This window comes from Eubalaena glacialis, chromosome 20 (genome assembly GCF_028564815.1).
Source record: "Eubalaena glacialis isolate mEubGla1 chromosome 20, mEubGla1.1.hap2.+ XY, whole genome shotgun sequence".
Lineage (NCBI taxonomy): Eukaryota > Metazoa > Chordata > Mammalia > Artiodactyla > Balaenidae > Eubalaena > Eubalaena glacialis.
Genome location: NC_083735.1, coordinates 36652106 through 36724194, shown reverse-complemented (window position 1 = coordinate 36724194; position 72089 = coordinate 36652106). Strand labels below are relative to the sequence as shown.

General features: G+C 36.3%; 1 pseudogene; it reads left to right on the top strand.

The window, feature by feature from the left end:
- The first annotated feature begins 13568 nt into the window (after positions 1-13568).
- On the top strand, positions 13569-65443 carry LOC133081255 (large ribosomal subunit protein uL1m-like; annotated as a pseudogene).
- Positions 65444-72089: the final 6646 nt, after the last annotated feature.

The window sequence follows — 72089 nt, the reverse complement described above, 5'->3', positions numbered from 1 at the left end:
AGAGCATTAGCTATGTATATATTAAATATAATATACATATACCAATATTAAATATTATATTGGTGTATAAATGTAATATATTACTGTTTATATGAATGTATAACAATTATGTATTATATTAACATGTATTTTTGCATAGCATATATTGTACACAAACTATATGACTAATGCAATGTATTTATATGTTTAATATGTTCACAGTATTAATATGATATATCATGTAATATTGATTATAAAACAATTATATCATAGAAATATATCATTATTATTATCTGATATAATACATTATATTTAATGTATTCTATATAACACAATACAGAATGTATTATTATAAGACAAGTATATTATATAATATAAATATACTTATATAAAAATATATATATTTTAATTATACACTACACATACAAGTATGTATAACTATTTATAATTTTATTTACATAGGAATCTGTTCATAACAATTGAGGTAAAAATATGCAATATTTTAAATCAAATGGGCCATAATCTCACTATCTACACATAACTACTTTTAAAATCTTGAACCCTGTCTAAATCATGCTTACATATCTCTCAACCTGTTTTTCTACACATGCATATATACACACATTTATACACAATATATACGTATATTACCACTTTTCAGTCCAATGTATATAAATATATGATATATATAATTATATTCCTGTGTATGTAGACAAATATAAATCAAAGGTATGTGTATAGGTATGTATTTCACATATTTATATAAATATATCATGTAAATAATGTATGTGTATATAAATACATGATTATATACATACATACACAGAAATATACTTATTTAAACAAAAGAGACCTAAATAAACATAGTTCTCGAAGAATAAAACTAGTTATGTGTCACCGTTTCAAGAACAGTTTATAGTTTTCTACTGTATGTGCTTCTATAATTGTTATGAACAATTCCCATTTGTTGAATGTTAAGTTGTTTTAATTTTTTGCCATTATTAATGAAGCTCTGAAGAATATGGTGGGCAAGATTACTTGAAAAACTCTCCTAAAAGAAAAGAGTTCGGTATGCTAGGTGAAATGTAAACAACTTATTTTTAAGTGCATGTCTGATTTTTGAAGTGTGCAGTAGAAATTTCCAGGACCCCTGAAAGAAGGGGGGTACATGTGTGAGAGTTATAGCTATATTAAGAGTGGACTGAAGATCTTGATAGCTTAGAACAGAAGCTGGCAATCCTGTTTTTATGGAGCGAAATAGCAAATATTTTAGGCTTTGTGGACCAAAGAGGCAAAATTGAGGATATTATTTAGGTACTTAAGTAACCATTTAAAATATTACCAGTTAAAATGTGAACATTATTCATAGCTCATAGGCCATAAAAAATAGGCAGCTGTCTGCATTTGGAATACAGGCCATAGTTTAATGACACACCTGACCTGACACAGAGACTTGCTGTTAAAATGGCCATGACCACATGGGAGGCAGGAGATAAGACTCCATCCCTCCTAGATGGGAAGTTAGAACTAAACCTATCTATCCCTAGGTTCACCTTTAATGAAAGGGTGTGCCAGTAAAAAAAATATCTGCTGGCAAAGGGAGACTAAGACCAAATTCTCTTGGCCTCTGCTCTGGGTAGGAAACAGGTAGGAAATCTTGAGAATTCTGAACCCCAGATCTGTGTTCACGGTGTTTGGGTTGCAAATTTATTTGCGGTCTTGCAAACAGAAGGTAAGAAATTACCTTAAAATGCTCCCAGATGGGTGGTATTCCAAACACAGAACTAAACACTCTCTGGAGAGGTAGACCTTCAACCCAGGCCTATAGCATTCCCACAGATAAAGTTTAGCTAAACATGAGCTCATGATCTAAATTGACACAATAATGAAGAAATCAGCTACAATGGGAGAGAATCAGCAAAAACAATCAATACCAGAACTAGATTCCCAAGGCCATCCATTGAATGTTGGAATTATCAGGTGCAAGGCAGAAAATAGATATAAAACTAGAACTGGAACAAGGAACAGGATGTTTTAAAAGAGTGGGTAGGCTCTTTAAAACATTCCTAAAGTACATGTCATGGATAAAGCTAAAAACTCAAAGGTTGTGTAAAACAGCAGATTAATCATGGAGAAGAGTGAAATTATGCTGTTTTTAAAAATATGGCAAATCAGATTTTCTGCCTAATTATATAAGTAGATTTATCTTAAAAAAATACACATATTTTAAAGACTTATTGGCTGTAAAATAACTAAAGGATATTTCAGAGGGCTTCTCTCCAAAGAAAAGTGAGAAGTAGCAAAACACAGAAAGTCCAGGGGAAAAAATGTCTATAGATACATTGCTATAGGGTGCACTAAGGCTTAGGCCAGCAACAATGTGGAGGTACTGACCCTTAGATACTTACAACTAAGCTGGCATCTTCAAAAAGTGCAACTATTTATAACTAAAAAGATTTATTAAAATTAATAACCAAGTATTTTAATTGACATCAGAAGAGCAGAAAAATAAACCCTGAGAACATAGAAAAAATAGATAATAAAGATATGAGCAGAACTTAATAAAACAGAAAAAAGTATAAAATTGAGGTGATTTAGTAAGTCAAAAGAATACTCTTTGAAAAGATTTTAAAAACACACTTTGATTAAGCAAAACAAGAACATAAGTAAATAATACACAGAAAGAATCAGGACAATGTTACAGCAGAGAGTACAAACAGAGAATATATGAAATGCCAGTAAATTTGAACATTTATGTAAAGTGGACAATTTCCTAGCTCCTAAAGTTTACCAAAACTGACACAAGAGGAAGTATATAGCTGGATTTCTTTCACCAGTAAAGGAATTAAGTCAATAGTTTACAATCTTTCACCAAGAAAATACCAGACCCACCCAGAACGTTTGGGTGGGGAATTCTATCAAACTTCTATTAAACAGATAACATCAGTATTAATAAAGAAAAACTTCTAGAGAGTAGCAAAGGAAGAATGCTCCTTTATTCATCTTAGGAAGTCTATATAATCCTAATACTGAAAATAGATTAGGACTGTAAGGAAAAAGAAATTTACAGGTCAAATGTACTTGTAAATATAAAAGCAGACATTTTAAGCTATGGTATTAGCTACCCAGGTTCACTAGAGTAAGAAAAAGCATGAGCAAGTTAGGTCATCCAATGAATGAAAAGGTAGTTTAATGTCAAGAATATATATCAATAGATTGAAATCACCACATTTCTTTCATCTGTCTCTTTAAAAAATTGATAAGTATTTATATTGATCTCTCTTGTACTAGGCACTGTCCTAAGTCATTTACATATTTACTCCTTTAAACCTTCTATTATCCCTGGGGGAAGGTTCTGTTTTGCTTCCATTTCTTAGCTAAGACTCTAACCCCCAGGAAAGTAAAGCAACATTTGCAAGTTTTTGTGGATGGTCAGTGATGGGACCAGTACAGGAACATCCAAAGTCTGTGCTTGGAAACAGTGCCCCATGTTGACACTCACATTACAGATGAAAGGAAAGGAACCATGCACTTACCATACAGATGAAATCTCACGTTACAGGTTAAAGGAAAGGAACCATGCACTTACATTATAGGTTAATACCCACATAACAGGTTAAAGGAAAAAGAAACATGTGCTTCTCTCAAAAGTTGTAAAGAGAGCATATCTATTTCTAAATATATTTCCCAATTTCTTTTGCTTGTTTTCTGACCTTTGTAGTGCATTTTGCCATGAGGAAAATTTTAATTCTTATATAATTAAATGTATCCTTTTTTCTTGTATCTTAGAAAGGTGTTCCTCATGAATAATTTATTTCAAGTCTCCCAGGTTTCTGATACCTTTACAGTTTCATGATGTTTTTACTTTTAACTAGTTGCTATATCTAGAATTTATTAATGATAGCCATATTTCCCCACTTTTGTTGAATAAGTTTGGCTACTGATCCAAAATGTCAATTTTATTTTAATCTCAAATCCCTTACGCTCTTGCATCTAATTTTAAGATGCTTCCTATTCCACTGGTTGTTTTGTCTATCTGAAACAAAATGCTACCTTAATTATAATGTAATTCTAATATAATAAATGTAATTAGTAAACATAATACCATATATAATAAATAGCATAATATAAAATAACCAAATATAATTTACCATATAACAAGGTCAAAAGAGAACAAAACTATACAATCAGTTGAAATATCCCCCAAAGACATTTTATAAAATTCAATATTCATTTCTAATTTAAAAGAAATAGTAAAATAGGGATTGATGAATGCTTCCACAGTAAGAAGAAATTATATATCTAAAAGAGAAAGAGGTAAATGATAACCTTTAGTAACACTGGCAATAAATACAGGACAAGATGAAGATGCCTGATATAAAGTTAAAGAAAAACTATTGTGTAACATTGTCTTTGCAGCACTGATGAGTTCAGTGAAAAGAGAATCTCATAGAAAAGAGTATCTCGTTCTTCTTAATGTCTGTACACTTGTCCATTGCATGAACAGAACAGCTTATTTAACCAATATGTTACTGATCTGCATCTGGATTTCTAGGTTTTCATGGAATTTTATGATGCACAGTTGTTACAAACTCTAGGACTTCCTCTTATGTTTATATCTTTTGAAAGAAACAATATCTCCACAGATGATTTATCTGGGCTGGCTGCTAGCCGACTATGGCTACTTCTCAGTTCTTCCCTTTACATTCCTAGTCAATATGAAAACGGAAGGCAAGAAGGTCTTCTGTTTAGAGACTGTAAAGATAGGTCTTGGTGATAAAGTCTTGGTGGTAAAGGCTAAAAATATCAACCCAGAACAAGTGTTTTTCCAGCTGTAACTATGTGTGATTCCCTTGGCTTGATTCTGTAGAGGATGTAAGACAAGACTGTAGGACCTGCCCTCAAAGTGCTTCCAGTAAGATGAGCTAAGTCAAGTATGGTGGCATATCTAATTCAAGACAAAATATAATGGCTCCTTTTCTCTCATAGCAAAACTTTGTGGAGTGAATGTACAAGTCACTGTAGGCTCTTAATTAAAGGAACACAATAAATCTTGTATTGGAAGGTGATTATTCTGGTCTCTTTGTAGAGATGAATTGGAAATTGTCTAGAAGAAGGAAAATTAGCTTAACCAAAGTTAAACTCATAAATAATTGAGCATTAATTAAACATCTGTGGCCTATGTTTCTCTTTGATCATACTTTCTCCCAATTTATACACCTCTTTGATACCCGATTAATCATTGTCAAAGATGCAATTGACAATGGTTATTACGGTGTATTAGGTTTTGCCTGAATTGCCAGGAGGATTCTTAACCTCTGCATCACCAGGGAAGTCCCAGGGGTGGTACAGGTTAAAAGAGTCAGTCCCCAAGGATACACTTAGCAGGGTGGACAGGACAAAGAAAGGTTATAGTGGGTAGCAAACGGAGTACAACCAGTACAGTATTCTTTTAAAATAAGAAATTGTCAATAATTAGCAGATTACAGCAAGGAGAAACAATGTCAGGACAAAATGAGTATAAGATCATGAAGCATTTTTGTAGCAGGTGGATTTTTGGCAACATGATAAGGGCAGAACAGTTTTGTAAAAATAAAGCTTCGTTCTAATCTACTAAATTATTTGAAAGAGGCAACATAAATGACAAAGGAGGATTAGCCAGTGAGCATAATTTATTCAGATTTTGCCATGAATTGTGATAATGCTTTCTTTCTGTAGACTCTGAAGGATACTTAATTCTCATAGAATAAGAGATATGATAAATAGTCATAGGCAACCTGATAAGATTTAGGAAATTAGACCAGGATTTCATATTAATTCAGTTAATAGTAAGTTAAGATATATGGTCCAGTGTGTCATATTTTATTATGTAAACTGGAATTATATACTTCATAGAAAGGTACAAGGGAAAAAACCCTGCTAATCTTTGGCCAAAGAAAATTTAGGAGAATTAAACATTAAATGAAACCTAGTAAATAATTGGGCAACATTATTGTAAAAAAGTATAATCATACTTGCTTGTCTCACTCTCAGAGCGTTTTCTGCACGCAGCTGCTGTTTTCCAGACTGAGGGTGAACTAGAATTTGATTATTTCTCTGCCTTTAGGACACGACCAATAATTATTGGTTCTATATTTCGCCCTAAGATGCTCGCAAGCTCTCCCAAGTTCTGGATGGATGTAAGGATTGTAACAAGGGAGCGTCTCATCGGGGGCTCCCAAACACACTTGCTGCTGCCCGGCATCAGCACTTTCTGTCCTCTTCTGCTGCTTTTGGTTACTGTCTGTAAGAAAGGTGCCAAAGCCACCAAAGCTGTCCCGAGTGTGTCAATGCACATGGCATTGAAGAGTTTCTCTGATGTCCTCCCTGTTACCTGGTTCCCATAGGCAAGAAGTTCTGTGCTCACAGGTCCCCCAGAGGTCTCAGTGCAATGTCTTTTATGTATTTTTCTTTTGCCTCCCTGCCCAGGTTCTAACGCTCATCCTTGGAAGGCAGCATGTAGAAGCAGGGCCCTGAAGAACACACCCAGAATTGCCTTCCCTTCACACTGGTCCTGTGCCCTTCAAATGCTCTCACCTCCCTTAGGATGAACTGCTCCTCAGAGCCATGCAAAACACACTGCAGGTCCTTTGTCCGTCCAACACGTGTCTGGATCTTAGGGTGCACACCACTTGCGTGAAGAGGAGCCCTCCCATAACACAGCCACTACTTCCTGAATCCGTTCTGTGTGCTGTGTAAATGGTGAATTGTGGTAACCCTGCAAAAATCCCCACCCTCACTGTCGGCCATGGAAGGGGTTGGGCCTTTTCCTAGAGTGGAGCCTTGAGCACCAGGGTGTCTTACTCTCCCTAATCTTCTGTAGCCCTCCCCCGGAGAGGGTTCAGGAGAGTGATGCATTCTTGTATCTTCTTGAAGAATCACATGTTTTCTGCCAGTTATAATGGTTCAAACTAATGAAAGATAAGCAATTACCAGTACATATTTTAGAACCTAAATTATTACAGTTGAAAAGAAATTTTAGTTAGTAAAAAATTTCCATTCTTATCGCTATGCCCAGCCATTATTATTTTCCTTTGATTTTTGGAGAAATCTATTTATTTTTCTAAATACAATCTATTTTCCCTGATGGGTCAGAAATGCTAATTACTCCCTCCCCGTGGGTCCCCGCATATCCCTTTGACCTGTTGTGTTTTTATTTTTGTTTTTTGCTTGGGTTAGAGCTCTGTCATCTGTCCCAGAGGAGCCAGAAAAGCATCTATTATTTACCCATTAAAAACTAACCCTTAACAACTATCCACAGTTATTTAGCATACATTCACAAGGTGTCACTGAAGCTGAGGAACTGCAGTGGAGAATCAAGTGCCACAAAAATATTGTCGTTCCTATTTTCACATGGAAAAACTGAGGCACTGGGTGGGGACACAGCTTGCTGGGGTTGGCCATGCCACGAAAACCTGAACTGAACCTCTGGCTTCTTGATTATTAAAGCCCGCTCCACTCTGAGCCTCTTTTCTTCCCATCCCATCCGCTATTCCCTCCAACACCACCACTGTTCTACCTCTTCCACCTGATAACCATGGGAAGAAGAAAAAGGCTAACCCAGTAGCAACAACAGAAAAACTGTTAGACGGAATACAATAATTTAGACCAAGATGAGATGCTGCTCTACATGGGTGAATACTGGAGTATTTGATTCAATATTTTTCAGATAAAAATAACTAAGAAGTAATTACTTAATCTTAATATTAAGATTATTAACCCCTTATTAGTCCCTAAGGTCAGACCTTGGAAAGGAACTCAGCCTCTGTCTGACCTAATTTAAAAGAAAGGACCTGAAAGGAGTGCAACAACAAAATGTCAAGTTCACTTCTAAGTCAACAAAACAATAAAGCCACACAGCACAGAAGGGAGGACGAGAGTCACATCCTTTTAATCCTTACTGCTTCCTCTCATGAGTTTGCACACTCTTCTATAAAAATAAAACCTCTTCCTGAGAATTCCTTTGTTGCTATTGTTACTTTTCTCAGATTTATAACATTTAAAAAGAATGCATTGCCATGTTTTAGATAAATATTTCAAACAAGTTTTACCTCTGCGTGCATTAGAGATAAAAAAAAACTAACTCCAGTTAGTGTTTTGTTGGTGCTTGTGATTTCCACCCTTGGCTTTGAAGAAAAAAAATAATGTATAGGTGCTTACATGTTATTTACTTTCTTCCACACACTCTGATATTACCTGGCCATTTTCTAATGTAAAAAATTGGCATGAGAAATATTGAGTCATAGGTGTATGTATGTATAAACACCAGAGTTTCAGGGTGGCAGTGAAGCAGGAGGCAGGGGTGATGGTCAAATGCACTGACTGTGTTGTTAGGCTCGAACACCACTTGTGTGGCCTTGGGCAACTCACTAACTTTTTGGAGCCTCAGTTTCTTTATCTTTAATTAAGCAAGCTACTACAAGCTTAGCACAATGTCCAGCAAGAAATATGTGTGTGATACATGTATACTGGTGGTTACAAACATAGACTCTGGAGTCAGGCATCCTGGATTCAAATCCCAACTCAACTATGTACAAATTGGGCAAGTTACTGAACTTCTCAGTGCCTCTGTTCCTTCATCTGTAACCAGAAATTTAAGAGTATCATAGAGAGGGTTTATACATCTAACTTTTCAAACTCTGAGATTCCATGATTAAGGCTTTGCTACTAATTCTGGCAGAGAGCTGCCAATTCATGCATCTTGACTAGAATAACTAGAGTCCCATGATTTTAATTAGGTCTTTGTTTGTTGGTTTAGAAAATAAAGACATTCACTGGTGATAGCTCAAGAAAACAGGAGTTGTTGTAGGGATATATATGGTAGATATGGATCTCACAAGAAGGCAGGGAGAGGAACAGTGATACTGCAGGCTTGACGGAAATAGGAACTGAGGCAGCATTTGCTATCTTCCTCTCAGAGGCAGGTAGCTCTCTTTCTTCGTCATGATATTTCTGCTTTTCAAGGCATCCTCACTCCATTCTATTCTTGAAACTGACTGGCTTCATGTGACTCTACTCAGGCATCATTTCTGCTTGCTAATAACCCCAGCTTGCCTTTCAAGGCTTCTCTAGCCTTGAATCTACGCCATGACCTTACAGCTTGAGTTCTCCCACCTAAATGTTTCAGCCCTTCATTTTCCCAATTCCAGTTCTGTGAGAAGGACGACTGGGCCAGCTTCTCTTTTCAAGCCAGATCACTGGCTACAGTATGAACAGATTTTCCTTGAGTCAGATGGTTTCCACTGATCCAAATAGCTGGGGCTTGTGGAATTTTATTTATGTGGGAGAGGAAAGTTTCCAACAGCAGCAGATGTAGGCGGGGCAGGAAGTTAGTGATATTTCTAGTATCTCCACTGAGTGATGGAGGTCATGGAGTTTATACCTAGAAATTTGGGAATCCACTTAAGTTTATACTCTGTATTAGGAAGAGACCTATTCAGAAGGTTCTGGTTTGGGACTAACGATGGAAATATGAATTTTGCTCCAGGATGTGTTCTAGGACCTTGCTATTCAAAGTGTGGTCCATGGACCAGCAGCCTCAATATCACTTAGGAGCCAACAGATTTCTAACAAGAAATCAGAATCTCAGGCTCTACCTCAGACCTACTAAATTAGAATCTACATATTAATAAGATTCTCAGATGATTTGTATTTACATTAAAGTTTGAGAAGTGTGGCTCTAGGATGAATTGGTTTAGTGTAGGCCTTCTAAAAGTAACCAAAGGCTTTTACTAAGAAACTTCCGGTAGTGCTGTAGTCATGTGAGAACCAAGTGCTAGGTTGTCAGAATTTTGTGAGTTGGTTGATTTGATGTATGATAGCTTGAAATCATCTATTTCGGGAATGTTTACACCATGGAGATTGGCAAATACTATAAATTTGTGTCTTTTGTACTGGAAAGCTGGTTGTCAAACCTTTACCAGCATTCCACTGGACAGTTCTAAACCTCCTAATTCAATCTGGAATTAAAACAATCCCCTAGGGGTTGTTGGACAGAGAAACTCCCATATATGGAAAGGACAAGACAAAAAGAGTTTCAATTCTTCACCAAACTTTCAATCTTCTAAGAAATTATTATTCTAGATAGTGATTTCTTTATTAAAAAAATAATCTGAGTATAAAGTAAGCACAAGGAGGGAAGGGAACCTAGGAGTTGGTAATACTTAAAATCCAGATAGGTAGACAGGCAGACATTGAAAATTCTCCCAGCTGACAGCTGGATAGTTTTGGAGCTGAAATCCAGATGTGGAATAGCAGTTTCTGTATAAAGGAGAAGATAAGAGTGGGTAGAGTCTGGTCCTGGAGACATATCACATGGGGAAATTCATGCTTTTATTGCTTATATTATATCGAGTATAAAATTGTTAAACAAAATGACTCCTCCCCAAGTTAATGATCGGTATGGATGTAAATGTTTCATGATATTACATAGGAAGTGGATTTTAAAGTGTGGTCTCTAGACTAGTATATAAGCATCACCCAGGAACCTATTATAAATGCAAATTAATGAGCCCTGCCCCAGGCCTACTGGATCAGAAACTCGGGGGTAGAGCACAGCAATCTGAGTTTTAACAAACCTTCTGGGTGATTCTGTCCCACACTAATAAAGTAGGAAATGTCATAGAGTTCCTTTTTTTGTCCAATCAGAGTACTCATTTTCAACTTGAACTACAAATGGGAAGAGAGTCTTCTTGCAAAGGAGTTTCCAGCTCAATTGGAAGATAGTTGAGGAAGGCAGAGAACACAGATCAAGAGAACTACAAGGTTGGGCAAATATTGAGAAACTTTTCCCAAGGAAATTAGCCAGGCAGGCAGCTGGCATGATGCCAAGACTCCTGGAGAGTAAAAACCTTCCTAGAAATCAGTTGGGAAAAGTTGCTTTAAAGTGAACTTTGAGGAAGTACATAAGCACAGCCTAAAGACTTTCTGAAAATACTAATGAGTTCTCATATAAAGAAGGTGACATCCTAGCACATATAGGAACAAGAATAGCATGTATCATATCAAGAATTAAGCAGATATTGGAAGAAAGGTTACTAGAACAGCTTATTCATTTTACCTCTCTGGTTAAGAGCTCTCCCTGGTTCCTTAGTAATGACAACATTTAACATTTAATGAGTGTTTACTCTGTGCCAGGTATGGTAGTAAGTACCGCAGTAAATTATCTCACAGGTGAGGAAACTGAGGCCCAGAAAGGTATAGTAACTTGCCCCAAGTCACACAACTAGTAAGTGATGATACTGGGATTCAAACCTGGGAAGTTTTGCTCCAGAGCACCACTGTTTAACTAAAACGCTCTATTGTTTCTCTTTAATGAGAACCTCATTGTGTGTTAAATATTTAGAGGCTTGGCGTTCCCATCTCAGAGTGTGCATTTTTGTGGTTTTTACAAGTCTCAAGCTAAATAACCTCTTTATATATTATTATATATAGATAACTGGACTCTGGACCCCACCTGACTAATGCTATCAAGTTCTGGTGCCCAAAGTGGACAATCAGGTAAGCTGCACCTCTACAGGACATTGCTTCAATAAAGCTACAACTACAAGCACATTAAATGTTACTCTAAATCCTAATATCGGATGTTTAAATTCTCTTATTATAACAGGAGACATAAAGAAGCACACACATGGGGGCCAACTGATCCCAACTACGAAAAGGAAGGGATGTAGAGTCTAAGGACCAGAATCTCTAATCCGGATGTTTGGTTTTTGTCTGAGATAAATTAAGTGAACTTGCTCTAATTCTGGCATTTACCCTTACATGAAATTCATTTTTAAGTATCATGAGAGCAATGGCTCTTTTATTCACCATATCTGTGCACAGCCAAGCACACTGCTTGACACATGACAGGCACTCATGTATTTGTGAAAGGAAGGGAGGAAGGGTAAGGAGGGAGACAGGAAAGAAAGTTATAAAGGTAGATTCAATTTTTTCTAATTTTTTTTGTATAACAGCCATAAATGGGTGTGGAACTTTTGAAGTAACTGCTTAGGTGTTGGCAAGGCAGGACAATAAATTAGAAATCTTATACTTCATGTAGATGAGTACAGTATACAAATACAAAATAAAGCATTTGTGAAAATCCTACTTTGATCCAGTCCTATGGGCAGCTTTATGGAAGCAAATTTGCAAGCTTGCCATTCTAATCGAGTCAATAATTCATGTGTGCATATAACATTCACTTATTCAACAAATATTTGTTGAGAGCCTCCTATGTGCCAGGCAGGTAGTATGTGCTGAGTTTACAAAAATGAGTAAGACATGATTTCTGTCTCCAAGAGCTCAGATGATTAGTTGAGAAAAACATAACATTGTAGTGATGGTCACACAACTCTATGAATATACTAAAACCCATTGAATTGTACAATTTAGACTGGTGAATTGTATGGTATGTGAATTATAACTCAATAAAATTGTATAAAACAAACAGATAAACAAAAACAGGTGTAAGCCTTGTACAAAACCGGGAAGAGGTGGCCATAAATCAGCCTGGGAAGGGAAGAGGGAGGCTTCATCAGTGAATAAACCCTGAGTTGAAGTCTTAAATAGAAAATAAATTTAAAAAAAGTTACCGAGGTGATACGGTACAGGACGTTCCAGAGGGGACAGAGTGAACAAAGGCCTGGAGGTGAGAAACGGTGTGTGTGAATGGGGTTGAATGGGGGTGGGCTGCGGGCAGAGGGTTGAGGCCGGGGAGGTAGGCGGAGGCCAGAAGCGAGCTCGAGGTAGTCACGGGAGGGTTTTATATTAAACTGGGAAGTGATATAATTCGTGATCAGATTTGTTTTAAACTACACTGACAGTTGTGACGTAATGGAAAGGATACTGATTTCCCCCCCCCCCCACCCCGGCCAGAATAACCTGTGCGTAGGTTTTAGATCTGCCATTTTAAAACTGTAAGTGTTATATAAATTTGTCAAGTTTTATTATTCAGTTGATCCTAATGGCACAGTTTGTCAGCAGCGGGAAAATGTCGAACTGCTTAATGTTCAGATTAACTGAAAACCACGGTGATCTTGCGGTGAGTTCAAAAGAGTTTGTTAGTGAGTAGTGGACAGCCTGGTTAATTTTTAAAAGTCTTTACGAGGCTGGAAATGTGGCGGTGGAAGCTGGTGAGATTATTCAGATTTTCTGTTTTTCATGCTCTCCTGGGTACTCTCACAATTTATTAATAAAATGATCGTTCTGAGTACACTTGCAGAATCAAAAAGAAAAAAATAAAAAGGAATAAAATAGTTGGAGCATCGCCAACAGGACCGTACTTTCCAGGAAGGGCAGGTTTTCCTGAAGATGGTTGAACTGTCGAACTGGAACCAGGAAACACTGGGCCCTACACAGCACGCAGGACTAAGGGGAACACAGCCACGGGGCCCCCGCGCGTTGCGCCCTCCCGCACCGGCTCCAAGGCTTACTTTGGTCCCACCTCCTTTCCTCTTGCTCCTTCGAATCCCTTCCCCCGCCGCCATTTCCGGATAGGAACACTTTGTAAAATCGTTCCAAGTTGAAGCATGGGACCAATTTCGTCAACACAATCCGGAATGGTCAACATGGCGGCAGCTGTAAGATGCCTCGGTAGAGGTAAAGTGAGGGGTCGTCTGGGCTTGCGGGGAAAATAGCTCTGGCGCCGGGTCTCCTGTGGCTGCACAGTGCAAGTCGGACTCTCCTAGGTGCGGGTCTGCACTGGGGGCTCGATAAGCCTCTACTCTCTCTGGACTCTTAAGTTCTCTAGAGGGTCGTTGCTACTTAAAAACGACCTTATCAGGGGTTTCACTCCTTTCTGGAGCTGTCCACCCTAGGACTGGAGTGGGAGGGGGTATACATTGACACCCTTCCAGCCACCCGTAGGGACCGAGGCAGAGACTTGGTTCTATCTCCGATGCTGGGGTTGTGGACTGCGGGGGGAAAGGAGTTTGATACGTCAAGAGAGATCTGGAATGGAAAAGGTGGTATATTTTAGTGGCTTACATCCGTAAACTTAGAATACTTGGTGCTTTCGGAGCACATCGTTGCAGGCAATTCCAATTCTTAAACTTCCAGATGTTGTCCAGTTTGGATCAACATTTATCATTTGGAGGCTAGTTCCGTGGTACTTCTTGCTAGCAACTCTTCTCAGCAGTTAATAAGGTCTAATTTGTTGGCTAGGATGGCAACCCTTTTTGGGTACAATACTTAAAATTGTTTTGTTTTGTGTTTTTGAAGTACAGTGATACGTATTGTTATTTAATTATGGTGGGTTTTTGGGTGGAGGCAGCAGCCAGGATCACCCCCATTTTACAGAGGAAGAAACTGATTCTGTTAAGTATGTGGCCAAGTTTATATAACTACTTAGTGGCAGAGGAAGACTGAAGCTTAACTCCTAGGCCAGTGATTAATTGATTTTTTTTTTTTTTTTAACAGCATCATAGTCTTCTCTTTGAGCTTCTTAACAGGAAAGCTCAGTGTAAAGACCAGCATTCCCTATTTGGGATAGTTGTTGCTTAAAAGATAGGGGTGACAAGCGATCACCAGACCCTGATAACTACTAAGTGAGCAAACCAAAAAGTATATCTTTCCTGAAAAGAGATTAATGGCACTATCTTCATGTATGACAGAAATAATATTATGTTAGACAAACTAAAGGAACCAAAAGGAGAATCAAAGGTTATCATTCTCTCCTTGCCACATTTTCTTCTCTTGGGTCTCAGGATGCCTCACTCTCTTAATTTTCTTTTTATCTCACTTGTCACTTCTCACATTACTTTGCTGGTTCCTCCTCTTCTTCCCAACCTCTTACCTTGGAATGTCTCAGGAGCAAGGATTCCATCCTTCATCCTCATGTCTTTTGTATCTAAATTCACTCTTTCAGTGATCTCATCCAAGTTTTGTGGCTTTGACTATTGTCTGTATGTTAATGGTTCTCAAAATTATCTACAATCAGGACCTCTCTCATGAACTTTAGATTCGTAAACTCATCTCTCTATTCTAGATCTCCACTTGTATATCTAATCAGCACCTAACACTTGTCTAAAATCAAACTCATTGTCATCGCCTGGAGTCTTCCCCATCTCATTTGATGGTTACTGCATCCTTTCAATTGCTCAGACCAGAGCCTCAGAATATCCTTGACTCCCCCTCTTTTTCTCACACTTCACATTAAATGGTTGACAAATCCTTTCTGCTTTACCCTCAAAATAAATCCAGAATCTGACTTCTTCTCACTACTTCACTGCAACTACCTTCCAAGACACTACCATCCCTCATCTAGATTTCTCTACAGTGTACTCTCAACAAGTAGTCAGATTGGTCCTTTAAGAACTTAAATCAAATCATGTTACTCCTATGCTCAAAACTCTGCAAAACCTCCCCATTTTTCTAAATCTAAAGTCCTTAGAATGGCCTGCAGCTGTGCTGTCCATTTTGTTATCCACAATTGAGCACTTCAAATGTGGCTAATCCAAACTGAGTGTATTAAATACACCTTAGATTTTGAGGCCTTAGCACCAAAAAAAGTAAAATATCTCAATAATTTTTTTATATTGATAACATGTTGGAATGATAATATTTTGGGGTATTAACTGTAATAAAATATGTTAATTTTTATTATGAATTAATTTCCCTGATTTCTGTTTCACCTTTTTGTTATTGTGGCTATTAGAAAATTTAAAGTTATGCATGTGGCTTACATTATAATTCCATTGGACAGCACTGGCCTAGGGTCTTCCATATCATTTTGTGCCTACCTTCTTCCACCTCCATTCACCCAGCTTACCACTCTGCGTTCTTCTCCAGCTGCCCTCCTTCTCACTCACTGTGCTGTAGCACATTGGCTTCTTTGTTCCTTAAACACACCAAGAACATTCCTTTGTTGGGAGGACTTTTTCTCCCAAGTGGAGTGGGCCTAGAACACTTTCTCTAGATATTTGCATGACCGACTTTCTCATTTCTTTCAAGCCTTTGCTCAAATGTCACCTTTTTAAAAGGGCCTACCTTAACCTTCCTATTTAAAACTGCAGCCCACTTTCCCCTTGATTCTCAATTCCTTTTACCCAGTGGGTTTCCTCTTACCAGTACCGTTTTATGTTTGTTAGTATTGTCTATCCCCAGTAGGTTGTAAGCTCCGTGAGGACAGGGATTTTATTTGTTTTGTCCACTAAATACTTAAAGCAGTGCTAGCACATGTTTCGTTGGCATAATCGTTGTCGAATAAATAAATGAGTGAATGAATACATGGATCTTCAACAAAATGCCACCCCTCTTCCATGTGTTGTAATGAATATTAAAGTAATTTGAATCCAGTTTTTGCTCTCATTAGTTGACATTTCCTTCTTTCATTCAACAGATGTTTATCATGTCTTCATTTGCCAAACACTGTGTTTTGTGTTAGGAACAGAATAGTGAAAAAGTTATATACACTCCTTGGCCATGGTACTTATCATCTATTGAAGAGCGGACATTCATTGTATAACTATTTTTTTAATTACAGTTGTCCTGAGTGCTGTGAAGGAAAAGTACAAATTGTTATAAGAGTGTATATGAGAGACCTTAATCTATTCTGAGTCTTCAGGGAAGTCTTTTCTGAAGGAGTAGCTTAAGCAGAGTCCCTGAAAAATCATTGGATAGTTACGAATTAGCTATTGGAAGGGGAACTGGGAAGTAGTAGGGGAGAATGTCACAGAGGGAGGGAAGATTATATTTGAAAATCTGAAGGTTGTAAAACCACGGTGTGTTCAAGAAACTGAAAAGAGGCCAGTGTATTTGAAGTGTGGCAAGCATGAGAGAGAATGGTGTTAGATGAAGCTCGCTAAATAGGTTAGAAGCAGCTCATGGAGGACCTTTTTAAGAATTTACTTTTTTTATTTTATTTTTATTTAAAAAAAATTTTTTTTTTACTAGATCTTTATTGGAGTATAATTGCTTCACAATACTGTGTTAGTTTTTGTGGTACAACAAAGTGAATCAGCCATATGCATACATATATCCCCATATCCCCTCCCTCTTGAACCTCCCTTCCACCCTCCCTATCCCACCCCTCTAGGTGGTCACAAAGCACGAGCTGATCTCCCTGTACTATGCTGCTGCTTCCCACTAGCTATCTAGTTTACATTTGGTAGTGTATATATGTCCATGCTACTCTCGCTTCGCTCCAGCTTCCCCCTCCCACCCCGTGTCCTCAAGTCCATTCTCTATGTCTACATCTTTATTCCTGTCCTGCCACTAGGCTCATCAGTACCTTTTTTTTTTTTTTTTTTTTTTTTAGATTCCATATATATGTGTTAGCATATGGTATTTGTTTTTCTCTTTCTGACTTACTTCACTCTGTATGACAGACTCTGGGTCCATTCACCTCACTACAAATAACTCAATTTCGCTTAAGAATTTACTTTATTCAGAGAACAAGGTGAAGCCATCCAAGTGTTGTAAGGATACGACGAGATTTCATTTTTAAATCATCCCTCTTACTAGTAGGTGGAAGAGAAATGGAAAGGGCCAAGAGTAGTAGAACAGTTTGGAGTCTGTCGCAGTATTCCATGTAGTAGGTGATGGTGGCCTGGACTGCAGTGCTTGTGGTGGGAAGGCAAAGACTAGATGGATGAGACCTCCTGGGGAAAGTGAGGATTGTAGAGTTAGATTGAGAAACCCTGGGGAACTCTAACCTTTCAGTATCATGTTTAAGAGAAGCAGCTAGCAAAGGAGATGGAGTTATTTCCATCTCATTGCCATGGGGTAGGGGTGAGGATAACTTTTGAGAATGAGTGCAGATTCAGTTAGGTTCCTAAGTAGTGGAGGAAGTTCTGAGGGCTTCTGTCTTCTCTGAAGTAGCGAGTGAGGTTATTTGCTAAGAGTGAGAGGAGAAGAAATATATTAAAGGAATGTAATAAAATACTACAGATAGATAAGTTGACTACAGAAGGATTGAAAATACAGATATCATGGCCTAGCAGTGCTATTTAAGTAGTGGTATTTTTGTAGTTTATTTTTTCTTAGTCTGTAGCAGTTTGATTTCTGTTGAAAATTTTAATTTCTGGTTGTCATGACTGGGGATTCTAAAAGTAGTGGTTGAGTATTTTGTAGCAGGTTGCAATTGATGTATTCAAGAGAATTATTATTTTGAGGATCCTGCCAAGGTTGTGGGGTTCTTGTTTAGTACAATTAGAATTATTTTTTGGAAGTGTTTTCCAAATCTTGAGTGGAGAATTGCTCTTCCTTCATTTACCATATGTGATTTTTCAAGATAGCTGGCTTCTTTAAAAATGTGGAGAATCTCCTCTTAGACTGTTGCATACCAGCATAGCCCACTAAATTTGAGACTCTGGAGGTCAGGAACTGGATCTCATTAGTCTATTTCTCTTCTTTTTCCTAGCCATTAAAGCCCCTTGTGGCTTTTGTGCCGCAGTAATAAACAGGTTTCCTATACTGTCCCAAATGTCGGACCCATATGTTCAGAGAATTCAGTTTTGGTGGTTTTCTTGTACTTCAACTTTGTTTTGGAAGATTAGAATTAGAGATGAAATTGAGTTGTTAGGCATGTGGCTTTGATGACGTTTGAGCTGATGATAAGGAGTAGGCCAGGGGAAGATATGGAGCTGGTGCATCCCTGTCAAATGTAACATTAACTGTAAAGGCCCTGAGTGAGGAATTAACTTGAGGGACTCTAGGGATTCAAGGATCTGAATGAAGGTTCATGGTGAGCCAGCAGGAGAGTGGTATGGAGTGATAGCAGGGGCCAGCTCACATAGGGCCTTGTAGACCACAGTGCGGACTCGGTAGCTCTTCTGCATGTGCAGTGCCTTGCACTTGGAAACTTAACTCATGAAATGAATTCATTTGATGTGTAGACAAGTCTTACAGTTTACGTGCTATTGGTTTATATAATGAGTGGATTTTAAGATATTAGATTTTAACAGTTATTTTACATGAAAACCTAGTTGTAGAGCACTAATTGAAAAAGTTGAGTTTAGAGAGTTCCCTGGTGGCCTAGTGGTTAGGATTCTGGGCTTTCACTGCCATGGCCCAGGTTCAGTCCCTGGTCGGGGAACTGACGTCCTGCAAACCACATGGCACAGCCAAAAAAAAAAAGAAAACAAAATTGAGTTTAAGCCCAATTAAGCAGAAAAGAAAATATAGATGACCAAACATGAAAACATATTCAGCCTAATTCGTAAGGAAATGCAAATTAAAACAACTCTGCATACCATCTTTCGTCTACTAGGTTGACGAATATCAACATGTTTGGTAACATACTATGTTGGCATGAGTGTATGGAAACAGGCAACCTTTTCATTGCTGGTTGAAATGTATATGGCACTGTTATTGTAGAGAGCAGTATGTATCAAAATTACAAACGTTCATATCCTTTGACCCAGCAAATTCCCTTCTTGAATTTATCCTATGAATATACTTGTATGTGTGCAAAATGATGTTTGTACAAGGTCATTCACTGCAGCACTGTTTATAATAGCAAAATATTATAAATGAACTAATGGCTGGTCACTGATTATGATACAACCACCCAGTGTAGTACTTTTGCAGCTCTGAAGAGATGAAGTCTTTATGAACTGATAAGAAATTATTGCTGTAATGTATATGTATAAATGTACCTTTATGAAAGGCATACATGAGATTATATATACACATCTCTTATAAATAATGTGTGTACATCTATATCTAACATATGTGTGAAAATGGGCTCTAATACCTTTACATGAAAAATAAAGGTGTAGAACCGTGAGTAGAGTGTGCTACCATTTAATAAAAGAGTAGGGAAATAATATTTCTAGAGAGATGCATAAATTACTAACGTGGGAGGGAAGCTGGGTTTTAGGGGTTGGAGGAAGACTTTACTTTTGTATATTCTTTTGTAATCCTTAAATAAAAATATTTTCCTAGTATTTCTACATACAAAAGATATTTATAACATATAAAGAATAATAACTTAAAATTCTGGATACTTACTAGTAAGCTTAAAAAAAAAAAGAACATTATCAATACCTTCAAAGGCCCAAGTACCTTTGTCTTATTTGATCTGCTTTTTCCCCAGAGGTAAGGCACTTTTCCTGAATTTCTATTTTATCACTCCATTATTTTTCTGTATAGTTTTTTTTTTTTTTTTTTTGGCTGCATTGGGTCTTCGTTGCTGCACGCAGGCTTTCTCTAGTTGTGGTGAGCGGGGGCTACTCTTTGTTGCGGTGCGCGGGCTTCTCATTGCGGTGGCTTCTCTTGTTGCGGAGCGTGGGCTCTAGGTGCGTGGGCTTCAGTAGTTGCGGCGCGTGGGCTCAGTAGTTGTGGTGCACGGGCTTAGTTGCTCCACAGCATGTGGGATCTTCCCAGACCAGGGCTCGAACCCATGTCCCTGCGTTGGCAGGAGGATTCTTAACCACTGCGCCACCAGGGGAGTCCCCTTCTGTATAGTTTTAACACACACACACACACACACACACACACACACACACACACACACACTCCTAAATACAATATTGATTAGTTATGCATGTTTTTGAATTTAAATAATACCAAATGAATTCTTTTGCCAGTGACATTTTTGCTCAAATTATGTTTGTAACATCCATCTATATATATGGCATATAGTTTATTCATTTTTACAGTCCTGTAGCTTTCCATTATAGGAATATACCACAAATTATTTATCCATCCTACTGTAGATACACACTTGGGTTCTTTTCTTCAGTTTTGCCATTTCAACGATGTGATGATCATTCTTGTGCATGTCTCTTAGTACATGTGTGCAGGAGTTCCTCTAGGGTACATGCCCAGGAGTAGAATTGCTGCACCACTGAGGTGTGCGTGCCCATCCTCTTTGGGTAATGCCGTATTGTTTTCCAAAATGGTATTCCAATTCATGCTCTTAACTGCTATGTGTAAAATTTATCCTTATGTGATATTTTCAGCTATACAGGACTTTTAAAAAACGTTTTGCCAATTTGCTACATGTAAAACAGTGCTACTTAAATTATCTCATCTACAAACTGTTACCTGTCCAAAATAAGATCAAAGCACTCTTTCTTCATTGAGAAAGTCTTGTGGAAAAAAATTTGTCAGCTGCGCTAAATAATATACTTACTTAGTGATGTGTTTGATTTACATGCTGGGGTAATTTTAATTTGGTAACAGATAGGCTGTAACAGGCTCACAGACCACTCTTTAAGTAGCACCGTAAAATGATATTTTATTGTGGTTGAAATTAACATTTACCTGATTACTAATGAGACTGTACATTTTTTATATGTTTATGCATCATTTGTATTTCCTTTTCAGTTAGAAGTCTATTCATCTCTTTTGTTTATTTTTCAATTGGGTTGATCATATATATTCTGGATATTAATCCTTAGTCCAGTATGTATGTTACTATTATAATCTCCCAGTTTTTGGCTTGTCTTTTCACTTTCTTTAAAGTATCTTTTGATAAACAGGTGTTCTTAACACTAATGTAGTCACTTTTTGGTTAGTGCTTTTGGATTTTGTTTGTGAAATTGTTCCCTTCTCAAAGGTCATAAAGATATTTTCCTATATTCTGAAAACCTTTAAGTTTTGCCATTCACATGTAAGTCCTTAGTCCATCTAGATTTGATTGTGTGTGTGTGTGTGTGTGTGTGTGTGTGTGTGTGGTGTGAAATAGGGATCTAAATATACTCTTTTCCCTGTTGATAATCACTTGTCTTAGCACCACTTATTGAATTCTTTGCACAGTGATTTGCAATAACATCTCTGTCATATTTCAGTATCCATATGTACATGGGCTTGTTGCTGGGCTGTTTATTGTTTCATTAGTCTATTTTTCTATACCTGTGCCAATACCAAAGTGTCTTAATTACCATAGCTTTATAACAAGTCTTGACCTCTGGTAAGACAGTACCCTCCACTTTCTTATCCTTCAGAAGTACCTTGGGCAACTTGAATGTATTATCTATACAAGAAAAAAAAAAAGAAGAAGAAGAAAATTTAAATTAAAAATTCAGGATACGTATTTGTAATCTATAATAATAGAGCTAACATACTTTGTTGAGCCTTAACTAGACTAAGTTAAAAATAAATTAGGACAGAATTCTTCAATTAGATATGTTTACTTGGCTTTAGTTTCAAGAAGTACAGTTTCCATTTTTACACTTTTTAAAGATTGTGGTTAACTCACAAATATTGAATATTTTTGTTTTAGAGAACACTGAGAATGTAAAAACTATGTATGTAGTGATTAATATTAATATTTTACATGTTTTTTTTCTTTCAAGTCTTGATACATCATCAAAGGCATAGTCTTTCCAAGATGGCTTCTCAGACGTCTCTTTAATCCTTGTTCTGTATACGTTCCGGTGCCCAACAGACATTTTGCTGCTGCTACAAAGTAAGTTTTTTTGTTTTGTTTTTGTTTTTTTAGTTATTTCATTTGCTATCATTTAAATCTCTGATTAAAAAACAATATGCTTGGGGGGCTTCCCTGGTGGCGCAGTGGTTAAGAATCCTCCTGCCAATGCAGGGCACATGGGTTCGATCCCTGGGCCGGGAAGATCCCACATGCTACGGAGCAACTAAGCCCGTGCTCCACAGCTACTGAGCCTGCGCTGTAGAGCCCGCGAGCCACAACTACTGAAGCCCGCGTGCCGAGAGCCCGTGCTCCGCAACAAGAGAGGCCACTGCATTGAGAAGCCCACGCACCACAATGAAGACCCAATGCAGCCAAGAATAAATAAATAAATTAAAAAAAAAAAAACCAATATGCTTGGTTCTGTAAAGACATACAGGGATATATAGTTGTAAAAGTTTATCATCTCTGCTTCTTTGACCTGATAGTCCTGAAGGAGAGGCATGACTTATTATAATAATACTTCACATGTATTGAATACTAACATTCAATAACTAATTTAATACCTACAGCAACCTTATGTGGAAGCCATTGTTATGCTCTTTTTTAGAGGCAGAAAGCAAGGAACCAATAGACTATGTAACTTACCCAAGGTCACAGAGCTAGTAAGTGTTGGAGCTAGGATTCTGTGACATAATAAGAACTATTTATATTGGGCTCTGCCACCAGCTCCTGACACAGAGCTCATAAAATCCTTGTGATGTCCTGAGTGATAGGGATGCTAGGAGCATTTTTCAAAAATATTTGGCCTTTGACCCAGTTCCTGATACAGAGCTCATAAAACCCTTAATTTTCTGGGTGATAGGAGTGTCTTTTTGTCTAGTGAGGCAACTCTTGGTGGACTCCTGTATGGGGACTGGTCACTAGAAAGACCAAGCTGTGATTACAAGCTTGGAACTTTTAGCCCTACCTTCCATCCTCCAGGGAGGAGAGAGGGGCTAGAGATTGCGTTCATAATTGCTCATGCCTACATGATGAAGCCTCCATAAAAATCACTGAACTATGGGATTTGGAGAACTGCTGGGTTGGTGAACACATCCACGTGCTGAAAGGGTGGTACACCCAAACCCTACAGGGACAGAAGCTCCTGTGCTTCAGACCCTTCTGGACCTTGTTCCCTGTACCTATTCATCTGGCTGTTCAGCTGTATCCTTTATCATATCGTTTCTTACGTAATAAACCAGTAAATGTTAAGTAAGCATTTGTCTGAGTTCTGCAAGCCATTCTAGCAAATTATGAAGCCTGAGGAGGGAGGTCCTGGGGCCCCCCCGATATATAGCTGTTGACCAAAAGTACCGGAGGCCCGGACTTGCAATTGGCATCTGAAGTAGGGGCAGTCTTGTGGGACAGAACCCTTAACTTGTGGGATCTGATGTTTAATCCAAATAGTGTCAGAATTGCGTTGAATTACAGGCTATCCAGCTGATGTTGGATAATTGGAGGGTGTGGGAAAAAAAATCCACACATTTAGTGTCAGAATTGTTGTGAGTAGAGGAAAATAGTTTCCTGTCTAACTATACACCCTGTCTGCATCTCACTTCCTTGCTTCTAACTTAACAGTGTATCTTGGAGATTGTTTCAGATGGAGCTGTTTAGTCATTTTTTTTAAAATTGCGATATGATCGACATATATTAGGTTCAGGTATGCAACATAATGATTTAATATTTGTATATATTGGGAAGTGCTTACTACAGTAAGTCTAGTTAACATCCATCACCATTCAGAGTTACAAATTTTTTGTGTGTGGTGAGAACTATTAAGATCTACTCTCTTAGCAACTTTCAAATATACATTACAGTATTATTAGTTATAGTCACCATGCTGTACATTACATCCCTATGGCTTATTTATTTTATAACCAGAAGTTTGTACCTTTTGACCATCTTTACCTATTTCATCTACACCCTACTCCCCCTGCCTCTGGCAATCACCAATCTGTTTTCTGCATCTGTAAGTGCATTTTTTTTTTTTTTTAGATTACACATATAAGTGAGATCATATGATATTTGTCTCTCTTTGGCCGACTTAGTTCACTTAGCATAAGAGAAAGGTCCATCCATGTTGTTGCAAATGGCAAGATTTCATTCTTTTTATGGCTGAATAATATTCCTCTGTGTGTGTGTGTGTGTGTGTGTATTACATTTTCTTTATCCATTTATCTCCATTAGTGGACTCTTAGATTGCTTCCGTGTCTTGGTTATTGTATGTATTGCTACAGTGAACATGGGTATAATATTTCATTGTGTGAATATACCATAACTTACTTAACCATTCCCTTATTGAAACACATTTTGGAAATGTCTTTCCAAAAGACATTTGCCTTCTGCTATTACAAATGATCCTGCATTGAATAATCATGTACATAGATCTTGTCAAATATTATGAATATATTTGTAGTATGAACTCAGAAATAGAATTGAATCAAAAGATGTGTGCATTTATAATTTTGATAGGTAATACCAAATTGCCTTCATAGAGATCTTGCCAATTTATGTCCTGATCAGCAAGTATTGTTAGAATGCCTATTTTCCCATGTACAATGTAGTCAAAATTTTTGAACTTTGCCAATTTGATAGGTAATAAACGGTATCATCATGGTTTTAATTTATATTTTATTACTGTTATTATTGAGGTTGTATATCTTTTTATCTGTTTAAGAGCCATCTATATTTTCTTTACTGTGAATTTTCTGTTCATGTCCTATTCCTATTTTTTTGTTGTTGATTAGTAGGAGCTCTTTATACATTATAAATTAGCACATATCTGCACTATCATATGTCTTAACTGCTGTAGTAGAGGAATGGACCAGGTACTGTGGGATCACAGATGAAAGGTCAATTAATTCTTCCTGGAGGAGAATATGGCAAGAAGTATTTGAGCTGGGTCTTTTTTTTTTTTTTTAATAAATTTATTTATTTTATTTTATTTATTTTTTGCTGCGTTGGGTCTTCATCGCTGAGCATGGTCTTTCTCTAGTTGCGGCAAGTGGGGCTACTCTTCGTTGTGGTGTGCAGGCTTCTCATTGCGGTGGCTTCTCCTTGCGGAGCACAGGCTCTAGGCATACAAGCTTCAGTAGTTGTGGCACGCAGGCTCAGTAGTTGTGGCTCTCGGGCTGTAGAGCGCAGGCTCAGTAGTTGTGGTGCACGGGCTTAGTTGCTCCGTGGCATGTGGGATCTTCCCAGACCAGGCTCGAACCCGTGTCCCCTGCATTGGCAGGCAGATTCTTAACCACTGCGCCACCAGGGAAGCCCTGAGCTGGGTCTTGAAAGATAGATAGGATTTTGCAGGGGAATTGGGAGAAAGGTATTTCACTGGTGCAGAAGGATGAAAGTGAATGATATAGCTTGAATATAGGATTAAGAGAGAGGAGGCAGAAATGATGCTAGAATGGAGGCTTCCTTTGAGTCTGAATAGTACCTGGATTCTTTTTGAGAATTTGGAGGAGTATCGGTTGTACCAATTTACATCCCTACCCAGCAGTGAGTGAGAGTGCCCACATTTTTAACAACTCTGGATATCATCAGTCTTTATTGGTGTTTCTTCATGGTGTGTCTAATTTATATCTTTTGCCCATTTTTCTATTGGGCTGTTTGCCTTTTTCTTTCTGCTTTGTGGAAGTATTCGTTTATTAGGGACATAAATTATTTTGAGAATATTTTATCTTTAAGTGTTGTTTTCTTTTATCCTATAGAAATTTTTCATTTTATGTCTTCCCCTGGAATATTCTATTCCAGTACCACTTTAAAAGGAGTTTCCATTCACCTAAAAACTGTAGCATAAGAAATATGCATGTTTAAAAAAAAAACTGTGAAAATTTATTAGCAGATAATTTTTTCCACGTCTAACAATGAGAGTTATTCAGTAGCTTGATGAGAATCATAGTATTCGTAATTTTAATTGTGGTTTTAATTTTTTAATGTATTGACTTTATAATATACTAAAAAAAAATAGTTTTTTCATGGCTGATTTTTTATCAGGATCTGAGACAGGGTAGAGGGGCTTGTGCTTGCTTCTCTCTTTTCTCTTGTCACTCTGAATCTCCTCTCTTCTCCGTGTATGTGCATATACTCATGGTTTGCCAGTGGCACCTCTGACTCTGGTTTTGCTTCTCTCTTGACACTAGGTTCTTTTTCTTGCTTCTTTGTGTATCTCAGAATATTTTATTGACTGCTAGATATTTTGTTCAAACAGTTGAGACTAAAGTACATACTATTTATGCCTGGAAATGGGCATGCCTCATCTGTCACAGTGTTAAGTCAATCCAGTCAAAAGTTGAGCTGGGGTTTGGTTTTGTTACTGCTATGGTTACCACCACCAGCTTCAGATTTCTGTACTGTTACCTTGTGCTTAGGGTGGGGGCTGGGTTGCTGGAAGGTTTTTTTCCTCCGTGTTGCTGTTGCATGCTCAGTTTTCAGCCTTGCTTGTGCAGCTATGCCTCAGAAGGGGGTCACTCTCCATACCCTTGCTCCTCCCCAAGTAGGAGACTGCTGTTGCTTATTACTCAGTGCTTGTCAGGCTGGTGATGGGTGCAGGAGGGATTCTGTGTTTTCCAAATTCAGCCATTGTCTTAAGTAGGCGCAGTGTTGCTGGTCCTTGGGGATGAGGTTTTCTCAGTATTTATCTCCCTCCCCCCATGGTATGTATCTATTGCAGGTCTTGTGCCATAGTGTCTGGGCCCTTCCATAGCTTTATTGGTAGATGATACTGCACTCAGGACTATTTCCTGCCCTACCCCCGAGGATAGAAGTTTTAGTGTTTTTTCTTCTTTCTAGTGTTTTTTTCTTCTTTCGTTTCCCTACATACAGTGGGTGTTTACCTGTGCCCTAGAGGGCTTCAGGGTTACTTGCCTTTCCGGACGTAGTAGCTGATCTTCTCCATACTGCACCCTTGAAGGAGGCTCCCTAGTCCCCTGGCCTGCTCCCGTCTTTCCCGGGAGCATCTGGTGGAGGTCTGTGGAAAAGGCCCACGCAATGAGTGTGAACTCCCCTTGTGTCTGGATCTCTCAGGGGGTTTATACATTAGTGCTAAAAGTTTAGCTGATTTTTTTCCTGCCTGCTTGCCTTCCTCTTATTCTCTGCTACAGGTGAGACTCTCCTGGCTGTATGCATATGGAGTGGGGTTGTGGGGAGATTTCAGACCTACTTGGTTGCCCTACGATCTCAGCTCTGTGATGGGTTCAAGGAAAGTTGTGATTTTATCTGACTCTGTCATTGTTAATGCTCTTTCCAGCTTTTATTTGTATTGTTATTGACTAGGTTTTATTCTGTCAGTTTTTACATTTTAGGTATAAGCAGAACTTCTGCATTTAGTTTATTTATTTATTTTTAAACATTATTTATTTATTTATTTGGTTGCTTGGGGTCTTAGTTGTGGCAGGTGGTCTCCTTAGTTGTGGCACACGAACTCTTAGTTGTGGCATGCATGTGGGATCTAGTTCCCTGATCAGGGATTAAACCTGGGCCCCCTGCATTGGAGCGCGGAGTCCTATTCACTGCGCCACCAGGAAGTCCCTGCATTTAAGTTGAATGAATAAACCAGCATCAGAGGTGGGTGTTTGTGATTTTATTTATGTGATTACACTGAGAAGTAAGAATTCCAAACATTGGGTTCCATTAATAGTTATATGCCCTAGGCATTTTCTCTTTAGTTCTGTTTAGTTCAGTTTAGTTTGACTGAGGTTGTGTACCCTCCTGCCTCCACCCCAATTCCTCAAAGTAAAGGCTTCTTCAGCCTTAAAAGGACTTGGATCTCTGGGGTCACAGATCTTCAGGGATCTTGAAGTGAGCTTTATTATAGCACTGATTTTTTTTCTTACCTTGTTTTATTTGGGTATGACCGTGGAATTATTTTTTCCTTTCATTCTCTTGGAGGTAGGAGACAGGTGAAGCAGGGAGAAAGTTATTACCTGAAAACAGTCTCTTATTACTCATTTAATCTGTGTGGTTTAGTTACCCAGGTAACTACAGCTAAATTCTGTTCTCTCTAATTGAGACTGCCAGGTGTTTCTCCCTCATCTTCCCCAAAACCTTTCTAATACGATTATTTTATTCTCTGAGAATCATAGTATTTAAGTTCTCCTGATAGGGCCTTACATAACTGCATGAACAACAGAGTTCTTCTGGATGTGATTCTTAGGAATAAAGGCAGACAATATTGGGAGCGTCATGGGAAACAACAGGTCGTGGGTTTATAAAATTAATTATTATTGACAGATTTTATTCAATTGCAGTTTTGTTTTTTTTTAATTTTGGAAGACAGTGTTTTCCTTAGAGTCCTATTTGCTCTGTGTTATAATGATGTACTTTATTTTTTTTTTACTAAAATAGTGTTCTGTTTGTAACTTAATATTTTCACTGAACCATCTCAAATATTTTGTGAAACAAGGTCTAAAGTATAAATAAGTAAACTGCTGTATATCCCAACTCAGTCTCGTTATGTATGAGACTTATATTGGGTTTTGCAAATATTTATTACTTTAAAAATCATATTTTAGCCTCTGGGAACTTCATATTACTAATTGCAAATTAAATGGACAGGTTCAGTCATGGTTAAAAATATAGTGGTGAAATCAGCATTTACATAAAGTAAATCTGTAGGTTATAGTTACAATATTTATTCCTTTGTTTATCTTAGAGAGTTTATTACTAAAACAGGCTCTCTAGGCTCCTTTTTCTATTGGCCTCACTGCTCTTGTACTAAATATAAAGTGTGATTTCTCCAGTTTGGAAGGTTTCAGGATTTTGTGGTGTGCTCCCAAGTACCATTGGGGCATGTCGCATCATCCACTCGGGCACCTACTTAGACTTACCAGCAGTCCAGTGGTAGGATACCTGTGTCCCATTAAAAATGAGCACTGTCATTATCTGCTATTTGGTCAAATTGCTTATTAGTTGGGAGGATACTCTTATTAGCTATGGTAATAAGGATTCATCGAGTGCTATAAGTGAGAATGGAATTACATGTTGGATTGGTTTTTGAGGTTCTTTTTTAAAATATCATCTTACTGTCATCCATTTCTTTTGCATAAATTTTATAGGACCCCATATTAGTTTTCTGTTGCTGATGTAACAAATTACCACAAACCTCGTGGCTTGAAACAACTCAAGTTTATTATCTTGCAGTTCTGTAGGTCAGAATTCTGACATGGATCTCACTGGACTAAAATCAAGGAGTCATCAGAGCTTCGTTCCTTTCTAGAGGCTCTAGGGGAGAATCTGTTTCCTTGCCATTCCCAGCTTCGAGAGGCTACCCATATTCCTTGGCTCATGGCTCCCCCTTCCTCTGTCTTCAAAGCTAGGAATGGCATATTGAGTCCCTTTCATGCTCAATAAATTTCTCCTGTCTCTTCCCATCTCTATCAGATGCGGATGAGAAAGGGGAAAGTTTCTCTGCTTTCAAGGACTGTGTGATTTGGGCCCACCTGGGTAGTCCAGGATAATCTCCCCATCTCAAGTTCTTTCACCTTAATCACATCTGCAGAGTCCTTTTTGCCAGGTAGATATGGACATCTTTGGGAAGCCATTATTCTGTCTACCTTAGAACCCAGACATCTTTCTAAAATATTATTTCACTGATTTAAAACTTTTATGGTTAAAAGATTAAAGGTGTGATTTGAATTAATGCTGAGAAAATATATCACCTCTAGCTCTGACTTCTTAACTTCAAACTCTTACCTGTAATTTTCTGTTGAACATATTTTCTTAGTTTGTAAGCATCTTGTTAGCATTTGCTATGTAACAAACTACCTTATAATTAATTATCATTGCCCACACATCTCTGGGTGAGCTGATCTAAGCTAGGTTTGGATGGGTGTCTCTGATGACCTTGGCTGGGCTTGCTGTGCGTCCGTGAGTCTGCTGCAGGTCAGCTGAGAATTGTCTAATCTAGGGGCTCTGTGGGACACCTGTGTTTCACACTTCTCGCATCCTCCCACCTTGGGCTACCCCGGGCCTATTCTTATGAAAATGGCAGAAATACAAACTTACAAGTGGAAACAGGTGAAGCCTCTTATGCCTTAAGCTTAGAGCATAGAAACTGTCACTTTTGCTTTATTCTATTGGTCTACTAGTCACATGACCAAATCAAGGCACTGAGAGATATACTCCACCCTTTTAATTGGGAGGAACTGCAGAGTCACTTAGCAGAGGGACTTGAATAGAGAGAGGGGGTAAGGAATTGGGGCCAGTGATGCAACCAACCCCACACTCAAACTCTATTGCCCCAAACTGAACTCATCTCTGTGACTACCTCCCTCATAAGAAACCTGTTTTGCTTTCTTTATTTCTGGTTTTAGTTAATGATACTACTCTATGTCTAGTCACCCAAGCCAGAACCCTACGAAGTATTCTAGAGTCTTTTCTTTCCCCTTTCCCTATCTTCAATATTTACCTTGTAAAATATCTCTATAATCTGTCCAGCCTATTACCATCACTGCTCTGGTTCAGGCTGTCATACCTCCTTAAGAAGAGAGGGAGCGAGTTGTCTCTTAATTGTCTCCAATCTAGCTTCCTTCAAATCCATCCCTTATATTGCAGCCAGAATACTCTACCTGAAGTACAGACCCCACTCCTGTTCAGTGGCTTCTCATTGCTTCTAGAGGAGGCCCTCTGTGATCTAGATTTGCCAGCCTCATGTGCTGCTGTTTCCTGCCTTTTGCTTTACCTTTAGTTCAGGAGTCAGCAAAATATGGCCAGGGGGCCAAAAAATCTGGCCTGCCATCTATTTTTGTACAGTTCATGAGCTGAGAATGTTTTTCACATTTTTAAGTGATTAGCAAAAAAAAAGGAAAAAAGGAACTATTTTGTGACACATGAAAATTATAAAATTTAAACCAGTGTTCATAAATAAAGTTTTCTTGGGACACAGCTACACTCATTCATTTTTGAATTGGCTGTGGCTGCTTTCACATTACAATGGCAGAGTTGAGTCATTGAGACAAGAGACCGTAAAATATTTGCTCTCTGATCCCTTACAGAAAAAGTTTACCAACCCGTGCTCTAGTCAGCTAGAACTTATAATAGCTCCCCTTATGTACCATTCTGTTGATCATGCCTCAGTACTTTTATTACATTGTTTCTTTACCTGGATAACTCTGTAGCTTTTTTGTGATATAATTTACATACCAAACAATTCACCCATTTAAAGTGTACAATTCAGTGGTTTTTAGTATATTCACAGCGTTGTGCAACCATCACCACAGTCAGTTTTAGAACATTTTCATTATCTTCCCTCAAAACCTCATGCCCATTAGCAGTCGCTCCCCATTTCCTTAACCCTCTCCCCTGGCCCTAGACAACCACCAAATCTACTTTCAGTTTTTATAGATGTGCCCATTCTTGATATTTCCTATAAATGGAACCATACAACATGTGGTGCTTTTGTGACTGGCTTCTTTCACTTAGCATAATGTGTTTAAGGTTTATACAAATTATAGCATGTATCAGTGCTTCATTTCCTTTCATTGCCTATTAATATTCTGCTGTATGAATATACCACATTTTGTGTATCCATTCATCAGTTGATGGACATCTGGGTTGTTTTACTTTTTGACTCTTTTGAGTAATGCTGCTATGAATATTTGTGTACAGGTGTTTGTGTGGTCATATATTTTCATTTCTCTTGGGTATATATGTGGGCTAATTCTTCCTTATCCTTCAAGAATTGACTTTGGGGTCATCTCTTTCAGAACTCTTCCCTTCCTCCTAGGCTGGGTTAATGTCTTTTCCTTATGGCCCTGATAACATTCTCAAAGTATCTACCACATCATATTGAAATTATCTCTTTGCATGTCTGTCTCCTCTAAGTTTCTGGAGAGCAACATCAATGCCTTATCCAACTTTGTATCAATTGCAAACAGTTCAAAAGTTCACTTAAAAAAAAAAAAAAAAAAAAAGTTCACTTAATATTTGTTGCACTAGAAAAACTATAAAATAATCTATGCTTTTGAATTAAAATAAACTTTATCTTTTGTCTTTTTTTGGTCTAATGTACATTGCCTGTTTTTTAAGTCTCTTGGACTACATATTGAGATAACTGATCTTGATTTTTTTTCTTTTTTTAAGGCCTGCAAAGAAAACAAAAAAAGGTGCCAAAGAAAAAGCATCGGATGAGAAAAAAGATGAGATAGAAAAAATAAAGTCATATCCCTTTATGGAAGGTGAACCTGAAGATGATGTCTACCTAAAACACTTATATCCAAGGCAGATATACGAGGTGGAGAAAGCTATTCACTTACTTAAGAAATTTCAAGTTCTGGACTTTACTAATCCAAAGCAAGGTGTCTATCTTGATTTGACACTGGATATGACATTGGGGAAGAAGGTATGTAGACTCAATTAAAATTTATTTGTGAACAGTGGTTGAATGAATTGCTGTTTCTTCATTTAAACAATTTTTGTCTCCTGTAATAATTTTTAGAAAATCTTGTGCTCTTTCTGAACTTTAGGTTGAAAAATATGTTTGTTTGTCTTAATTTTCCAAATATAAAATAAAATGTTGAATGTACTCTGCAGAGTTGATGAACATATATCTCTTCTTCATCTGAAAGTCACTGGTATAAATTTCGACAAAAGTAGTGTTAAAATTAATTGAGGTATTGCTGTAACTTTGAAAAATGACTTAGGCTGCCTGGGTATGTTGTTCCTTCTCTGTAAATGAGGACTTTGGATTAGCTTAGTAGCCTTCAGATGTGTTCCTTAGAATCCTAAAGTTGAGACTAAGTTTGGGTGGGGTGCCAAGCTCTTTACTCTCATCTCAGCCAGAACCTTTCTACTTTGTCTGTTTATATATTGCAGTTCCATGGAAGACTTGTTTATAAAATTCTAAAAGTGGGCAAAACACTAGATTAGATTTGAGGTCCACTGCAGCTCTAAATTTTATAAGCTTCTCACTTAAGAAGTCTAATTTTTTTGGAGACGATATTTTAATTTTTATTCTGAGAATGTCTTTTTTTGGTCAAACTAGAAGGTATGTATTTTTGAATACAATTTAACAGCCTCAACGACAACAATTAATGGAGCATGTAGAAGGAGGCAGTACAGCATAGTGCTTAAGAGCATAGGCTCTGGAGTCAGGTTACAGTACAGGCCAGAATCCTGGCATCACCAATTACCTGCTCTTTGAGCTTCTGGCTTAACCTCTCTAAATCTCAGTTTTTTCCTCTCTTTATAAAGGGGGATAAAATGCTTATTAGTTCATTTGGTTATAGTGAGGATTAAATGAGATGATAGTGAAGGATTTGGTAAGAGTTTAATAATAACGATCAACATTTACTGGAAACTTTCTATGTACCAGGCACAGTGCTAAATGCTTTGCAAGCGTTTGCTCATTTAATTCTATAATAGTCTCAGAAGAGGAAGCTGAGACACAGAAAGTGAAGTAACTTGCTCAAGGTCCCAGAGTAGGGGGTGGAGTTAGGATTTGAACCAAGGTCTGTCTCATTTCTTAGTTCTTATTTATTATAGTTCATACCAGCCCTGTTGTAATTTTATTTTGTACCATAGTGTTACTGTTCTTTTATTTTAAAATGTTGTAGTGTCCAAGATAATCACTTTCTCAGTCAACCATTAATGCAGTTTATAACGAAGTCTTGTAGGACCACAGGTTTCATTTCATAAATGGAAGCCACTTGTAAAAACATTGAAAGGGTACAGTTGTTTTCCTGAGACATTTTTTGTTATTGATAGAGTGCTTGTAAAACAAGCCAGCATTCCCCCAGGGGATGCTATTGTTGTGATTGCTTGCCATTGAAAAATTTACTGAAGTCAGTTGTGACATGTTAGTGGCAAAGGAATGCCAGTCAGTAAAACTGAGTTGCATGTGTGCTTAAGATATACAGTGTGCTTAAGAGTTTGTGCCTTCTTGTCTGAAAAGAAATTCTCAGGAGGTTATCTCTATGCAAAGCTTTTCTAAAAATATAATCTTTCAATCAGTTTTAATTAGGGAGCAACTCTTCTCTTTCTTCCAGACCTTAAGGCTGCACCAAAACTATGGGCCTAGAACTTGTTTCCCTGTGATGTCTCCCTAAGAGATCTGAGCCATAGGCCTAGACAGGTCCTTGACCCAATGACTGAACATATTAGTTCTGAGGCCCTGTAGAAACTCCACCTGTATTAGGGCGCCTCAAATGCATTCCATTATTTATTTGGGATTTTCCAACTGGCTTCCCAAATATATCTGAAAGTGGTGGGTGGTCCAGGTAATTTCAAAATAGACCCACTCAGAAGAGCCTTTCAGGTTTGGCAATCTATCTTGGATTTAAAGTTAATATCATATGATTTACCTGATTGTTTAGAGCCAATGATGGAAATTAGGGGTGACCTACTGAGCAGATCAGCTGGATATTGTTCAATATGCATAGCTATATACATGTCCTACTTGATGGTATAAAAAAAATTACATGTTCTTTTGAATTTAATTCAGGGTAGCAAACATTTATTGACATCCATCATGTGGAAAGCATTGTACTAGGTGCTGGGGAAGATATGGATTGTGCAAACACATCTCTTAATATGTGAGAGACTGTGATGAATGATGTAGAGATAGAAGCCAAGTGCCACGGGAGTATGGAGCTGGGGAGAGAGATTTAGATTTTTATTAGGATTTCTTACAAAAGAAATATAATCTCTTATGCCTTAAAGTGTAACCAGTGAATATTTCAGATATAGAAAAGCTGAATGAATTTTTCATAATTGTTTTTCCATTGTTGTGTATTTAGAAAAAAGTGGAGCCATTTGCCAGTGTTCTTAGTTTGCCATACCCATTTGTTTCAGAGATCAGTAAAGTTGCTGTATTTACAGGGGTGAGTAACCTTTGTCAACTTTTCATATCGTTTAATTTTTTTTACATATCACATTAGTCAATGATGAGAATAACTGAATGAGTAGGGTTAGAGGAAACCTTAGCATTCCTCTAGACTTATTTTCCCCACATGAAGCTCAAAGCAATTAGATGACTTATTTGAGGTTATGTCATTAGCTTGAGAAAGAGCTAAGCCACCACATTAACTTCATCATTATTCATCTACCATATTATGTTTCTCACAAGAAACTGAAGAGAAGTATAGAATTTATCCTACTAGCTGCTGCTTCCTACTGAAACTCTTCAAACAAGAATAACATTGACGTTAAAGCAGTGGGCCCATTTAGTGCTGTGAAGACATAGAAACCACACTTTTAAAATGGTCTAGTCTGGAAAGTCAAGAAAGTCAAGGCGATAACAAGTGTAGTAATACAGCTCTTTGTCATTCTTTTTGTATTATAAACATTTGTTTATAACATGTTCATGAATTTGTTTTGTAAGGTGTTTTGATTCTTCTCTATCTGTCTCACTTTCAATGAAGAAATTCTTTACTCTTTTCCTAGGAAAGTAGAGAATATAGCTCTTGGAATGCCACAAAACTTGAGTAAATAAGGGAGTGATATATTTTCACAGTAAAACCAAATGGCATGAATGGAACATATAGAAAAAAAAACCCTAATACTGTGCATTTTTCTTTTGAATTTTCAGACAATAGGCTAAATTTTGGTTCTCATTTCTTAAATTAAAAAAATTTTACTCTTGTATATTGGTTTGATAAAATGTCCCCATCTAAATTAGCAAAACTAAATATATTTTAATCTTTTACTTTTGGAAGATGATGTATTGATAGCATTGGAGACTAAGGACCAGTTGGTGGGTTCCTAATATGCAATTTTGATGTGTTTCCTCATATGTTAAGTCAAGAAACACTTTAATCACCTCTAAACTAAACTTGTTCTGGATGTAATATCTCTGATGCATCTAGTTGAAAATTGATGCACATTCAATTAAAAGTAAAAAAAAAACACCACAGTTTTTATTTTGAACTGTGGTATTATTTCTGACAAATACTTGAAAGCAGACTGAATTTGCTTAAAGATTGATGTTCATACTATTGTGTTTTGGTAGAATGCATCAGAGATAAAAATAGCAGAAGAAAATGGAGCTGCATTTGCAGGAGGAACTAATCTGATTCAGAAGGTACAGTATTGTTTTCATGTTCATTAGTTATAGAAATTGTTCTGTTATCTTTGCCATTTATTGATTTATTACATGTGAAACATAACCACTCTGTTCATATCTTTTGATAAATGGTTAGTAGAGCTTCACAGAACAGGGGAAAATTTTCCTACTCTTTTGAGTCTCAAAATCAAGCTAAGAAAAAACTATCCAGACTTTCTGATATTAACTATGCTTGATTTATACTGTGATTTTTTTTTCTTTGCTTCCTATATGTTTGTGAGAGTTCTGTGGGTAGACTGGAAAGGGCAGTATGCCTCTTTCTGGTTTTGAATGTGAGATTTGAGATGAAGTGCAAAAGGTAGCACACATGGATATCTCTATTCACGTTTTGAAGGTCAGATATTTGTTTCGCTTTCTTGGAGTGAAAAGTGTGATTTGCTTTAGTAGATCACAAAGGATGGTATCTGACCTCTATAATATGGTACTTTTAGTTACTCTTAACTTTTACCTCCCCAACTTCATCAGTTCAAGTAATGTAGTCTTAGCACGGAGGCAAAAAAATGATTATATAGCCTGCCTTGAGAAAATAACAAAGAACTTGTGGAGCCCATTTGAAACAAAGACAACATTTTTTTTTTTTTAAAGAGGCGGGGAGGGGAATTTTCTGGTGGTCCAGTGGTTAGGACTCCTCACTTTCACTGACGAAGGAACTAAGATCCCACATGGCCAAAAAAAAAAAAAAAAGACGTGGGGAGAAGAGGCACATCTGTTGAATTTTGGGAGTTATTTCTGAAATACAAAAGATTTCCCTAACATTCTCTAAAATCTTCTCCTCTAAATTTAATCCTTTAGACTGTGGAATACTTATTGTTTTGTTTTTAGAACGGGAGAAAGTGATTTGAAAATTTATCTTTTGTCCTGTATCCAGATTTTGATTTGGGGGAAGTTTTAACGGGACCATTAACCGGACCAAGCACAAAAGTGCTTGTAGCGTGTTTTTTTCTACCCCAGTAGTTCTCTAAATTTGGTGTGGTTTCTGGATTTTTAAGGGGAATCTCGAGAATTATTTTGGGGAGCAGAACTAATGGAAACTATGAAGAGATTGTACTTTCATACAGCTTCTAGGTCAAAGTCAGAGGGTGGTACCCAATTCTCTCTGATGTATCATAAATTTTAATTTAGTAAGATTATTAAAATTCTTTTAATATTAAAAAATAAACAATACCACAGATTCTTTGGAATTTGAGAGTGTAGCTTGGAGTCAGAGAACTAACTATTCTTATTAAACTTGTGTACTGCCTTCCATCTGTTTTCTTCCGCAAACATAAGAGTATCTTATAGAACTGTCATAGCAACAGTGGAGTTAGATATCTCCACTTCTTAAATGTTAAGTAAGAAGTTACTTCTCAAGAAAGAAATGGTATGGGAGTAGAAAGTATTCTGTATCATTAAGTTCATTAAATAAATTATTTTGAAAAAAGTAACCCAAATAAGGAAACCAGGTGCATTTTGAAATTATTTGGTAAGTAAAATATTACAGGTACAGAATTTCTCTTTAGGTGCTCCACTGGTGATCTATTATTAGAGGGGAAAATGCCACCTATATACGGCATCAAAACCAATATATTCTTGCAGATTACCCCCTGGTATCTTTTAAAACTCATCCATTTTATTTTCAAAAGGTATTCAGGTTGTGAAGTAAATTCAGTACAGTTTTGTAAATAGTATCATGGCTGCAATTTTTTTTTTTTACACATTCTTCTATTTTTTAATTAGTTTAAATATCAATACTATTTTACTTAGTGCTTATAGTAGGTAAATGTAGGATGAATTTACTGAACTTTTAGTCATTTCTTAGGTAAGACTTTATTTACTAAATTCATTTTGCTTTAATTACAATACTTCTGAAATATCACAAGTATGCTTGGTTCTGAGGGATTTGTAAATAGTTTCATTTTTACTTGTGTCTAAAGCATGATTTTCATCCATATAGTTTTATATTATTCAATGATATGATCTTAAGGTTAACTATAGCATAACTTTCAAACATAATTTTAGATTTAATTCAAAGGAACATGTTTTAGAATCAGTATTACAAGATGTTGGAGTAGAAATGTCACATTCAGTTTTTTGACATTTCAAAATTGCCTCTGCTTTCATGTTTCTAGTGATGAGAGCCCTGGTTCTGGAACCACACTGCCTGTGTTTCAGTTCTGGGTCTGCCTCTTAAAAGTGCACAGATTGACTCGGCCTCCTTAAGCCCTCAATTTCCTTACGTGGATTGTGTGGTCAATAGTACTTTCTTCGTAGATTTATTGTAAAGACTTGATGAACTAAACCATGTATGATGCTTAGCAGAATGCTTGGCATGTTATCAGTTCTCTTTCAAAGTAAGTTGTTATTGTTTAGGGGAGCACAGTGTGTTGTTCAGGGAGTAAAGAATTTGTAAAAAGAAGAAATAGTAACAGGAAGATAAAATTCCAGAATCACACTTAATTTTGCCAGAGTCCAGGTTTTTACAGTTCAGTGTGTAACCCCAAACCAAGGCTTTGAATGACATACTGTGATAAGACTTTATGCAAAAAAATCATTGGTAAAATATTTGTTGCCCAGGCAGTATTGTTCTAAAAAGTTGCTTCATTTTATAATCAACTGAATTTTTAAATGGAGTATACTGTAGGAGTGAAACAATTATTTTGGGTGCCTGCCTGAATTAATTTAAAGTGTCTTTTAAAAATTGAAATTATTTTCTTTGCTCTTAGAATGGAAATAGAGTATGGATAATAAACTATAAGTAAACTTGTCTTTGACCATTCCACTCCTCTTTTATTTTTTGGAGGCAAAGAGAATTTTGGTTTCAATTCTTTGTGAAAATAATTATAGATTCAGTTCTCCTGATGCTCCAAATTTAGGAAAGCAGTGTAGTTGCTAGTGATTTGGCAGCTAGTGGTTATTAATTTTACATGTGATCTATTACAAAATTTTCAACATATTTCTTCAGTTTTGATGGACATATGAATTCAACTTTGTGGGACTGTATGAGCTGTGTACACATCAGTGATATGTTCTAGCTTGTAACACTTTGCCTAACAATGTTTGTTTGTTTGTTTGTTTTTAATGGATGTGGCTATTTTAAAAAGAAAACATCAGAAAATGTTTTGCTTCTGATGGTTTTCATAATTGATAAATGTGTTCAAATGATCCTTGTGGTTAAAGAATTGTGCTTAATAGCTATTTTCTAAATTATAAGGGAAATTATTGCTACATTAGACTTTATTTTTAGAAGGATAAAGCTTTTTATACAATCTAAGGTTATCTTTTCCCCCCTGATTTTTAGATTTTGGATGATGAAATTCAACCAGACTTTTATGTAGCTGTTCCAGAAATAATGCCAGAGCTTAATCCATTAAGGAAGAAACTGAAAAAAAGATTTCCTCAGCTTACTTGAAGTAAGGGAGAATTCTTTTACTATTTCAATATGCTATCAACAACTTTCTAATATATATGTTTAGTTAGAAAGCAAAATTGCTAATATATGTGTAGAATAAATAATATGTTCTGGTGTTTGAGTTTTGTGTTATATAGGAACATATGGATTTAATATTTTTTTCCTTTGGCATTAATATTGGTGATTTAATATAATTTGAAGACCTAGTTACTTTATAATACCAGATCTTTAAATTTAGGCCATATGCTAGTTTTAAATTAGTGGAACATATTACCCACTAGGTATGTTATCATCATACTATTTTATACCTCTTTATCAATATAACATGTATGCTCATTTATGTTAGCATTCAACATATATGTATGAATGCTTACTGTGTATGGTTCTGCAGTTATTTCCCTTGAGCAACTTTTCCCTTGTGGATATTTCCGCCTTATGAAACCTAGTAAGAGAAGTAAGGGTGCTACATAAATAGCCTTGTTATAAAGAATGAAGTATTATATGATAAATTCACAAGGTGCTGTAGGTGTTCAGTAGAGGAGGAATTTATACATAGGTGGGGAAATCAGAGAAGGCACCCTGAAGGGGGTGACATTTAAACTGTACCTTGAATAATTTGGTGAGCAGATTAAGGGGGATATTATTTTAAGTGGAAAGAATCTGTTAATCATAGACACTGAAGTACGTTAGAAATTATAGGCTACATCCCAGAAATATCAGTTAGTTCTCTTTGGCTGTAGTGAATGGTACCCCTACTTTGAAATGAAAGAGAATATGTTGGACAGGTAGATTGATGCCATGTTGAGCAGAATCTTGAATAAGATCCTAATACATTTGGACTTTTATTCTGTATTCAGCAGGAATCTCTTAGAAGTTTTTAAGGTAGGGGATTCTTCAAAGCTTTAATTTAGCAAGAGTTTGTAAGATGTATTGGCATGAGTCAAACGTAGAGGCAGGGAGACCAGTTCAGGTGCAATCGCCAGAGACTAATAAAGGTAATGTTTAAAGTCTTCATAAGACTGGAGTGAAGAGGACGGATGTCAAAGATAATAGGACTTTGCACTAAGTAGTTAGGAAGGGACATGTTGAGAGAGAGAAAGGGAAGAGTCAAATGATGCTGAGATTTAAACCTTGGGATCTCTCCTAATAAGTTCATGTCATTAATGGAAACAGGGAGTAGATTTGGGAGGAAAAGTAAGTTCATTTGCAGACATTGTTTCTTTTAGATGGTGCTGGCTATCTGCTATAGATGTTATTTCAAATAAAATTTTATAAGGTAAAAGAGCAAGTATTTTAAAATCATTTTAGTCGATTGGTCTTCAAATTTTAACTCTAGTTGAGCTAAAAAAAAATCCTGCGAAGATTCTTCATACATGATAGCCACTAATGCTCATCTGAATTATAGATCGTGTTCTATGCTGTAAGCAAATTCAGATGTACTCTTCAGTTTTGTTGTACTAGTGTTTTGTTTATTCTTGATAGCCTGCATTGAATAACACATCCTTTTGAGATATTGGACTGAGGTTTGACACTTTTTATTAGGGATTTCCAATACAGTAGTGTTTGTTTTCATGGAAGCACACTTACCTTCCTTCCTAAGTAGGACCTGAAATTAAACCAGAGTTGCAGTTGAATTTGAAAATAATTCTCATATTTTTTTCTAATTAAATTCAAGCTCAACAAAGCCAAACAATATTAAATATAGTCAAAACTGAAACTGAATACTGAATATATCTGTATTCAGCTCGCTCCTCGCTTTGCACGGTTAACTGGTTTTTCACAGAAATTAATTTTGTCACCTTTGCTGCTTTATCCCTTCTTTGAATAACTCTTTTGGCCTCAAATTTCTTTAGTGTTGAGGTTTTTTATTACCATTTTCATTGCAAATTTTGGGACTGAAAGGTTTTCAGATAACTTATTTCTTTATTTCAAATAAGAAAAGTTTCTGTTGAAAATGTTTATTTTTATTAGTGGGCTTTGTTTCTGCTTTCATAATGAATCATAGCTTGTGTATACCATGGTCAAGTTACCTAGGTATGTTCTCCCCGCCCAGCCCCTCCAATTTGCTTAACAAATCATCTTGGAAAACCAGGGAGACCTTTCTCCTTCCCTAACTTTTTCTTTTCAGCCCCACACGATCTGCTTAACAGCACTGGCAAAACATTTGTGTTCTTTAAACATGAAGACAAATGATTAACCTGTCAAAAATGTAAAAACAGAATACGCCAGATGTGCATTAGAACAAATGAAGCTTGTATTATGCATTTTTAGAGCTTATTCAGAATCTTGTTTAGGAACATTTGATTCCCCTTACATCCAACGAAAGACGTAAGGGTAAAATAGAAATTACGTTTTGAGCAAATGGATGGAATTAAAAAACAAACAAACAAGCCCCTGCAGCTGAGCTCATTAGTTTCCCATTTTATCTTACATTTTGTTTTTCTAGTGGGAGTGGGTGTAACCAACTTGGCTGGATTGAATGTGCACATTTTGCAGCATGTTTAATGCTGCAGTTTTATTTGTTTTATTTTAATTGCTTACGTAACTATAGGCAAGTTCTCTATTTTTCCAGTGCACATTTGGCTTGTTTTCTGAGTATTTCTTTTTTATCTCATTAAAAAAAGACATTTAAAACTTGCTTTTTAAAATTTCTTGGAAGAAATTGGCCTTCATTTTGCTTGTCAACTTAGCTTTCTTTTCTCCACTATATAAATGCCCTCTGAAATTCTTTCATATCTAATATAGATATATCTTATTGATATTTTTTGATTTTCTTTATTCCTAATCTTATTTTTTAGCATTTACTAAACAAAAAATACTAGTATGAAAAATATCTTGACTTAATGGAATCAGTTTTCTATTATGCATATTAAGCCATAGTAGGTACTATGGCATATGTGGAAATAGTTGAATTCTTTTAAAGCATACTAAGTTGTTGGCAGGTAAGGGATATGATTAGAAAACTGGACCCACTACTGTGTGTTCCTCTTAACACATAGTTCTTAGGATTGAACATCAGTGCTCCAGTTGGAGTCTTGTCAAAAGGATATTCCAGCAGACTTGTCCAAAGAGTATTCACATCTACTGAGTAGGACACTGCTTTCTGTATGGAAGTTGGTATTGTATCGTGTTTGAGAGTAATGGATATAAAATTATTGAAATCTAATGTAAATTATTTTTAACTCATAGATTGACATGCTGTACTTCAGAGTATTGCTTGCATTATTGAAACAATTTGATTATATAAAGAAAAATGCTAAAACACAGGGAAGTTTTGCAGGGTAACCAATTTGAAATATTTCTAAATTTCCCTCTCTCATGTGTTAGTTTAAAAACTATTTATGTGTGAAAGGCTCCAATGATGATTAGGTATGATTATAATTATTATAGATGAATTATTGATATATTACAGCTGGTTCTGTTGCTCTCCTTCATTTCCCTTACTCCAGCCATCGTGGCCTCTTTGCCCTTCTTTATACGCACTAAGTGTCCTTCTTTCTCAGGTCTTTGGACTCATTGTCCCATCTGTCTGTAATGCTCTTTGCTAATTTGCCTGGCTCACATTCTTATTCAAATATCACCTTAAACAGAGAAGCCTTCTGTAACCATCATATATAAAATATTAATCTCCACTTCCCATTATCACCGGATTTCTCATTACTGTGTTGTTTTTTTGGTTTTTTTTGGGTTTTTTTTGGCAGCGTTGGGTCGTCGTTGCTGTGCGCAGGCTTTCTCTAGTTGCGGCGAGCGGGGGCTAGTCTTCGTTGTGCCGCGCAGGCTTCTCACTGTGGTGGCGTCTCTTGTTGCAGAGCACGGGCTCTAGGGTGTGCGGGCTTCAGTAGTTGTGGCGCATGGGCTTAGTTGCTCTGCAGCTTGTGGGATCTTCCTGGACCAGGGCTTGAACCTGTGTCCCCTGCATTGGGAGGCGGATTCTTAACCACTGTGCCACCAGGGAAGTCCCCATGTATTTTTTTGAATTATATTTTTGTCTGGATATATGCCCAGGAGTGGGATTGCTGGATCATATGGTAATTCTAATTTTAGTTTTTTGAGGAACCTCCATACTGTTTTCCACAGTGGCTGCATATAATGAGATTTTCATATTGACTTATCATGGGAAGAGCTGCTGGAGACACACTGAGAGTGGTGTGTCTCTAGTGGTATGTTCCTTATTGTATTTCTTACCCTTCAAGTAAATCACATTTTCTAGGTACAAAATTGAAATTTTTTCAGGTTAAGTTATGGTATTGTAGAATATTAGAAGTATGTATGCAACTAGAGATTATCATACTAAGTGAAGTAAGTCAGAAAGAGAAAGACAAATACCATATGATATCACTTATATGTGGAATCTAAAATATGACACAAATGAACCTATCTGTGAAACAGAAACAGAATCAGGGACATAGAGAGTAGACTGGTGGTTGCCAAGAGGGAGGGGGATGGGAGAGGGTTGGATTGGAAGTTTGGGATTAGCGGATGCAAACTGGTATATATAGAATGGATAAACAACAAGGTCCTACTGTACAGCACAGGGAACTATATTCAATATCCTGTGATAAACCACAATGGAAAAGAATATGAAAAAGAATATATATATGTATAACTGAGTCACTTTGCTGTAGAGCAGTAATTAACACAACATTGTAATTCAACTATCCTTCAATAAAAAATAAATTTAAAATAAGTTTAAAGTAAAACTAAAAAATATATACATATATTTTTATGTGTTGAATTTGAGTTAAAATGTTAATGATTAAAGATTAGGAAGGTATAGTTTACGTTTGGAGTCTCCTCCATGATCCTTTGAAAATTCTTAGTTTTTACCTTGATCCCTTTTTTCTCCTTTCTTTATTCAGTTGCATCTTTTTTTCCACCCTAATGGAGGACAAAGTGACATTAGAATCCAATAAAGTCTCAATTCTTAACTCTTTCTTCCTGCCAGCTTCTGTAACCATTTGTGCAGCAATGAGCTGCTTCCAGATTGTACCACTCAACTGAGTATTATTTCTACTGCTAGATCTTGCTACTTTTCTAGTTCCTTCCCTTCTTTATGGTAAGGCAGGTCAGACAAATTTCACACAAAGGTAAGGAAAAAGTTCTTCAAAGATTTCAAGACTCTACTGTCAGCTTTTATCATGGGTTATTTTATAGGTTTTATTTTAATTTGTCATCAGTGTTTCTAAAGTATAAGCATCATCATTGTATATATGTATTTATTAGTTATTTATTACTGTACAACAATAATATCACAAATTTAGTGGCTTAAAACAACACACATTTACTATCTCAGCTTCTGTGTGTCAGGAATATGTATACAGCTAAGCTAGGTTCTCTGCTTCAGGGTCTCATAAAGCTACAATCAAGGTGTCAGCTGGGGCTGTGACTTGACTGGGGAAAGTTCCCTTCCAGATTCATGTGGCTTTTTGGCAGAATCCAGTTCCTTGCAGGTTTCTGGACCGAGGATCTCAGTTTCTTGACCCATGGCTCTCTCCATATGCCACCTCACAACATTGTAGCTTGCTTCTTCAAAGCCAGTAGGAAGAGAGACTCCTCCAAGATAGGCATTGCAGTTTTATGTAATGTAATCAGGTATGCATAATCATACTGTCTCTTGCTTAGAAGCACGTTGCAACTCTCATCCGTATGCAAGGGGAAAGGATCACACAAAGGCATGAACACCAGGAATTGGGCCACCCTAAAGTCTCTCTGCCAGAAATCATTTTTTATATCTTAACTTGGTTGAATGTTTCTCTTATTCAGTAATTTTTGCTACTTGTTTAGATGTAGTGATAACTTTGGATTTTCTCCTTTTCTAACCAGATTCCATTGGCCGAGACATCCCCAAAATGCTTGAATTATTTAAAACTGGACATGAAATTAAGGTAGATGAAGAAAGGGAGAACTTTCTGGAGACCAAAATAGCAACAGTAAGTTACAGTGAAAATTATTCAGTAACCCCTTTTATTTTTTGCTTAAGTGATTCATTAATAACTTATAACATACCAGCCCTTTGAACTTGTCCTTGTCAGTAGCATTAGGAGTGGCACTAAATATATACATAGATATTTTTTTTATGGGTTGAATTCATAAATTTTAGTGGTGCTTTAGAATTCCTTCTTTTCTAGAGGTATGTGCCACTCTCTGACATTTACTTGCACTTTGCCTTATTAGTCTATTCTATGTTATTTTTGCTAATATTTTAAGCATTTTGGGAATTGGGTCTAGATCTTACGTGTACCTTACAGAGTATTGCATAATGCTGAGTCCATAGTAAGTATTTAATACTACTTTAATAGAATTGAGTAATTTGCTTTATTTTAATGAATTGTTTCTGATTATCCCTGCTTGTGTTTTAAAAGCTGTTTGCCCACTTATAGAAGATGCTGGAAATTAATTTCCAAAGCCATGTTTGGGACACTAATATAGATAAATCAGATTTTTATAGGACTGTGTTTCAAAAGATATAGTTTTTTGCTAATATTTCTTAATCCTACAGAATTTCTAAGGTGCCTATTTAATGTATGTAATTTTTTCCTGTGCAGTAACTATAGGAGTAATAATAATATTGTTAGCCAAATTTAAACAGTGCCTACCAAGTGCTAGGCACTATTCCAGACATTTTTCATATATTCTGTCTTTTAATCCTGAACCCTATAAGAAGTAAGTTATCATCCCTAATTTTTAGATGAAGGAATGGAAGCCCAAAGAGGTTAAGTAATTTTTCCAGTGTCTCACAGCTAGTATGAGGCATACTTGGTATTTAAACCTTGGGAGTCTCCTCAAGAGTCCAGGCTCTTTAGCCTGTTTTGCCTCATGACTGGAGTTATTTGAAGAGCTATTATTCCTCCTCCCATCCTACTCCTGAGAGCAATTCTGCATTATAGCCCACCACTAGCAGTCCAAACTCATTGAGCTGTGCCTATTGTAAATCATCAGAAATATATAAAAGGAACTTATCTAGTTTTATGGAAGGAAAACTTGCTTTAGAAAGGGGGCGAAGCAAGTTTAATCCAGTCAGGGATTGGGAAACCCCCCATCACCTTCATTATCATCAAAGCTTAGCTCTAATTCAGTTGGCATTGAGCTCTGCTTGAATCTGATGTTGGAATTTCCTTGTTCCCAAAAGGCCCTTGGCAGTGTGTCTTGTTTCTCAGGGATGGCAACATTGCAATGTGAAACACAAACAGAAAACCAAATACAAATTTTAAGAGACTATTCTAGAGCTGTAGAGACTTGGGCTTGAATACCTGTTCTGCTACTTAAGGGATGGCAGATTTTAGACAAGTTTCTTTTCTTTTTTTTTTAAATGTTTCTTTAGTTGAAGTATGGTTGATGTACAATATTATATAAGTTACAGGTGTATAATATAGTGACTCACAATTTTTAGAAGTTATAATCCATTTATAGTTATTATAAAATATTGTTTATGTTCCCCATGTTGTACAATATATCCTGGTAGCTTATTTTATACATAATAGTTTGTACCTCTTAACCCCTTACTCCTATATTGCCCCTCCTCCCAAACAAGTTTCTTAATGTTGTGTCTCAAATTTCCTCATCTATAAAATTTATATAGTAATATCTATTTCACAATGTGGTATCAAAGATTAAATAAAATTTTAGAATGATAACACCTATTGTTACTGTTTTAGTTGGACTGTTTAGGTCTGTAAAGTATCTTTATAAGACTCTTTCTTCCTAGATGTATCTTTTTTCTTAAGTAATGTTTTCAGTATATTGAGTAGTTAATAGTTTCTATAGATCCTAACTCAGTGTATAAGAAACCATGGCATCTCATTCATTCTTTTTAACAAATACCATAGTGATTAAGACATGGGCTCCAGACCAGACTACCTGGATCTTTTAGAGATGTAATGCTTTTTCTTAATGAAAAAGAAACTAATCTGTGTGCCTCAAGAGAATCTTTTCTGAGTACTATTTAAATAGTATAGTATAGTAGGAGGTTAAGAGAAGGGGTTTTAGATTCATATGTGTGGATTCAAATCCTAGTTCCAGATTAGAACTGTGTTACCTTGCTCTCTGAGCCTCAGTTTTCCCCCATTCCCCATTTTCCCTATATGTAAAATGATGTTGATGATGATATATACTTTCTAGATTAGGAAGGCGTAGATGAGATAATGACCTAATAACTATTAAACAGAATTCTACTTCTGGCTAAGATGGAGTAACAGGGACCTGATTTACTCTCCCACCTAAAGCGATTAGCGTCACCTTGATACCAAAACCAGACAAAGGAAATCACAGTCCAGCATCATTCATGAATGTAGATATTAAAATTATAAACTAAACTTTAGCAAATAGAATCCAGCAATGTATAAAAAGAATAGCATATCATGACCGCGTAGGGCTTATCCTAGGAATTCAAGGCTAGTTTAACATTCAACAATCAATCATTATAATTTACCACATTAACAAACTAAAAATCAAAAGTCATGTGATCATCTCAGTAGATACAGAGAAAACATTTGACAGAATCCAACACTTGTTCCTGACTAAAATGTCTCAGCAAACTAGCAATAGAAGTTAATGTCCTCAACCAGATAAAGGGCATCTAAGAAAAAGCAACAGCTGATATCATAGTGATGAGAGGCTGAATGCTTTCCTCCTAAGATCAGGAACAAGATAAGGATATCCACTCTCACCACTTCTGTTCACCATTAATCTAGGGATTCTAAGTAGTGTAGTCAGGCAGAAAAAAGAGGCATCAGATTAGAAAGGAAGAAGTAAAACTCATTTTTCAAAGGATGACATGATCTAGTTACTAGAACAAGGAAGTGAGTTAAGTAAGTTGAAGGATACAAGATCAATATACAGAAATCAGTTTGCTTCTATATAACAGCAATGAACATTTACAAATTAAAATTTAAAACTAAGGAATGCCATTTAAAGTGGTATTAAAAAATATGAAATACTTAGGGATAAATCTGACAGAAGATGTGAAAGATCCATACACTGGAAACTTCAAAACATAGTGGAGAGAAATGAAATAAAGAAGATCTAAATAAATGATGGAATGAACTATGTTCAGGGATTAATAAACTTAATATTGTTAAGGTGTCAATTATCCCCAAAGTAATGTATAGATTCAGTACATTCTCAGTCAAAATCCCATTAAGGTTTTTTGTAGAATTGACATGATTCTAAAATTCATGTGAAAATACAAAGGATCTAGAGTAGCCGAAACATCTTTAACAAAGGACAAAGTTGGAGGTCTATCTGATTTCAAGATTTATAAAGCTACAGGAATTAAGACAATGTGATGTTGATGTCAAAAGAGACAAAACAATCAATGGAGTAGAATAGAGAGTCCAAAAAAAAAAAAAAGAAAAGGACAAAACACATATGGACAACTGATTTAAAACAAGATGCAAAAGCATTTTTAATGGCGAAACAAGTCTTTTCAACAAACGGCACTGGAACAATTAGATATCTGTATCTGATAAAATGAACTTTGATCCACACTTCATACCATATATAATTACCTCAAAATGTGTCAAAGACCTAAATGTAAAGCTTAAAATTATAAAACTTGTAGAAGAAAATGTTGGGTCAGGGAATAATTTCTTAGATATGACACCAACAGCATGATCCACAAAAGAACAACTTGATAAATTGTACTTTTTAAAAATTAAAAGCTTTTTCTCTTTAAAAGATACTGTTAAGAGAATGAAAAGGTAAATTGCAGATTGGGATAAAATATTTGTAAATCATCTGTCTGATAAATCCACGATATATAAAGAACTCTTAAAACTCAACAATAAAACAATCCAGTTTTAAAAATCAAAAGATTTGAACACACCTCACTAAGGGGTGACAAACACATGGCAGACAAATGACAAACACATTGAAAGATGGTCAACATTATTGTAGTTGTTAAGGAAATACAAATTAAAATCACAATGAGATATCATTACACATCTATTGGAATGACTAAAATTAAAAAGACTGATCATACCGATGTTGGGGAGGATGTGGAGCGACTGGAATGTTCATATGCTGCTGTGGGGATGTAAAATGATGCAACGTCTTTGGCAAACAGTTTGGTAGATTAAGAAGTTTAATACCCACCTACTGTATGATCCCACTACTTCACATTTAGATACTTACTCAGGAGAAATGGAAACATATGGTTATGCAAAGATTTGTAAACAAATATATCAGATTTATTTGTAATAGCCAAAACCCAGAAACATTTCACGTGTCCATTGACAGGTGAATGTATAAACAAACTTTGTTATGTCTATACAATTGAATATTCTTTAATACAGTAATAAAAAGAAACAATTGATGCATGCTTGAACATGAATGAATTTTTTAAAAATCATGCTGAATGAAAGAAGCCAGAAAAAAAAAGAGTACATACTGTGTGATTCCATTTATGTAAAATTCTGGCAAATGCAAAGTAATGTATAGTGACAGAAACTAGACTGGTAGTTGCCTTGGGGACAAGGTGGCTGGGATGGGGTGGGGAGGAGGGATTACAAAGGAGCACAAGGAATTTTGGGGATGATTGACATGTTTGTTATCCTGACTGGTGATGGTTTGAGTGTATACATATGTCAAAACTTAATAAATTGACACTTTAAGAACGTGCAACATATCCCTTGGAATACTGTTTAGCAATAAGAAGGAACAAGCTATGGATACATGCTATGATGTGGATGAACCTCAGAAACATTATGCTTAGTGAAAGAAAGCAGATGCAGAAACCACACTTATGTGAAATGTCCAAAACAAGGGTGAAACTATAAAGACAAAAAGTAGATTAGTGGTTGCCTGGGGCGAGGGGGTGGGAGGAAACAGGCATTAACAGTAAATGTGCCTCAGGGATCATCAGTTTTTAAACTGATTTATGGTGTTGATTGATAAACGTACTAAACAATCATTGAATGATAAATTAGAAAATGGTGAATAACATAATAGGCAAAATATACCTCTATAAAGTTATCAAGTATACCTCAATAAAGTTGTTGAAAAAGGAATAAAAATCTGTCTACAATTGTATCTAATACAATATAACTATTCCATAAAAATATTTATTTTTATAATTATCAGAGGTAACAGATTTTTTTTAAAAGATTTCAAAGCAAAGTAATATATCTTCCTTAAAAGTTGGCGATTTCCACGAGTGATGTTATTCTTATTATATAGTTGGAAATACTAAAGGTTTATTTTTGTTGTTGCTTTGTTTCTGTTGTTGCCACCTGTATGATACAAGGATTGGATTTAGGATGAGTGTGCAGATGAAGGGGCACTGACAGCATTACATGCCCATTCAGGGTCCGCCTCATTTTGGATAAAAGGGGGCTATCCAGAGCAGGGTCAACAAACCCATGTACGGCCATGGGCCAAATCCAGTTGTGGCCTGTTTCTTTTTTTATAACCTGTGACCTAAGAATCGTCTTTACAGTTTTAAATGGTTTTAAAAAACAAGCAAAACAAAGAGTTTGCAGAGATTATATGTGACCTACAAAGCTTAAAATGTTTACTGTCTGGATCTTTAGAGGAAAGTTTTGCTGACTCCTAATCTAGAAAGATGTTTTGAGGGAGAGTGAAATGTATTAGTTTTGTGTTTTTATTTGCTTGTATGGGAGAGACTATCTTACTTTAGTTAAATCACCTAGAATTCCCTTGTTATAGTTTCTGTACTGCCACATTGCTTCAGGATCCAGTTCTAATACTGCTGTAATGTGAAATTGATCTTGAGTAGTTTAAGCTGGTTTTTCTTCTGTATCAAAGTGATAAATACAATCAGTTGAATGATCTTTCTTAATTATCTGACTTGAGGATTAGCATCTTGGGTATTAGAACTCAACCACTAATGCCTTTGTATATCAGAACTTTACTAATGCTCTTATAGCCAGCCAGTATCTAACATTTGTCCGCATTACTTGCAGGTAAATTAGTTTCCTTCTTAATCTTTCCTACCATTTGTACCTGTAGTTTACATATTCATGAAATTGTTTATGTCTACACGCACTATCAGATAAAATACTCATATCAGTGAAAATGTCATTCAGATGATATATTGAACATCATGCTGACAGAACAGACTATTATTGGAATATTTTATTTTTCAGTCTCTTATATTACTGTTATGCAGTCACCATTTATTTTCTCTCTTGGCATGAAGAATAAGTTGGTTGGGATAAAAGTGAGTTGCTAAGTGATCAGGTTCAAGGGAAATGTCTTAAAGCATAAAACTAAAAATAAAGGTTTACAGGGGAGAAAAAGCACATTTCTTCAACTGGACCTTAAGTTTTTTAAAAATTTAAATTATGACTCTTTCCACGAAATAGAAATGAAACTAAGGCAGATTCTCAAAAAATGAAATTGAGACATAATGTGTCTCAGTATATATATTCTAAATAGCAGTTCAATTTCAGGTAGTAATTAGATAATTTACAAATGATTAATCTGAGTTTAATATTTAGAAAACAATATCATAGTTATAATTCTGCTGCCAGGAACAGAACAATTCCGTGGAAGTATCTACTCTGGATTAGGAATTATTTCTTGTGTAATTTTTATTACGTTGTAATTAAGTGTCCATTTCTTTGGAGATACCCAAGCCCTCCCTGCTCCCCCAACCCGTCCTCTTACTTTTTAGAACAGTTCTGATTCCTCTTAGTTCACCTCATTTTCTTTTGAAGAAAACTAGCAAAAGAGAAATGAGTCTCCTTGCCTTCTAAAACAGCTTGTTTTTGTATCTCTTTATATAGAGTGGCTATAGTTTCTAAACCAAAAATCACCATAAAAGAATATACCAAAAATACAGAAAAAAAAAATTTTTTTTAAATGTCTCAGATTTCTGTTTATAATAAATCATGCCAAGACCTGATTTAACTAGTGTTTCTTGTCTGGGTTTCAAATATACTTGGATTTTTGACATACTTAATATAAAGGCAGTGTCTTTGATGTGCTTTTTCCCCCCTCTTTTTAAAGTTGTAGACATGGTCCATTCATAGGTGTGTATCACTATGTTTTGCTTGTGTAATAGTGAATTGTTTTGTGGCAAGAATATTGTCAACTTGCCAGCTGATAAAAGATGATGTATATGGTAACAGAAATAAACAAGATCAGGGCAAGGGAATATAAGCATAGTAAAATCTTGTGTTGAAATCAGAGCCTTCAGATTTAGCGAACATGTTAGAATAGGAAAAGTGAATGTGTCGGAGTTCAGTTAAACAAGATGTGAATAGTATAGAGCATGGAAAATGAAGCCTTATTTTGAAGCATCTAGATCCACAAGTTGAGAAAGTGGCAAGCAAGGAGTATTGCTTAAATCAATTAGATACAAACAATAGTTGGATACAAGGCGGCAGCTCATTGGCTCATGGCTCATTGCCACTTCCCCTCCTCCTTTTCCTCCGTTTCTTCCAGTTGATGATTAACTTTTCTTTCGTTGCATTATTTTTGGTATATTGCAGTGTACTGTGTCATAGATAAGGAAATTTAAAGGTGGAAAATAAACTGTAGAATATGAAAGTCAAATTCTATACTTTTTAGTTCTCATTAAAAATAAAAGAAGTAGACTGGCAGTAGATCTTAGATTTCTAACAGTATGGGGCTAAGAAAGAGGAGAAAATAAGGTTTATCCTGGACCCAGTATGTGCCAGCATTTTGCTTGATGCTTTATTGTGAGAGATGTATATTTATTTAACTGGGATGAATAGTCCTTGTAGTATTTTAGAGTATATCCATTGTATGGATTTTTATCAGTGTTCTTACCAGAAGGCATATTAGAATTAAAATTAGTTTATTATCATTTTTAGTTTTCTTATCTATACTGTCATGAAATCAGATTTTAATTTCCCAGAACTTTTGGGATTGGAAGTGTGACTCTCCCCTTCAATCAGATATAAATAATAGCATAAGAAGAACCATACCATTTGAGAGAAACAGCTAACTTTGCTTTTTAATTCATTGCAGTAACTCAACAATGTAGTGATCGTTGATCAATAGAATAACACATGATGAAAAATATGTGACATAACATGCAGTAGGGAAATAAACTGACTTGCTTTCCTTTGTTTGCCAACCCATTTGTTAATAAGTAATTGTCAGTATACTGCACACACAGCTTTCTTTTGTTAGCTTTATTTCAAAAACCAGTGATAAGTATGATAGCTTTTACTGAATTCTGTCTTTATCCAAATCCTGGTAGAAGAAATTGAATGGATCTGAAAGATAATTCCCTGCAATTTTCATTAGTGTTACTTCTAAACAAATAATAACATTTAGTAATATAGTATTTACAGTAAACAGTAAAACATCTATAAGATCCTATTATGAATTATTAAATATATTAAATGTAACACAAAATTACGGATTTTTCAAACAACTTTATCATGAGCAATGAGGAAGGCTGCTTTTGCCTTACAGCGCCCGTAGATTTTGGTAAAGATATTGATTTGTTAAAGTGATGTAAAGCATAAATCATACTACAACTTGTCTTTGCATGAATTTTTGTATACTTGGAGATAAATAATGTATTCTAATACAGGAGTTGGAAAACAATGGCTCTATGGTCTGTTTTTGTACCACCTGTGAGCTTAGAATGGTCTTTTAAGAGGTTGTATAAAAAAAGAATATGCAACAGAAATCATATGTGACCCTCCAAGCCTAAAATATTTACTCTTTGGTCCTTTACAGAAAAAGTTTGCCAACCCTAAAATATAAATATATAAAACATAAGCCTGGGAAGTTCTGGTTCCAAGTGAGATGGTGTAATAATCACATGACACCCTATCTCTCTCAATGAGTGCACCTATTATAAAACCTGGACAGAATGCATGGAGCAGCTATCTGAAGACTCTGAAAAGTCAATAGTAGCAGGTGAATTAGGGAAGGCCAGAATTTGAAGTACCACCAAACTGGCGGTGAGTTTGCCATTTTTCCTTTTGTGTTGTCACATGGCCTGGTCTCAACATAGCCTGAAACCGGGAAGTGGACATCGATGCAGGCAGAGAGAGCCCCAGGAGAGCTCTAAGAGAAGCCCTCTACCTCAGGCTTGGGAAATAGAGATCATGGCTCCTCACAGTGACAGTGGGTGCAGAGGAAGACACAGGTATCTAAAATTGAGGAAAGGGGCTGCCTTACTTTCTGATTGGAGGATCTATGGTCTCAAGAGGTAGGGGCATGCACCCTTTTCTTATCTTCTCTGTCTTCCTGCCAGTTGGCCCCCACTGCCAAAACAGTTGGAGGAAGTAAGAGGCAAAATGTAAGTAAAACCTCAGCTTTCTGGGCAGAGTGCTGAAAAGGAGAGCCCCAGGGAACCAGAAAGTACTGGGGATATCAAGGGGTGGGGTACTTAGGAAAGGGATCTCATAAAAATTGTGTGTTAACTTCTGGAGCTGAAATTAATGGAGGTGACAGAGGAAAGAGTCAGAGAACTTGAAGGTAGATCATAAAAATTATTCAATCTAAAAAACAGAGATGAAAGATTGGAAAAAAAAAAAAAAGACCATCAAGGCCCTATGGGACGATAACAAAGATCTAACTTTCATATCATCGGCGTCTCAAATGGAAAGGAGGAAGTATTGTGCAGAAAATTACTTTTTTAAAAAATGGCAAGATTATGGAGAAACTCTCATACATTAATGGTTGGAATACAAAATAGTACAGCCACTCTAGAAAACAGTTTGATAGTGTCTTGTAAAGCTAAACATACGTTTACTGTAAGGTCCACCAATCCCATTCCCATAGAGTTGAAACATTTGTGGTGAAATCAAAACTTAACGTTCACACAAATATCTGAACACAAATATTTATAGGAACTGTATTGATAATCATCAAAAGATGGAAAAAACTCAGTTATCCTTCTATGTGTGAATGGATTAAAAAAAAAAACGTGGTACATCCGTATAATGGAGTATGACTCAGTGATAAAAAAAGGTGTGAACTATTGATAGACACAACAATTTAGGTCAGTCTCAAAAGGTTACATACGGTAACCTGAGTGAAAGTATCTCAAAAGGTTACATACTGACACCAAAAGCACAGGTAACAAAAGAGATAAATTGTATTTTATCAAAACAAGACTTTTGTGCATCAAAGGACACTATCAACAGAACGATATGGCAAGCCACTGAATGGCAGAAAATATCTGCAAACTATATATATACCTGATAAGAGACTTGTATCTAAAATATATAAAGTACTCTTATAACTCAATAATAAAAAGATAAATAAAGTGAGCAAAGTATCTGAACATACATTTCTCCAAGTAAGATATACAAATAGCCAATAAACACATGAAAGATGCTCAGCATCATTAGCCATCAAGAAAATGCAAATTAAAACCAAATGAGATGCTGCACTACACCTACTGAAATGGCTGTTACCAAAAAAACAGAAATTAGTGTTGGCGAGAATGGGGAGCATTGCTGGTGGGATGTGAAGCGGTACAGCTGCTGTGGAAGATGGTATGGCGGTTCCTCAAAAAATTAAACAGAATTACCATAAGATCCATCAATTCCACTTATAGATATATACCCCAAAGAATTGAAAGCAGGGACTCAGAGAGGTATATGTATACCCATGTTCATAGCAGCATTGTTCACAATAGCCAAAAGGCGGAAGCAACCCAAGTGTCCATCTAAGGCTGGACGGATAAACAAAACGCGTATGTACATACAGTAGAATATTATTTAGCCTTAAAAAGGAAGGAAATTCTGACACTTGCACTTCCTACACTCTAAGGACAAATATTATATGATTCCAGATGTGATGTGAGGTACCTAGAGCAGTTAAATTCATAGAAACAGAAAGTAGAATGGTAGTTGTCAGGGGCTGGGGGTTGAAGGGAATGGGGAGTTAGTGTTTAATGGGTACAGACTTTTAGATGCAGGAGATAGAAAGAGTTCTAGAGATAGATGGTGGTCAGAGTTGTACAACAATGTGAATGTACTTAATGCCACTGAACTGTATACTTCAGAATGGTTAAAATGGTAAATTTTATGTATATTTTACCATAATTTTTTAAATTATGGAGGAAAGAAAACAAAGGTTACATATAATTATTCCATCTGTATGACATTTTTAAAGAGATGAAAAGTTGCCAGGGATTAAGAGTGGCTAAGAGAGGCCACATGAGGGATGAGGAAGGATTTTTTGGGTTCTGTGTCCAGTACTGTGGTAGTAGTTACTCAAATATATGCAGAAGTTAAAATTTATAGAACTGTACACCCCCAAAAAGGTTACTTTTACTGCCTTTCAATTCAAAAAATATAATTAAATATATATATAAGCCTGTAACAACATAATTAGCTGTTAGGACCCATGGTGGTGGGGGGGGATGTGGAGGTCTGGGTCTATCCCTCAGTACCAACAGTGAGAATGGTTTTTATTTTGTTTCAGGGAAACGTGAAGAAATAAAGTATGCCTTGTCATTTATAGCATCTTAAAGGACTGGTTTTATAGTTTAAAATGCTAAACTAAAGCTAGTTTGTTTTTTTTTATCAACAGGTGATAACATGCACATAATAATAATATTTGAAAAATACTGAATAGCCTAAATAAGAATATAAACGTTATTTTAAAATTGCAATTGGTAACATTTTAGTGCTTTTCATTACTGCTCTTTCTCTATGCATGTATTTGTGTGTGTGTGTAGCAGAGCAGAAACCTTATTCAGAAACCTTGATGAAGGAATGGAAAAGGGAAGCCTCGAGCCCTAAAAACACCTTCTCCCTGAGGGGAGGTGAGTAAATGAATTTTAAGGGGTAGGAGGCAGGCATATCATCAGGGCTCTAGGAAAGGGGAGGAGATTTCCAAGTCACTACGCATTTATTGTTTATGTAATTGCTGTCATACTATATATTGAGTTTTCTATTCTCGTTTCCTTAATTCCTGTATCTTGAATATTCTCCGAAATCATTAAAATTCTTACAAAGTACTATTTTCGTAGCTGTATTGTGGATATATCGTAATTTACTCAATTTTACTCCTTTTCTTGGGCATTTAGATTGTTTCCAGTATCACTCATTATTATAACCATGATTCCTATGAACATAAATTCACATAAATTCTCATGTGCACAGAATACAGTCTATGTGTAAATGTACAGCTCTATTGAAAAGTCTGAATTTAGTGGAGTACAAACATGAAATAGTCTTCTCCATCCCCTGATTCCAAGTGTGCCGTGTACAATTTTTCTTCTCTGTTATGCACAGGCATGTTAGGTGACAGGCATAATTCGAGTGGCTCTCAGTAATTAAAAGTGCAGTGAGATTCAGTTTGAAACTGTAATCTCATATCCAGAGATTTTCCTTGTTCAATTTGGAACCAGGCTTTTACAGCTCGTGATCTGAAGCAGGGAGGGCTTAGTAAAATTTCACCCACCTTCTCCCACTCTAGACTGTAGAGTGCTGCAGTGACTTGATGCAGTTCTAAATACCTCACCCCACTCCCTGTTCCAGGCCTAACTCTTCTGTGGTGGAGGCTTAGCAAAGGGAATGAGGGAGAAGAGGCAGCTGCCCCGTCTCGTCTGCCTGTACTTGTGGTCCCTGCTGTGGTGGTTGCCGCTTCTCTGGCCAGTGGCCAGCTCGTACTGATCTGATGCCCTTCAAGCAGATGTTCAGCAAGCGAGTATCTTCTTCTGGCAGTGCCCCCAGTCTCTACACAAGAGCCTCTTGGAGCCTTGCCTCTTGGCCTGCTTCTACTTAGCGTGGTTGTTGATGATGGTGAGAACTTTTTGGCCTTAATTGTTGGCATCTTTGTTTAAAATATAGGGCATGCACTACATGCCTTTTTTGCTTTCAGATTTAGGCCCTGGTCATCAGTCCTGAAGAAACTTCCAGAAAGGCCCCATGCAACATCTTGTTTCAAGTGCATATATAAAATTTATGGCAGTTGTTGAAACAGTTGCTAAGCATTTTTCCTACTTTTATTTTAAATGGCAGTGCAATTCTTAGCTTGACAAAACATTGTTTTGCCTCATCTGCATAGTAGATGCATTGTAGGATACCAAAAGTCTATCAGCACCCAACAAAGCTTTCTGTTAAACACAGCAAAACAAAAATCTTTTCTGCTTTAGCAAAAAGTAATGGTTTCTTTTGCCCATTCACTTTCTCAGACATCCTTTGGTCTATCTTCCACATCAGAGGTCTGCAAACTGTGGCCTGTGGGCCACTTCCAGCTCTCCACCTGTTTTTGTAAGTCAAGTTTTCTTGAAGCACAGCTGTGGTCATTTGTTTATGTATTGTCTATGATGACATTTGCACCACAACAGCAGAATTGAATATTTGCGACAGAAACTGTTAGGCCTGCAAAGCCCAAAACATTTACTGTCTGACCATTTACAGAGAAAGTTTGCCAACTCCTGTTTTACACCCTTCCTCTAAAATTCTTTCTAAAACGTAAACCAGAAATACCATTTGTCTGCTTAAAAACATTAAGTAGCTTCTCACTGTTGACAGAATATATTCTAAAATCTTTAGCTTTACATTCAGATCTTTTTATAATTTAGTGTCAAATCACTATGTCAAGTTCAAATTCAGGATTTCCTGTTATGTTCAGTGATGCAGCTTGAAGTCTAGAGTTACAAATTGGCAGCTTACAGGCTGAGTTTGGCCCCCAGACTTGTTTTGTTTTATTGATTCAGCATTTAAAAACTAGATGATGTCGCATAGAAATCCAGATTTCTAGTTGTTCTTCACCAGTCAAGAGTTCTGATACACCGGCCTCAGAGCCCTCAGTGTAACGTTCTGTTAGCACTGAGCGGCTGCTGCCTCTTCCCTGTGGAGCGGTGCTCTCCACCTGTGCACAGCCTGTGTCCCGTGGGTCCTGTGTGCACAGGCACTCCAGCCCAGTCCTCTGCAGTCATGCCTGTCACCTGCTCTGGCCACTGTGGCCATTTGAGTTTGCAGCCCTGGGCCTGGGTGTAGTGAGCTGCCTTCTGGGCACCCGCTCCCCCTGTTCTCACATTACCTCGCTGCTCTGTCTGCCTAGAAGACCCTCTTTGTCCTTCAGAATTCTTCATCCTTTAAGACTCAATTTGAATATAACCTTTGTGAAGCCTTCTCTGTCAAAGTCAGTCACTTCTTCCTCTCTACCCTTGTGGCACTTGGTTCCTGTGATGAGAGGAGCCCCTGTCGTGTTGTATTGTAGTGACCAGGTGGGAAGCTCCTTGACGGTGAGGTTTGTGTCTTACTCAGCTTTCTGTTCCTAGTCCCCAGCATGTTGCTCCACAAAGAGTGACGGCCAAGTAAACGTTGCTGGATTGTATGCTGTTAACATCTAAAAACTGGGAAGGTAGGAAAGGATTCATTAGGTGGAAAGAAAAATTCATATTTTTCCCACTTAAATGTATATTCTTTCCCTTTCAGTATTTCACTTAGTTTCCTCTTTTTCTCCCCTTAGTTTATAACCAACTCATTTGTGTTTCCCAGACAACTGACACTTTAATTTTCATAAGGATTACCAACACTCACTAGCTGTGTCCAGGGTCACAAGCTAGTAAATGGTGGAAATGGGGTTCAGAGTCACATTTCTCTGCCTTTAGAGCTCATGCGCATAGCTGCTGGGCCACTCCTTATCATGTGGGTGCTTTTGAATAAGTTACAAAGTTTTCTAAGTCTCAGTTTCTAATTGTAAAAGAGGAATGATTATGGTTCCCGTCTTTAGGATACTTGGGAGAAATGAATGAGAATATCTATGTAATGCTTAGAACAGAGTTTGGCTTAGAGTAAGCACCCAATAAATAGAGCTGCTCTAGTATTATTATTATTATTACTGCTGCCGCTGCCGCTGCTGCTACTACTACTACTAATACTACTATTACTTAATGTTGTATAGGAGATACACAGACTGTCTTGTCTTCCTTTTCTTGGTTTAGACTTTCAGGAGTCAAGGGAATTGAGTATTGGCCCACCTGCAGAAACCATTGCCAGGCTACCCTTTTTGTAACCCTAGAACATTGCACTTGGAAGGGGTTTTGGAGGTCAGGTGTTCTAACAAGTGCGTATCCAAAGCAGCAGTCCTCTCTGCAGTTCCCAGCTAGAGATGATCAGTCATCTAGAGGCTGTTACAACATTTACAGTGACACAAGCTGGCCACTTTAGGTGGAACATGTGATTGTTTAAAAACTGTGCACACATACTTTGCTTTTTCTTTTTTATTTCTGTCCTCTGTAAAATGTAGAAAATTAAGTTGAATCCTTTTTCCATACTGTTGTCCTTAGTCCTTCAAAGTATTTGAGCCGAATTAAACAGCGACACTCGTGGTTCTCAAAGTGTAGCCCTTTTAACTGAGCCCCTTTCCTCAGGAGCCTTTCTTCTCTCTTCCCCTTTCTTTTAATCAAAGAATCCTTGAAGACCGTAAAAGCATAGGCTAAAATTTTTGTGTGCCTGTGTGCATTTTTCTGGAGCAAGGTTTGATAACCCGAAAAAAGTTTAAGAATCACTGTCTTAGACACTGTCATGACTGTAGTTTGTCCTGCATATGTCTGCATCTCAAAGGGACAAACAATGGTTAAGAACCACAGTTTTTTAGTTTTCTCATAATGGTAGAGAGTGATTGAAGACAAAGGTTAGGAATTGCATAGAAAGAGGAAAACCTGAGAGTTAAAGCAAAGAGGTAGAGTTCAGCTGTATCGATTGAGCCGCCACCCTGACATCTTTGGGAAGTCTTCCATCTAGTCTGCTTAGGGAATTGTTTCTGATATAATAAGGATGTTAAGCAGAAGGGAGGATTCAGTAAATCAGTCTTTTCTTAAAAACATTTATGCTGCGGAACAAGGAATAACTATTTTGCCCTGTAGTGGACAATCACTTTAGCTAAACATAGGTACTGTTGTGACTATTATATATTCAAATACACACATATGTACACACACAAATACAATGCTTATCATAGTTCAATATTGCCTTCAAGGTCAACCCGTTCCACTCCCCCCGCCCCCACTTTTTTCCTGCTTTGCCAAGTCTAATGCTCTGCTATTGAGAATCTAACAGATAATATATCCTCAAAATGGTCCTCCTTACCTTTGTCAGGCCACAAAATGTTACGGTGTGGAAAAGCACTACTGCAAGAACAGAGCAACTGAGATATAGATGGAGAAGCTTGTAAATGTTGCTTTCCTGAGTTATCTCTAGATCATTGTCGGCCCAAATAAATTTCCTATGCAAGTTTTGATAAAATGCATGCATGCATGCATACATTTGTTTTTTACATAGCTATCTTGTCATCGGTAGTCAACTGTGTAACCAAAGTTATGCCCATAAAATATATCTTTTTCATAATTTTACAAAATATCTAAAAGAAAAAATGAGGTATTATGGCTAAAAATATATTTTAAGATTCAGTAGAGGACATAGTACTGATAATTAGAGGTGCTAAAATTTGGACAAAAGTGTAAACTATATTTTAAAACAATTTGTATATTTTAAAACTTAATGAAACCATTGAAGGCATCTGTTTTGCATTTCTTTTTTGTTCTTGTTGTTTGTTTTTTTTGTTTTGCATTTCTAAAGCCTATGTTGTTAGCTTATTGTAAGAATGGCAATATAAGTCTGCAGAAAGTACAATTACAAAAATCTGAGAAGTTTAGTATATACAGTCCAACAGTATAGCTTGTAACTATCAAGGAAGATATATTGGACCTCTTGCTTTTTCTTGTATCTATTGCTTTCCCAAATCTAAGGTAGGTATAGGTCTTTACAAAGGGTAAAGGAACTCCTTAGAGCTGTGTTGGTTACTTCAGTTGATAATAGAAAGGAGGACATTTTGAGGGAAAGTGGGGAATTAAGAGAGGAATGAAAGGACACATGTTGATACTCTTGGTGTTTTGTTTTGTTTTCTTTTTTTTGCCATAGCAAATGTAAGGTGCCCTGTCTGTCAGTGAACTACTTACTTCAATACAACTTAAAGTCTATAAGTTCTATGGATTTAATAAGGAGAACTAAGCATTGCTTGATTTTTTCCTTCTCCAAACTCCCACTTGTGGATTGGCATAAAGTGAAAATTCCTCCAGTAATGCCCAAACCTTCTCATTTAGGGTTTGGTACTGCATCATGCCTAAGTGAATGTCGAATAAATGTTGTCTGATGATGATGATAATAATTTGTTTCAGGAGGAATTCTCTTTATGCTTATGTACCACATTTCTCACAATGGTCTCAAGAGTCCTTGGAAAATAGAATTCTTGTTTGAACTCTTACTGTCTAATTTTTGCCAATTACACTATTATAAGTTTTATATGAATTTTAAAAACTGGATTCATTTGGCAAAGTGCAAAATCCTCTAAACATAGGAATGCAATAGAACTGATTTTAACTGGTATATTTAAGAAGAGTAACATGCACTGAATTTGAATGATAAACTCAAGGACTTTCCAAAGATGTGTGCTGGGTTTATTTGTTTTATGAATAGGGCTCATTCACTATATATTTACTTACTGTAGCTTTTACTAAGTAGCAGGATAATTGTTACTGCAGAGTTGGAGTGTTAGCATAGCATCTTGAAAATGTCTCTGTGTGGGATATGTTATGTGAATGTGTGTTGTCAAGTAGTTTCATTTTGGACTTTTGAAAGCATTAACTTCTAAATATTTTCTTAGTTTCTTTTAAAAAATAAACAAATAACTTGAAAAAAGAATATCACTAATTCCTTGGTGATAGGGAAGGGGTGGGGGGAATGGTGTATCCTGCCGCAGGATATGCTTTGGGGAAATTACTTGGAATTCAAGGAATCGCAAGTGGAGCAACTTTAAAACACTTTGCTATAATGTGTTCTAAAAGGTAATTAAGTCTTGACATGTAAAGACATGTTAATGTAGTATTCTGAAAAAAGAGTTATGGAAGTTTTTTGCTTTCACAGTAGGGTCTCCTAATACATAATTTGCACTAGTTGAATATTTGAAAAAACTGTCTGGAACAACTACTGATACAGTTACCAAAAATTGTATTATCATCTCACTTTCACATCATTAACGTTATATATCCTTTTCTTTCAGCTGGATATGTCAAGTGACCAGATAGCTGCCAATCTGCAAGCAGTTATCAGTGAAGTTTGTAGGCAAAGACCGCTGAATTTGGGTAAGTGGTTCTCTGGGGTAGACTTCCTTGTAGCTCTGTGATACTTTAAAAATGTAAAATATTAAGAAAACAATCCAGTTAATATACAACTGCAATAACAATAATGTCATTTCCAGGGATTAAAGAAATACAATTTAATTCTCCAAAGGATTCCTAATGACCTTATTAAGAAGTTGTAGTTGTTTGGAGAGGAGACCTCTTTAACATTAATAAGGAATACATCGTGAAACCTTTATAAATTCCCACATTCTTTCTACCATTTAATGTAATAAAGTTTGAAAGAAAACTGTAACGGATTGCCTTAAACTTACAATAGTGTTTAAGCAGAAACTAAAGTCATTTATGAGATAGATGGTATTTTGAAGCCAGACCATTCACTTTGTCACTGGTACTAGCAGTTGGCTTTCTTAATCTTATTGATTTTAGAAAAGAAACAAGGTTTTTAATCATGTCACAAGAATCACTATTTATAAATGGGGTGATTCATGGAGAACAGTGGAACTTGACGTGGCAGCTGTGTCATAGGCTAGGAACACGTGTCGCACCCACTGCGTCACCTGCCGTTCACAGTCCTTCCTCAGGCAAACGTGTTCTCTTTCCGCTGCTTGAAAGCAAGCAAGAGTCTGTAACCCTCAATTGACTCTGCACTTACAGGCTTACCATTATAGGAATCTGTCATGTTTCATTTTATAAACCAAGTGTATAATTAAAACACAATCTCACGTTATGTTTAACCTTCTTTGGGAGTTAAACACACTGGTGAATAAATACCTCATTTGTTAATTCTGTTGTGCTAGATATGACCATAGTACTTCGTGATTGTATGTGTATAGATTCTTCTCTTTCATGGAGAACTTTGTTTTGAGTATAGGAGCCTCTGAACCTATATCAGGAGTAGAATGATGAACAGTAAATCTCTAAAAGCAATGTAGTTATCTTCTCTTTGCCATTTTAACTGAGGGTCCCTTAACATTGTTCTTATGAAAGACTTTTTAATTTTTAAGGAATTTTACTAAATGTTTGGTAACACAGAGTTAGCATCTGTGCTGACTGTTTTAAATAAATATTTAGAATCTTGCCATGAAATGTAAATATCATCACCTGTTCCCTTTACTGTTGACTTTGCAATGAAATAAATTCTAGGTGATCACCTTCTGAAAGAGAGAAATGAATTATTAGTGAATATGTGTAGTTTCATCTATAAATCTCTAATATACCATGGTACAGCTAGTTTGTCTTCTACTCTAGAAATGAAGCGATCTTCCCTTTGTTATAATTCAAAATAATAGTTCAGTAATATCAGTACTTTTCAAGTGAAAATATAACACGAGTCCTATAAAGTTTCTTGTTGTATGTTTGTATTTGCTCATTAGGTATCTGTGGAATAAAATGAAAATTGATTCTTGTCTTTGTTTTCAGGACCCTTTGTGGTACGTGCTTTCCTTCGAAGTTCAACAAGTGAAGGTTTGTTACTAAAGATCGAGTCATTATTGCCTAAAGAAGTAGAACCCAAAGAAAGTGACAAAAAAGTTGCCTAAATGTGTTGCATTGAGAAATTATTTTCAGTGGGTCAAGAAACAACAGAGAAAATTAAAAACTGTTTAATTTCTAAGTTTGGTGTCTTGTTATTTCTTGATCATCATACTTGAAAGTAAATTTTAACACTGGAAAATCTTATAATACTTTCAAAACTAAGAAAATAAAATTTGCTCTGTGTCTGAACCTAACTTTTAGATCCTGTTAAATTTTCTTCCTTAGTATTCAGATTCTACAATCTGGTAATTATAGCAGCAATTTCTAGCTTAATAACTTTCCCTTGAGAGCTATACCATCTGAGGGAAAAGTAACATCCTCAGTTCCCATAAGACAGAGAATGGCAGAATCATGAGCTACATCACAAATATGACTATTTTCTAAAGAAAAAATATGGAAAATCTTCATTCTAATAATTCCTTAATGTCTTTTGTGATAGCATGAATATAGAAAATGATTAAGCCCTTAAAACAAGTGGATGGAAAACCTTTTTCTTCTCTTAGGAATCAATTTATAGTACTCGTATTTTTTTGTAATAACAATATTGTATATTTTATTTATTTATTTATTTTTTAAAATATTGTATATTTTAATGGTGCTTTGTAATATACAAGGCACTGTGTATGGTGTTTTTATATACTTTATTTGATCCTGAATTCCTCTGCTTAATAGCAAGTTGTTAGTGTTTGTTGAATGAATATCCCATGAGGTAGATAAAACAACTTAATTTATGGATGAAGAATCAGGCTACCAGTTTGCTTACTGGTGTTGGTCCTTAAGTATGGTCCTTTGGTATGTGACAAAAAAAAAAAATAAGGATAATTTTGTCATGCAGTTGCCAACTGTCCTTTCTTGGGAACGATTTCTTTTACTCTGAGACTGTCTTCCACTTTTTTTAAGGGATGTTCAAGGGCTTTTTCTTATATGAAATAATAGTCCTGATAAATTTGTTGGTGGGTTTTAATAACACTCACTTTGTAAAGAATATTTTGATGGCTCCATATAGGTCTCCCCAGTTGTTTTTGAAATTTTAGTGGTCTAAGAAGTCCAAAAGATGTGAACAACCATTGTACTCCACTAAGCCTTTTTTCCCACAGGAAAATTAAAATTTAAGGGCTGTTTACTAAAAACAACTGTAGCATTAACTACGAAACAGTAACAGCAGTTACCTTTTATTGAGTGCCTACTACTATCTTATGCTTTATATGCATTCTCTCATTTCATCCTCGCTGGAGTTTAGTAAGAAGGGCGGTACTCTCATTTTACAGTTAAGGAAATTGAAACTTGTGTGAGGTCCTATAAGTGGCAAACTAAGATTCAAACCTACATTTGTCTGATTTTGAAGCCTGTTCTCTTAACCATTAGGCTATTTTACCTCCTTTTTATGTGTTCTAAGATAAAACTATTTAACCAATTTTAAATTTTTAAAATATTGAATAATTACACTTCAGTTTCTCGGTATGTCTGGTTATGGGGTTATGGCAGAGTGATGTGAAGAAAGTTGAAATAAAAGGGTTGGAGGAGTGGGATGAGAAAAGAGCAGTGCAGGATGGAGAGAAAAAGATATCTGCTTGTTTCCCACATTTATGGTCTTCTGAAAGCATACTGATTGTTATTTAAAGACCCTTGTTCACAGAGTAGGAACTCTATTACTGTATTTGTGGGTCTTCTTCTGGTTAATAGAGTAAGTATACTCTTGTTATAGAGAACTTTAGGGACACTAATAAACATAAAAAAATAAATCACTCAGAGTCCTACGACTCAGATAACCAGTATTAATATTTTGGTGCTGCCCATTATCTTTTTCAATTGACAGAGAAAGAGAGACAGAGAAACAGAGGGAACGTGTATGCACATGATGTCATATAAAGTAAGCATTTCCCCATATTATTTAAAGTCTCACATGAAAAGCATTTTAATGATTGAGCAATATTTCATCCTATTGATGCTCTAATTTATGGAGTCATTTCTTAGTTTTGGGGCATTTAACTTGCTTTCAGGTCCCCCTTAACCTTATTATTTACAATGCTTTGGAGAAAACCTTTGAGCACAATTTAGTTTCCTCTATATTTCTAGAACTGACATTCCTGAGTTAAAAGGTATGATATGGCTAAAGGTCTTAATTATGTCTTAGAAAGATGCCTTTCTGAGCAGAACAAACCAGAACAAGGAAATATGGTTGGAAAACTTGCTCTGGGCAAGAGCATTCCAGGGTCTTATTAACTGGCCTATGAATAAATTATTCCCTAACCTTCCATTAAAGCATTTTTCCTATTGGCTAACTCGAACTAATGTTGAGTGTTCATAATGGTATGCTTCTGGAAAAATAGTAGAATGGCACTAGATTACTCTTCACATAAACCTCTCTCTTTTGTGTTATTAATGTATTTTCTTCTTTCTGAGAAAGCAGTAAATTAAAATCTTATATTTAAAAAGAGTAAAAAGTTTTAAATAATTATAGTAAATATCAATACTAGTAATTCTCAAACATTAGCCTGCATCCAAATCACCTGGAGGGCTTGCAGGCACAAATTGCTTGGCACCAGTCAGCATCTGGGGTGGACCTTGAAAATTTACATTTCTAATAAGTTCCTGTTGCCAAACCCAGTTCGTGCGCCTGGTGCACAGTGAGGCCAAACAAACCAAAATGTTGGAGTTTGGAGCAGAGAAAGGTTTATTGCAAGGGCCGAACAATGAGAATGGGCTGCTGGTGCTCAAAAAGCCTGAACTCTCCCAAGGTTTTTAGGGAAGAGTTTTTATAGGCAAAAGGTGGGGGGAGGACTGAGAGGTGTGTGACCTTCCCCTGATTGGTTGGTGGTGAGGTAACGGGATGATGTTCCAGGAAGCTCAGTCATTAGCCTTCTGGTTCCCACCTGTCTGGGATCCAGAGCTTGAGCTCTGACTGAAGTTACCATCCTCTACCTGGGTGGGATAGTTCCTGGAGAACTATCAGATTGTTATGTATAGCCCTCCAGGAGGAACTGGGACCCTGCCCCATCGCTGCACTGCTTCTTGACTGCCTTTCCTTTGTTTCTGCATTCCTTCACTCTTCTGTTTGAATCTGCCCTCTGGAACTCAGGGAACATCTAGGAGGCTAAGCCTTTTTCCTGCAAGCCAGGAAGTGGAGGACAAGGAAAGGCTTTGTCCACAGGGTGCTGCTCAGTTTCATTCGCAGGTGATGGTGATGTTGCTGGTTCAAAGACTATATTTTGAGAACCACTGATACTTGCTAATGGATCTTTTAACCCTGGATAAAAAAAATCTCTGGCTTTGGTATCAGCATTAGTTTATTTTCAAATTTGACAGGTAATTCTTGTGCAGCAAGGTTGAGAATCACTGGTGTATGCAATTAACCAAGTTATAAGAGGTGAAAAATTTTTAATAAAAGTCAAGATTTTAAAAGACTGAGATGAAAAAAAAGATAATGCACTGAATTTAAGAGCCAGGAGTAGTTTCTAGCTTCCTGGTCTATCCCTATGTGTAAACAATTTAAATTCCTATGGGCAAACAATTCAAAATCTGGGATCTTCTGTAAAACAAGGACATCATAAGGTGATCATCAATGTACTTTCTAACAAAAATTTTATGACACAGCTTTTGTGGTTGGCATTTCATGTTGTTAGAAATGATGTGATATAACATTATTAATTAACATTACTAATATAAACACACGTAAACATAAGTTTAATGGTATTACTTATCATTATCTTGTTAAAGACCAGAGGCTTATGGTGGGATGGGGAGACCTACTCAATAGTGACTGTTTTTTTAATAGCAAGTAGTAATCGCAGTGTCCAGTAGGTGGCAATAGTAACCTTTCATACAACTTTTAAATAGTTGTGTACTTATTGGTAAATATTTGTTTTCTCATTTGACTATACAAATAAAATAGCAAAAATACTTTATAGACCCCTTGGAGCTTTGTTTATTTATTTATTTTTTGTTCTGTTTTGGGCATGTTACAGAGGTTGCTTTAGTTGTCACTCTGTAATAATGCATTTTTAGAATTTAAAGAATTTGTTTCTGTTTTAACTTTTATTATAGAATTTTTTCAAATATACAGAAAAAAAGAACACCCATTTACTTACCACCCAGCTTCAGCAATTATCAACATTATGCTCTTGTTCTAGGTACATCTATCCCTTCCATCTACCTACCACTCCCCAGCTCGTCCTCATCCTTGCTAGAGTAATTAAAAGCAAATCCCTATAAAGAGTTTTAAGAATAATCAAGCTATAAGTACAAGAAAATTTTAGGTCCATTTTTCAGAACCCAATGTTTTTGTGTTCTCCTCTGGCCACTGAGGGCATTTAGGTTCTTTGGATTGTATTTTGCATGTAATAATGGGCAAAACACCTATTTCTAGTGCTTTGAGAACTTAAGAGTACATAGTAACAGAACTAGCCACAAAAGGTTGTATATAAATATCAATACTTTAAAAAATAAGAAGGAAGAAATTGGTATCTTCACTTAAATTTTTGTTTTTGAATCAAAATATGAAATTAGAAATGTAACTATTATAAGGGATAGGTTGAAATAATAGTTTTCATTCTGAAGGTATTCAAAGGAACAAAAAGTTTTACTGTATTGCTTTATTTAAAAAAATAGAAGGACATTAAATAAATTTGGCAAGTAGAGAAAGGAAGAACACAATCAAAAATTTAAAGAAAACAATGACCCATAATTCCTTAAATAACTGCTTAACATTTCGTATACTCCCTTTTTTTCTTCTTCCCATGGGGAGGTCTCCTTTTTCTCCCTGAAATAACATGGTTGTGCTCATGTTGGGTATAGGGTAGGAAGGGAGATGTCTTGGCTTTGGTGGTTTCCCACATCTCCAGCTCTTCAGTCACTTTCATTTGAAAAAAGCCAACCAAAGGCAATTTTCAAGTATTTGCTAAATGGAAGGTTTAACACTTTCTATATCTTGTCATATGTTGCATAGAACTTTATAGTATTGTTTCCTAAGTTGGTAATTACTTTAATGAAAATTAATTTATGTAAATTTTAAGTTGAATAACCCAGTGTTTCCCAAAGGGCAATAAGTGTACCAAGGAAGACCAAGAAATGAATTTTGATGGTAAGTGAGCCACATCTTTAAGAGTTTAGTATGTTTTTACTATATTATAGGAAAATATAACTTGCACATAAATGTCCATGACTTCATGGGCATTGTTGCCTAGGATGACATTGCCTAGATGATTATTTGTAGTCTATTTAAAAATATTGTGTAAATTATGTAAATATATAAACTATATAAACTGCTTTCCAAAGTGGTTATACAATTTTACATTCCCTCCAGTAGTGCCTAAGGGTTCCAGTCTCTCCACATCCTTGCCAACACTTGGAATTGTCTGTCTTTTTTATTATAGCCATTCTAGTGAGTGTGTAGTAGTCATATATGTTTTAATTTGAAAATAAATTATTTTGCTGAGAAAGTGCTTGGGGATAAATGATAGAGTTTTAAATGTGTGCCATTTAGAAGATGGAGTATATTTATACTATGAAGCTCCAGAAGTGGAGGTAGGACTAATGTAGACTTTATGGGGAAGCAAATTCTGGCAAAAAGTTAAGCAAAAGTTAAATACTATGGACTTTCTTGCAAAGTTGTAGTAACCTTTTTATTGAATATATTTACATCCAGCTGTTTCAGCGTTTCCTCAGTTACAGTCAACAGAAATTAACCAGAGAAGAAATATAATGTAAGGATATGTAGTGATTCACAGAATCTAAGGAAAAGTTAAACAACTGGTACTTGGAAAGGATAGGAAGCAGTGCAGCTTAAGGGATCTAAGTAGCAGGAACCAATGGACAGCTTCTTCAGAGAGCTACTGTCAAGGTGAATTTGTTTTCTGACCTTGTGTCACTCTACTCAAGATTTAAATTTTAAGGAGAAAGAGTCTGTTTGGCCTAGTTTAGTTTACACTCCCACTCCTTGGTCAGGAGAAGGCAGAATTGATAATCTCACCAAAACTGCATGCAGTAGGGTAGAAGAAATTGCCCAGGGGGAATATTGAAATGCCTTTACCAAAAGAAGGGGCTCACTGGGTGCTGGGCAGGCAAGACCAATAGATGTCCACTATATCACGTCACTATCTCTGATGAATGACTAGGAAGAATTAATAGCAATGATAGGAGGGTCAGCAAATCTCTAAGGGTCATTCATTCCTTGAATAGTTTTTAAATGTCTCTTCCTATGATTTCTATGAAATCAATGTATTTCTTTGAACTAAAAACATTGACTTTGTTACTCAAAGTATTTTTACATACATAGCAAATATTCTTTGAATGCAAAAAAAATGTTGCCCATTTATTTTTTGGAGGGGAGAAATGTCAATTTCATTTTATTAAACATAAATAGGAACACATGAACAGATTCCCATGGTAAAAAGTTTAAATCAGATACAGCAAAACTTTTATGATTCTCCCAATCAGCCTCCCTTGTGGCTCCATGTGGATCTTCTATACTTGTACAAATTATGTTCCTACATTTACAGTTAATTGCCTGTTGGCATATGTAGGTTTTTCATATTTAAAAATAGATAGTATTAGCAAGTACTTCTTTAAGGTAGATTGCTAAAATAGTATAGTGGTTAAGAGCACAGACCCTAGAGACAAACTATAAGGATTCAAGTTCTAGCTCTCCTATGTAGCTGTATATTGTTGGTATTGCCCAGTAATTTTAAGGAAA